General features: G+C 36.3%; 1 pseudogene across 1 annotated transcript; it reads right to left on the bottom strand.

Annotated features, from left to right (window-relative positions):
- Nucleotides 1-19,428: 19,428 nt before the first annotated feature.
- LOC308248233 (Golgi-associated plant pathogenesis-related protein 1-like) lies at nucleotides 19,429-64,601 on the bottom strand (annotated as a pseudogene). The gene is made up of 3 exons: nucleotides 64,493-64,601; nucleotides 57,341-57,475; nucleotides 19,429-19,931 (listed from the first exon to the last, which is right to left on the bottom strand). The product of its transcript is annotated as a Golgi-associated plant pathogenesis-related protein 1-like (transcript).
- Between the last annotated feature and the right edge of the window lie 7,488 nt (nucleotides 64,602-72,089).

Raw genomic sequence — 72,089 nt, 5'->3', positions numbered from 1 at the left:
TCACCTCCCTGTTGTCTGTGGCCATTGGTTAGGCTTATATGCATGCATACAAGTTCTTTGGTTGATCTCTCCCCCTTACCCCCACCCTTCCCTTTGAGGTTTGACAGCCTGATCGATGCTTCTCTGTCTCTGGATCTGTTTTTGTTCATCAGTTTATGTTGTTCATTATATTCCACAAATGAATGAGATCATGTGATATTTATCTTTCTTTCTCTCACTGGCTTATTTTGCTTATGGATTTAATTCTTGTATTTTAGAACTTTGGAAACTTGCAATAATTTTTGAAAGAAATTGCTGAAGTTGTGAAGATAAAGATACCAAGATTATTCCTTAAGTGGAGATTTGATATAGAATGAGCAATAAATAACCACCACAAACTTTAAAAGGATCATATTTGCTTACCCACTTTCATACATATTTAAAGTAATTAATTCAAGATAAAAAGACCAAAAGAGATTCTTAATATACCCTTGTAAACCCATTTTGTATTACACAAAATGGTCTGACAAGTTATAAGCAGATCTATGCTTAGATGCTCCTCATATAACTACTTAAACTAACCTAAGTATTTGCTTACTTACTTGTCTTATGTCCCACAAGATTGAATGTGTTTTGAAGGTAGGGATACATTTAAATTCTCTGCTGTATACAAAAAAAAAAAAAAAAAAAAAAAATCCTGACACTTAATATTAATTAAATTAATCATTATAAAAAATCTTTTTCTTCAAAAGATAAGAAAATGAGTGCCAAGAAATCAATAACTTTTCAAAGACTTGTAGCTAGTTAGTAGCAGAACAGAGTAGAAGAATCTATGTCTCTTGACTTTTACACCATTTATCTCTTACCTCTCCACCACTTACTTGGAACTTCTTTACAAACATCCTACTACCTATCGTTTGCCTTGAACTCACTTCAACTACTAAATATCTTTTTTTTTTCTTTTTTTCTTTTTAAACTTCAGTAGAGTCTTGGAAATCTCAAGAACGTTTCTCTGGTTCTGTTGTTAGGAGAGTGCATTATGTTATGCCTTTGTGTGATCTTGGTCAATCTTTGTCTGAAGGATGAAATATATCGGGCTTATAATTCTGCATATGTTATGTAAATTATAGTAGCATATTGTATTGCTTTGACCTTTACAACACTCTATAATTTGATTGGCTGACTAGTCAAGTTCATAGTGTTTACAAGCTTGCCCTTACTTGGACAAGGATGATGAGATATTCCAATCCAGCCAATCAAAATATAGAATATCAAAAAGGTCAAAGTAATATAATGTTTTCTTAAACTACATACTGTCTTCTCTTTACTGGTTAAGTAATGTATTCTCATGAAATTAGAGAAATCTAGTGAAATAAAGCATATCTGAGAATAGTACATGTAATGAGTATTTGGATTTTATTAAGTTGGTATCAATGTTTTTGTTTTCAATCTAGATTCTCTCAAGATAACTGCTTCTATTTTTAATAATCAGTGTTATTACAGACTGAGTTTTACTTTATTTTGAATTTCCAGCACCTATAGTAATATCATATTATATTTATTGAATAGATGAATAAAATTTGTAAACTATACCAAAATTGTATCATTCTGTTCCCTTAGCTTTATGATACCACATTTTCCTTGGTCTCCTTTACAGGCTTATCTCATTCCTTTGGGAGGGGGGTCCCTCAAGGCTCAGTGTCAGATCCTCTTCCCACTATATTTTTCCTTGCTGGTAAGTACATGTAGTTCAAAACATAATTCAAGTATTACCCATGAGCTAATATCTTTCAAATGTGTATTTCTAGAACTTTCTTCTGAGTTCTAGAAACTTATATCCAATTGTCTATTTGAATTTCTTAATTGAGTTCAAGAGGGACTCATGTCTAAAACCAAATAATGACCCTCCTCACCAAACTTGTTTTTCTCTCAGTATTCTTATAATAATGAATGGTACCACTATCCAATCTGATTCAGAAGAAATCTAGACCAACATATTACTAAGGTCAGTAGTTTTTACTTACCAAATATTTCATCACTGCCTCTTCATAGCCCAAGGTACCACCGTCTCTTACCTAGGTCATTGGATAACCAATTATTGTTGCACCTGTATCATTCTCATAAGAAATATACAGTTTTATTTTAAAAATAAAACTTGAAAATGCCATTACCTCTTTCATTTCCTTCTTTTGCAGTATCAAATTATTCCTTGACTACAGACAGAATCTTTTCAGTTATCTACAATACTCTGCTTATTCTAATATCTATCTCATCTCAAACCACTCTCCATTTCTCCTTTTATGTTTCAGTCTTGCATTCTGCTTCTTACAATATGTCTTTTTGCTGTAGGGACATTTGCTTCTGTATCTTAGTCTGGCTAAAGTCTTTTATTTTTTCCTTTCTTTAACTTAAAAGAGTGGAACTGAAAACAAATTCTTTGTCCACTAAATAAGTGGACCTATTCCCAGAGGATACAGACTCACCGATTATGAAAAAAAAAGTGAAAGCCAAGTGTAACATGTTGTTCCATTTCCCCTAGATTTATTATAACCAGATACCAGAAGATCTATAATGGAAGCAAAGAGTAGAATCACATCAGACAGATTTGGACACACTGATTTTGTAGCTAAATGTACATTCTATGAAAATAACTGCCTAATAGATCTAGTCATCTATATTTATATCCTTGGTTCCAGACAGGGCTGATTTGTTTTTTATTCTGAGGTTATCCTTCCTTGTGACAACTCAGGTAGATAAAGGAAGAAGGAATGGATTTACCTAAATTTCTTTGTCTTGATCAATATCTATTAAGTATTCAGTATACTTAATTTCTAGAATTCTAAATTCTTCACTTATTTTATTTAAAATTTCATTAATTTATAGTTCATGTTTTCATGCATACACTCAACAAATTCTTTTTGAGAGAGTTTTGCTAGGAATAGGGCTATACAAGATCATCAAGAGCAGACAACGTTTCTAACTTCAGAATATAAAACAGTATCCTGATTTACCAAGGAAGACACCCTAAAGAAAGCAATATTTGGGACTGAAATCTGACTGAGGAGTAGAAATTACTTCTTTATAGATATGATCATGTATGCCACTACTCTGCCAAAACCCTCCAGCAGCTTCCCAGCTTACACAGAGAAATCCTGACTTCCGACCATGGCCTTTAAGCTTCTTTTCTGGGATTTCTCCCACTCAAATGCTTTGTTTCCCTTTGACATTCCATTATCAGTTAAATATCATCGTCTCAAACTTCCAATCTGAAGAAATAGACCTTTGCCTAACTTATTTTTAACGAATATTAGTGTTTTTTAAATTACTGTTTATCAACTGAGCCTCTCAGGAGAATACAAACTCCCTGAGAGAATAATCCTTGTCTCTTTTGCTCCTTGTTGTGTCTAAACCACCCAGAAGAGTTCCCAGCACACAGAGTTCATTAAATATTCCTTCAATGAATGGCTACTATTCACATTGGGAATATCTGCATGTGAATTATAGCACCTTTTAGATTTGGTGTAGTCCATTGCTTTGGAATTATTTTAATTTTCTAAAAATTGAATTTATCCTAATTCAAACATTCCAAATGATTAATTAAATAAGAACATTGCATATATTTAATATAAGCAAGGCAATATAGGCCTTGTGTTACTGTTCTTTCATCTTATTATATCCTTCCAAATCATGAACAATTTAGGTAAAAGTGAATTGAAGTTTTGTTTATATTTTAAAGTTGATTCTCACAGTGCCAGAATTAAGGTCAAACTTGATTTTCTGGAAATAGTTGCTTTTTTTTAGTCTCTTGATCAAGCAAGCCAGCATCATTTGACATCCTTACAAAAACCTTTCCTGCCTCTGTGGGTTCTAAACTATGTGGTGGGAGAGACCAGGAATTATTTAGTTAGGCATTGGTATATTGTTTATTGAAATTGTTAGCAGAATGGTCAAAGGAGAAACAATTTAGGGACTAAATGAGAGAAGTTAATTTTTTTTTTCTGGTCCCTCTTTTTTTCCTATAGGTTCAATGCAAAAACTATGATTTTGACTGCTTTAGGAAAACATAATAAATCAATACTTTTTTTTTTTTTTCAGCAGCATTAAAATCTGCCTAAAAACATAGGCACTTTGTTTTAGACTGATGGTTGCCAGAGAAAAAGGTTTCAGGGGAATGGGTGAAAAGAGTGAAGGGATTGAGATGTACAGACTGGTATTTACAAAATAGTCACAGAAAGTAAACTATAGCATAGGGAATATGCTAGTAGTCAATAATATAGTTATAATTATATATGGTGCCAGGTGGGTACTGGAAATATTAAGGGTAACACTTTGTAAAGTCTAACCACTATGCTGTATGCCTGAAACCAATACAAAATTACATTAAATGTAAAAAAAAAAATGTAACAGAAAAATAAATTAAAAAATAAAGAGACATAAGCACTCTGTTTAATGAAAAACCCACTAGTTTTGGTGGGAAATATGAATGAGTTCATTTGAATAAAGTTAACCAAAATATTTACCAACTAAAATTTTATAGAATATAATTGGAAATCATACACTACTAAGTGTTTTTAAGTATTTGTAAGTGTGTTTTTTTCAAGGTCAAGTCTCAGTTCCAAAAAGTTTTAACATTTGCTGTCTAAGTTACCTTACTGACAAAGGAATTGGACATTCAGATTTGGGGTTAAAACCACAAACCACCTACCACAATCAAACAAGTTTTGTGAAATATTATAGTTCTTAAAATTCACCAAGACTCTGCTTTGTCAACCAGAAAACTCCCTTCTGGATGCTCAGTATCTAATTCCCCAAATCTATGAGTAAGATTATGGTTCAGGTGAAATGTGATACTTAATCGTTAGTCTAAGTCATCAACAATTTGAAAGAGAGGAGTTAGATGATGGTGGAAATCAAACTATTAAAAAATGTTGGAGGTAAAAGAAAATGGAAGCACTTTTTTCTTGTTTTAGAGAGGTTATATAATAGTTCAACAAAGTACCTTAGAGTTTATTAGCACCAGAGATTACCCTTGAACTCTGAATTCTTGTGCACCATCTAATCAATTTCTCACTAGCCCTGCACTGATTTGCCACTACTTGTTACTGTTTTGCTATTCAACAGAATATCACATTTCTGTGCACTATATTTAATAACAAAATAATAGAGAATAATCAAAACATATTATCATGATAGATTTTTTTTAAAAATGGGAGCACATATTAAATAATCTGAACACTTTTCAACTTTCTATTATATGTTCAGACTACACTAGAATAGTATATGATAAAAGTTGCAAAAGTGAAAGGGTGGTGGGAAGTAAATAAAAATAGTAAAGTCTCAAAAAGCCATGAACATTTTAAAGTTTTTTATTTATTGATTGATTTGAGAGAGACAGGGAGATAAACATCAAATTTTTTTTCTTAAATATATTTTATTGATTTTCACAGAGAGGAAGGGAGAGGGATAGAGAGCCAGAAACATCGATGAGAGAGAAACATCGATCAGCTGCCTCCTGCACACCTCCTACTGGGGATGTGCCCGCAACCAAGGTACATGCCCTTGACCGGAATCAAACCTGGGACCCTTCAGTCCACAGGCCGACGCTCTATCCACTGAGCCAAACCGGTTTCGGCAACATCAATTTTTGTTGTTCCACTTATTTATGCATTCATTTATTGATTCTTGTACGTCCCTGACAGAAGATCATAACCACAACCATGGTGTATTTGGACAATGCTCTAACCAACTAAGCTACGCGTCTAGGTCTCAGCCTTGAACATTTTAAATGCTGGATTGATATCCTTGCTGGAAAGCCATTACAATTTTCTGCAGTTTTACCCATCTATTCTAAGTACCCTTATAGCCAACACTGTCAATGGTGTGCTCTTAGAAGCACTGCTATGAAAGAAGAAAAATAAATTCTTTCTAACTTATTTAGTTTTCAAATGGCTGCTGGGTGATATGTTAAACAAATCCATTATCACAATTAAAGGTAAACAATGGTTTTGACCATTTAAAAGTATTTTATTTTTCTCTTTAAAAAAACAACAAACACATATGGTTCAAAATGAGAGAAATCAACTATATAAAAACAGATGGAGGGTGGTTTTATTGGAAGATGGATTAAAACTTAGCAAATTTCTTCATATATATATATTTTTAAATCCTATTTTGGACCAAATGTTACATATTCAACAAGTTGGCAAGAAGAGGATTTGTTTTCCCTCCCCACGCACTCATATGTACAGATACCAGATCCTTACTTTATAACCCAGGGAAACCTGCCAAAAAACCAGAGGTGCAGAGGGGTATAGGATTAAAATTTGGCCTATAGCTTTTAAACAGTGTAATTTAGGTCTTTTTTAGAGATTTACTGGTCAAAAAACTTTTTGTGAAGTAAAAAGAGGATTTTGATAGAAGAGAAGCATTTCTATCCAGAGGCCCTAAACAATAGTTTCCTCAGGTTTTGAAACCACTCCCCCAAACACGTGATTATTCTCTAATTCCCTGGCTGAGCAAGTAACCATTTTAATTAGACTCAGAGGCAAGCAACATTGTGTCCATGGTAACAGGTATAAAAAGAATTTTTTTGAAAAAAGGGGGGAAAAAGGAAAAAAAATGTGATAACTGAAAATGTGTTTAAATCATGATAAAAGGATTTAAACAGATGTTATTTTTTTCAAAGTGTTATTTTAAAAAAAGAATTTTAAAGGGCTCTTGATATGAGAAAAAAAATCATTTTTGGATGTGTCTTTTAGGAAAGGCTTCTCACTCCTAAATGCTCTCCTTCATGACTGCCATGGGTGAGTGGGGTTCCTGGTAAAGAAAGTGATGTCAGAAGGGAGAAATCACTAAGGAAAACGAAGGTACCTTCAATTACATGCCTAAATTCAACTCAGTTAAAGTATCTTCAATGCTATTTACTAGATTCTGTGTGCACCAGTACTTTTTTTTTAAAGTTTGTGTTCAGAAAAGAGATGTTCAGGACTTGAGTTTTGGAGATACAGTGGAGGATGGGTAAATCTGGGCATGTCACTTAGGCGTGGAAAGAAGGCAAGAGCAGAGAGAGAGCAGTGCTTCCTTCCATGGCAGCATGGTAGATGCACGTTCTACAGGTTTAGGCACTGACTCCCATGTCAAATGTTTTTTTTGAACTTGACCTTCTTTCTATCATATGCATTCATATTTTAAAAAGTACACACACACATTTATGTATGTATGTATTTATGTATGATTTTTTTTTATAAATGGAAATGAACTCGAGATTGACCTTCTCTTAATAACCCAGGTTTTCAGAATCAGTAAAAGCCATTATGAACAAGGATAGAGTAAGAAAGGGCTTGTTCTTCTTGTGTTCATTTTTTTTTTTGCTTTTCTGCCAACAATTGCCTCCTTTAGAAACAGTGACTCTGCCACTTTGTTCAGAAAGAGTTATAACTCCTGAAAGTTAAATGTCCCTCAGAGGACCCAGGCAAGTTCCATGGAACTAAGTGAAGGGTAAAGTTATAAGAGGAAACCCAGAGAGAGAGTAGGAGAAAAGGAGACTTTGGACCTGGCAGAAGGATGGCTTATTTTGGCTGGACTCCCTCCTGTTGTTTAAATACCTACTGATTGAAAGCAAATTGGATGGTAAGGAAGGCTGGAGTGCCCATTTAAGAAAAATAAACACCCAGTGACCCTAAGTTGGTCTTGAAGGAAATCAAACCTCTTGTTGTTTTGCCTCAGATGTTGAAAGAACCTAAATATTGCTTTGTGCGCAACATAATTTTTAGTTCTTTGGCTTTTGCTAAATAAACTGGTTATCTGAAAAAATACCAGTCAGTGGAGGTAAACTCTGAGGAGCAAGAGAATGTGGGAAAGTAGAATTTTTTTAAAAAAGTAGAATTTAAAAGACTTTATTTTATTTTTATTAAAACATCAGTAATATATACTATTATATTAGTCTTAGGTATATAATATAGTTATTCAACATTAATTAAGTGATCACTGCATTGGGTTGAGTAACCATTTGTCATTTTTAATTTGCACTCAGATCTGATGTTTAAATTAGTAGGCTTTCTTATATGTGGAATCTAATGAGCAAAATAAACTGATGAACAAAATAGATCCAGGCACACAGAAGCATGGGACAGACTGAAGGATTTCAGAGGGAAGTGGGGAGGGAGGGAAGAAGAGCTTACTGGTATGTGCATAACCAATGGACACAGATAATAGTGTGGTGAGGGCCTGGGGGAAGGGTAGTACAGGGTGCACAGAGTCAATGGGGGCAGAAGGGGGACATCTATAATATTTTCAAAGATAAAAATAAATTTAAAAAATTAGTAGACTTTCCAAGACTTAGTAAATCTGTGTTTGTCATATGGGATAAGTATTAAAACAGCATAGCATTAATTGTAACTCTTTTTATATTAAACAGGAAATTACATTTCATGTATCATTCACAACTTGATATAGTAGTCATGTAAGGACATTCCTATTCTACATACACACAAGCTCATACACACATATAAATACATACTCATGCACACACACACACACTCACACACACACACATTGAATCTACATGCAATCAGGAAAAAACGTTTCTGGACCTTAGTTGTACATGTGATCTGTATTATAAAGAGAGATTATTTGGCCACCAATCCATTACAATGTGCGTATAAATACCAACTACAGGTAATTAAATTACACACCCTGAAGTTTCATTTCACTTTGTTTTAATTTGCCTAAAAGCCAAATTATATGTTTGTTAAGACATTAGCAATAAAAGGAGGATCTTTTCTCCAAGGAATATTATTTCCACAACATTAGTAAGTGTCCCATGAGGATAAGGACATATGTTTACAGAAATGAAGGATTAAATAAAGTTAGTCTTTTTTTTTTCACGAAAAACTTCTCAAGATTTTTTAAAAATACATTTTATTGATTTCAGAGAGGATGGAGAGGGAGAGAAAGATAAAAACATCAATGATGAGAGAAAGTCATTGATCAGCTGCCTCCTGCACGCCTCACACTGCAGATGGAGCCCACAACCTAGGCATGTGCTCTGATCAGGAATCAAACCATGATCTCCTGGTTCACAGGTCGATGCTCAAGTACTGAGCCATGCAAGCTGAGCTCAATATTTTTTATCTGTTTATTATTAATCTCTAAATGACAATGAGTTCTTCAGTATTTGTCAAACAAACTTGTTCATAGAGCCTTATTTTTCATAGCATCTTTGAAAAATAATATAACACAAGATGGGATGCACTGACAAAGGGATGGGGCTTTGGTTTAAAAGGTGCTGCTCAAAGACTTCCTTTTGAAATGAATGCTACTTATACTTTGTGTACACCTAAGAGGCCAAGCACTGTTCAACAGCTTGCATTATTCTTTGGACAACTTTATGAAATGCATGTGCATATCTGCAGTTAGTGGCTAAAACTAAGACCCAGAGAGGCTAAATATTTTTCCAAGTTCATGCAGCTAACAAAGGGGATGAAGCTAACATTTGAAACAGCTTTGTTTTTCTTGTAGGCTGTGTTCTCCCAGGGAAGATAAGCAGCCCACTGACTTATTTTTTTTTTTTTAATTTAAGATTTAATCAGGATCCAGGCATGCAATGTGAAACAAAAATACATTTTTTTAATTTTTTTTTTTTTAGAAAGCAGCATAAGTACCTCCCTTCATAATTTCAGAAGTGCTGGGAAGTTTCCCCTCCTCAAAATACCTCCTCAGGACATCTACATAATGCAAAAATGCTGAAAAAAAAAATGCTTTGCTTAAAAATTTCCTTTTCACTTTTGAAAAATGTAAATATTCTTGCATATACTTTAAAGATGTCTCAATAGTTTAAAGACACCCCACGTGCAGTTGAATAGCAGCATTACTTAGAGAAAACTTAAAACAAAAATTGAAACAAACCAACCCAGACACCTCACAGTACTTGATATTCAGGTAAACTACATCCAGAACATGAGTTTGATAGAGAAAAGGATCCCTATGTACTAAGTCAAGCCTTTGGCAAGTGGTCATAAGAAAGAATGTTGTAAAGCAAATTATTTTTAATTATACTTGAATATACAAATAGAAATTTTGTATTTTTAATTAAGTAGCTAATCTGTTTGTTGAATAGATATAAAGTAATGCAGGAACCTAGATTTTTGTTTTGGTTTTGATTGGTTGATTTCCTGGGCATGTTGACTCGAATCAACCTAGAAACCTCAGATAATTTTATCACATTAAGTATGTTAAGGAGCATGCTTATGAAGGTTCACATTCATTGGTCTATTTTTAAACTTGCATATTAAACATTTTTTCATTTCCAATTGCAAAATCCCTTTCATGTAACAGTGTAAGAAAGCACCAAAGTGCTATTAAAGGAAAGCAATGTTTTCATATTAAACACAAGGATCTAAACCACTGTAATATTTTAAAACCAGAATTAATTTTTATGCTTTTCTAATGGCAGAAACATTTCAAAATTGTACCCAGACAAACTTATTGATATCACAACTGTGTCATTATAAGAGCCAAAGATGATTTTCATAAGTTTTTTGTTTCACTTTTTTATGGGCTTCTACTATAAGTTTTACAATATATATGATTTAAAAGACAATAAAAGAATCACCTTTAACCAAACTGAATAAAACTGGGCAACCATAATATAAGAAGGTACTCTATCAACTCAAAAGGAAAATTATCAACTGGATTCCATCTTGCTCATTATCCAGTCCTTGCCTCATCAGTATTATCCTTTGATCATATCAAGGTTTCAAAAAGTTTTGAGATATGGGATATTGAGATAATTCCAGGAATATATGTCTACTTCCTGAAATTCCAAATTTAAAACCAATATTTAGCATTTGAGAAAACTAGCACAGTCTCTTAGTGGAAGTGAATTGCAGTGTTGATATGTTGTCAATATGTACTATCATAAATTCAATACGTTGGTAATATTTATTACAAGTATGTATGTTATAATCGCTTGCTGAAGCAGCCCATTCTATCTGTTAGTAATTAAAAAATGGGGTGGGGGTGGCAGGGGAGTCACTGAGATTTTAAAGAAAGCCTAGATTTTTTCACTATCCCCTTGGAAGCTTCCTCTAAGGAGCCAAACTGCTTCCTATGCGAATCACCCTTAATCAGAATATCTATATCGTATAACACTTCTGCACAGATTTTATTCTACAGGTCAAGCTCTGCAGCATAAATAAATAATAAAAAATAAATATCTGAATAAAAATTCGAAAAAAATTATAGGGCCTTTTCATTGTCTCCCTTTCTTCTTCTTTCTATTCTCCTTCATCCTTCACAACATTGATGCTCATTGTGACACACACTGTTACCTACTATTGGATTGTGGTGGTGCATGGGGGGAGGAGGGATAGTTCAGTGAACTAAGCTTTACATTTTTCAATTTATCAATAAAAAGAGGAGCATTATTGTAATAAGTGCATTCACTGGCAGCAAGCCTTAATTTACAATAGTGACGTGGCCACAATAGTAGTGTCCTCATCCCCCAAACCGCAGAAAAGAAAAAAGAATAAAACATTCCTTGTTCTCAGCTGATGAGACCAAACACCTTTGTCAGACTTCAGTCTATAGCTGTGCCCATAAGCTATGTCCATGGCCTGCCTGGGATGAAGGAGATGCTTTGGAGGGAGCCCACTGAATATTTAAGAGATTCTGCCTCTTATTTTGCCCTGTGTTCTTCTTTGTGCTTCACACTCTGCTGAATCAGATAATACTAAAAGTAACCCCAGGCAATAAATGTTTCAAGTGATGACTTCAATTACTAAACATACATCTTCCTGTCTTAGAAAGATTTCTGATAATCTAGTTACCTGATAATGAATTGTATGAAATTACTTAAGAGGTGCTTAACAGAAATTGTGCCTCAATGTGCTTATTAAGGCAAAATAGCATTTTTTAAATCACAGAATTTAGCAAGTTATACTCTTGTTCTACTTTATAGAAGAAATTTCCACTGTCACCTTTGGTTTCTACATATTTGGATTTTAAATATAGTATAATATAAGTCCATTGAAAAAAAAGAAAAAGACTAATGTTGATTGCAGCCTTAAAATATTGTCTCTTCCTAGTTATAATACACACTATGGTGATGTTTTAAAACTGCAAAGTTTCTATTTAATGTAACTCAGTGTTGCTTTTCTAAATGCAGGAAATTGTTACCCTTATTATTTTTTGGTTTATCGGCACACCAATCACAGGGACATAAGATTCCAAGTCAAAGTTGCTCTTTCATGGTGATTTCAGTTAAGTCTTGTTATATTTCTTGCTCGTGTCAAAAATCTTGTATCTAAACTTAAATGGAAGTCACATAAGCAGCCTTGTGAGATCCCGAGTACCCTTTCAGTGTTCCATAAGCCTCAGCCAAATGAATAATTGTCCATCAGCTTATGGTTCATTAGGGACCACAAATCAGTTGAGTGGGAGGTGTTTCATAGGAAACTATTCAAACCTAAGTTTTGCTAGATTCCTGATGAATAGGACAGCTTGGGATAAGGAACTTTCATCTAGGAGCTCCAAGGTAGTTATGCTGGTGGTAGCCAAGGCCCATAAAGCTAATTGGGTGGTTAACAAAAAGGGGTAGACTATGGTCTGGAGATAGAAAGGAGTTGGTACTTATTGGCAAGTAGAAGCTTCGTTTTAAGGGTGATCTATAAATGAATTCACTAAAGAATTAAACTTCAAAAAAACATTCTCCCACAGTGAAAAATATAGCAGCAAACCTTGCAATTTTGATTTTGTTTTTTTAAAGAGATTTTTATTATATGTTAATTATAATTGTTTTTATTAACATTAACCTACATAGATGTTTAGTGTTATAATCTTTTAAGATCGTTTTGACTAAAGTTATTTTCAATTACTGTATTATGTTCAATTAGGCTACTATTTTAAAGGGAACTGCAACATAGCTCTAAATAGAGGAGTCCCCTTGTCTCACTCTCCAGCAATTTTTTTTTTTTTTTTTTGCCCTTGCACATATACTGAGAATCATTTTATGATGGGTTTTCTCTTTGGTCCCAAGGAAAAATAAATACATATTCCAGGTTTTAGAAATTCCTAAAAAAAACACTACCTATGTTAAAGTGATATGATATTAAGAAAAGCTTTTAAGGTACTGAATCTTACTAAAACCTAAGCAAACCAAAAATAACTTCATGCAACATCCCAATGAAGATTGGGGAGATGCAGAAATAGTCTTCAAAGTTTTTCAGTTTCTAGTGATTTTGACACTTGAAAAGCGAAAGGCAACCAATGCATTAATTCAAATGGTAAGCTGGCCTTTTATAATCTTAAATACATATTATATTGTTAATTAAAGCATACTTTCATAGAATAGATTAATCATGGAAGTATAAAACAAACCATTTAGTCTTGCTGCATAGTAGAGAATTCCATTAACCCAGAGAAATATAATGTGCTACATTTCTTTTGGAAGAATTCTACAAGGCACATGTTACCTATGAAGAAAAGGAGAGCTTTGGGAAATCTGTTAAAGCACAGGTTACTTAGTGAAAGAAGCAAATTATAATTTTAGAATTTAAAAGGAAGGTGTCCCTGATGGCATGAGAAATCGGACAAGAAATTTACTGTGTGAAGGAGGAGAAGTATTGACCTGTCATTTCTTCTCAGTAGCTAATGTGGGCAGGCATCACCTAGGGAGTGGTTGCAAGAGACAATCAAAATGCAGTATTTCACAATTTTCCTTAGGAAAAGTCAGAAGGGACATAGATGTCATAGAATCACAATGCCTAGAAGAAACTATAGTATTCCTTCATTTTCTTTTTCCAAGAATATATATACCTTCAATTTTAAATGAAATGTGTGTTATACATAACTAGAAGTTTTTACTATTACATAATTTTGGAATTGTTAAATATTTGTGCTAGTAAATAAATTCAATTCAATATGATGTCAGAGTTTAATTTCATATATGTAAGATTGACATCAGAATTTTAGGTTCTTTATTCATTATTCATGTGATCAAAGTTTGAATGATTTTTTTTATCCACCTGCTCTCCCTCTCTTTAATTTTAGATATCAATATGCTCTCACATAAAAGTATTATATTATGACAGTAAAGAATTTTTGTAGTAGATGAAAGTTCAATACACAATTAAGACTGTTCTTTCTTCTAAAAGTGCTACTATTCAACTTTGGAAAAAAAGCATTTTTGTTGAGGTATATAGCAGGATTTTGAGCTATTGTTGAGAAGAATTGTTCACCTTACCATCTTTGGCATCAAAATGCATTGATCTCAGAATTTCTCCAAGAATCACACATCCAGCGGGAAAAAAACAAACTACACAGAACAGTTCTTCCAATGTGAAAAATAGCAAACTTCCACACCTACAACAAATTGCAAATTTTCACATATTTGCTCCAGGCAAACATTTGCAATTTTCACAGCAAATAAGGCTTTTGGCTCCATACTTTTTTTTTGTCTCCTCCCCCCTTGGAAAAAAAAAATCACTCTACTTATTTTCAGAAAACCAGAAAAATACCATGAGGCAAAATTATTGATAATATCATGCTTATTCTAGGTATTTTAATTTTGATAATTTTTATATCTACCAACTTAGACCAAAAAACATTAGTTCAACATGACTGTACTTGATTGAAGAATCCATGAGTTTGTATAAGGACCCTGAAAATGTTATTGTGATTGCTCTTAAAATGTAGGTTAGTGCTTTCAGGACATAGGATTTCTTTCAGTAACCAAATAAAAAGAGAAGTTGGGTTTCCCCTAAAATATGTTTGTTTGTTTTTTCATTTTAGTAATGTAAGGCAATGGTTCCCAGGTAAGGGACAATGAATGGTGCTTTCCATTCAGCTATGAAATACAGATAATTTTTTTCCTACTAATATTTATATGACCATTTGTTTATATTGAAGACAAAAATCTAGAAACAATACAAGGCTATCTCTATAGTAATCTCCTCTAATTTACTTGCTTCCACTTTATGGAAGGGAAATGACAATTATGGCATTATTATAAAAAGTCGTTGATGATTATCCATAACTCACCCATAGGAGAATCTTTCCTGGAATTATGTCATCCAGAGCCTTTGTGCTGTGGTAAAAACAGAAACAAAAAGTTGAAAAGTTGAGCATTGCCTTTATGTTATAGAGTGAAAATATGTCATCTAACCAATGTTGGTTTAGGTTTTCAAATTTATAAATTCTATTCTATGCTATTCAGTTGATTTACTTCGGAACCACTTTCATATTGCAGGTGTGTGTTAGGGTGTGTGTGGGTGAGTGTGTATATGTGTTTGTGTGTTGTATAATAGAGAACTTTTCATTCCAAAACTATTCTTTGCTCCTATACAGGATCAATAAGTTATTCTAAGGGAAGTCATCTTAAATGAGATGATGGTCTGCCCCTCTCCAAAACACAGCTTTCTTTGACAACAGAAAAATGTCCAGTCCTTTTAGTCTTTTTTAAAAGACCACGCACAACTTGATCTCTGTCTACATTATCAAGTCCCTTTTCCACATCTTTCTTCCAACTCCCCTTTGTGCTACCAATACCTGAACATTATGACATGTTTAATCCTGCTGCTTGGATGGTTCTGTGTGCCAGTCTGGTATGTTCTCTCTCCATACAGTTCCCCTGCTGAATTCCTCTTCAATAGAAGCTCAGCTAATGTGCCATTTCTTTACTAAAACGTTTATAATCTCCCTACTTGAAACTCGTTTGTATCTTTTGTACCTCTACTTCTATATATCACTCTCTCCATTAAGTCACAATCATTCCTTTGTCAGATCTTGACTGAGTATCTAATATTGCCGACATCCAATAGAGATAAATATGAAGGCTATTAAACATAACTTTTGCCTTCTAAGAATTCACTATAAGGGACATTGCCCCACTCCAATTATGTAGTCAACTCAAAGGACAGACTATCTCTTTATCTCTGACTCGTGCTTTAATATGGCAAATCCTTACATTATTTTAACAATAAATTATAGTGCTTCACTATATGAGGAATATACATAGCCAATGTGTTAAAAAGTTGATTTATGGGAAACATGAGAGCAAAGAGAACCCATACTATCGGAATTATTTATATAAATGTAGTTCTAAAAAGTGTCAATCATCTGCCCTACATCTAAAAATACAGTAAATTTACTGAGGGAAATACCCTGCTGGTGTGCTTGGGGAACTTCTCCCTTCCTCCAGCAGTGCTGCCCCTAAGGCAGCTTCCTATGATGAGTTACTTTGTCATTCAGAGGTAAGAAGAAGAGATTCCACCAAGTAGTCATAGGGTTTCTCTAATCCTGTTAATTGAGTGCATAACTTAAATGTACCATATAAAGTTTAATGGTTTTTAACCTCTTTCTTCTTTACTTTTTAAATCTTACACTAATCACAGTAAACACAGTGAAGCGAAAGCTTTCTGATGCCTTCACAACCAGTCAATTCATGGGAGAAAACAGAAATTAAAGCTGATCATTTTTTTTTGTTTGTTTTCTTTCATTATGGGACAATTGTGCAGCTATTTTTAAATTACAAAGAAACACTAATTATATGTTTATAACTATGTGATATGATTGACTCATACCTAATATTATATCTATTACATATTATTCAACATACATTGAATTCCTGCTATTTGCCAGACACCAAGTACCAGACATTTTCTTCCTTTTGTAATTTTTTATTTTTATTTTTTACTAATTTAGAGCTTTATCTCTTAACTGAACTGCTGTGTTCATCTTCTAACTGAGAGAACTCCCTTGCTTTGGCTTAAAGACAGCATCAATAATACTAGCATTTACTGAGTATTATGAGGCTTTAATATATTAGCTTATTTACTCTTCGTGGAACTGAATCAGAGATAGATAATATTAACTATTATATGTTGTTTTCAAATACTGAAACTAATGCTCCTATGGGTTAAATTGCCTCCAAATTTCCTAACCAGCAAGTGTTGGGGTTAGGATTTGAACTTACATGATCAACACAGAGACCACAGTTTTAGTCATGATAGTACTATCTTTTATTTGCTCTGGCCAATTTTTGGTGTTTTTTTTTTTTTTTTTATGTATTTCACAGCAGTTAACTTGGGGATCAAGCCAATACTCTAATCCCAGTAGATCATGCTTTCACCTGCACAAGTCACAATGTAAGCTCAACAGGGCCCTCGTGACTTAGTGCCCCTCTTGCTTTCCAGCCTTATTTTTGACTAGTTTCTGTTTCTCCTTTGTTTTCACATAATAAATAACTATTTGTAGCTTCATTTCCACTCTACTTGGCCAAATTTTTATGTCTGGGTTCTTATTATACCTGCTTCCCAGAAAACCCTTCCTACCAGTCTTTGCTATAACTCTATTAGTGATTCAATGCAGCTGTCATTTTCAGGGAGCTTCTCTAGTCATAAGATAAGTGAAATGCCATCCTACCACACCTAAAATGTCTAACACATTGTGCATGAAAATATTTTAGCATTTATGTACATTAACTTTTTTACATGTCCCTCTCTTACTAGACTACATGTACTAAGAGGAAAACGCTCCTTATTTTCATCCCCACTTTGCTTGGCATATAAAAGGCATTCAATAATTGAATATTGCCGATGCAGGTGAACATTTGATTATAGGAGGAGGCAGAGATGGACAATCAATCCCACAGTAGCATTCAATTGTACTCATGTGCTGTGTCATATCCAATTAAGATGAGAACTTGCTAAAATTCGAACAATTCTGAAAGAAACTTATAAGGCTATACCTTTATCTACACTTGGTTAACTCTTTCTGGTTTCTTTCTCTATTCATGATTTAATTTGATCCTCACACTGAAAGTGTGAGGTAGGCATAATTATTGTCCCCAGACCAGAGAAGAGGAAATTCAGATTTAGAGAACTTGAATGACATCTCTAAGATCACACTGCTAAGTGGAAGCCAGAGAACTGAAACCATACCATCACACTCAAAAATCCTTTCTCATAGTGAACATTAAGGTTATTAAAAATAACCCCCAAAACATGCATTTATTGAACACCCCTAAACTAAAGCATCGGCGACACTGGTAAATGGCAGTTACAATACATGCTTGTTCTCTGTGTGTTAGAGGAATGTCTTAATTTTGGAATTAATATACCTATGACATTATTTTATAATAAGAAATATATGTTCAATGAATTAATGATTATTCATTATTTTTTTTCATCATTCAATCTATGAAGCATATATAAATATATAGAATACGGAACATTTCTTGGACATCTTATCTAATAAAGATGGGATATGCAAATTGACTATCATGCTATCACAAAAATGGTGGTGCCAATAGCCACAAGATGGTGGCCCCCAGTCTCTTCAGCCCCCCCCCCAGAGTCCCAGCCAGGGGGGCAGCAGGCACACGGTGCAGCTGGACCCACCCTCAGCCCCCCAGCCACCCAGGGCCGGCGTGAGGCACAGGCAAGCCTTGAATGGCAGCTGCCCAGCAGCCCAGGGCCGCCCAAGGCTCAGGTAACCAGGGCTGGCTGAGGCTTGCGCTGCTGGCAATGGCAGCAGCAGAGGTGTGATGGGGGCATCGCCTTCCCCTGATTGCCGGGTAACCTCCTGCCCTCATGCACCAGGCCTCTAGTCTTCAATATAATTATCAAATTGACTCTTCTGTATACTTTCAGGAATAATTTTTATTTTTTTAGTAAAAATACATCATTTAAAGCTCAGAAATATATAATGTTTTCATTTTTGTATGGTCTCCTTATATCTTTATCTGAAGTAGGCTTTCAACTATAGTGCACATAAACTATAATACAATAAAGGTATTAACTTGTTTACTAAAAAAGCCCTAGTTCATTCCCACAAACATTTATTGAGGGTTTTTTATGTGGGACCTAGGGTAGGCCAGGAACTGTGTTCTGTGATATGTTGGGGTAACAAAAATGGAGAGGCCATACTTCTTTATGTTTTAATTCTGAAGGTTCTGCAATTATACTTTTTTACCACTTTTATTTCCCAAACATTTTCAAATCTAATCTTTTGTCACATTTAAATGTGGCTTTAATATACTTAAATATCTACCACTAGTAGATTATAGTGCAGGAAGATCACAGGAAATGAATTTCATTTCTCAACATCACAAGCATTTGGAATACAAAAAGTCCATGGATGAATATTACAAGTAAGAAAAGTACAAAAAAAGAGAAAAAGTTTGCTTTAAAAAATAGCAAAAGAAGTTTAAAAATTGATTTTCCCCCAAGTCCAAATAATTGTGGTCTAGCCATCAGAGTAAAGGCTTCATTGGCTCATTCCTTTGATAAGAATTAGTTCATGCCAAACTGTATACCCAAGTGTGTGTATAAAACATCACACACAAGCATATACACCCACAAAGAGACACACACACCCGGGTTTTTGTTGTTCTATACACTTTTCATATCAATGTTCTAGGTCTTCTAGCTGCCCTTTACATTTGGCAAGCTACTTCTTTGGAGGCAGGACATTTTCTTCAAAGAAGCCCTGGTTGAGGATGTTCCCTGCTGGGAAACGTCCAGTCACCACAAAGGAAGACCCATCACTTGCAGATGCTCCCTCTACTCCCATCCTCTTTGTATTTTTCCATACCAGGGACTGAAGTGTCCAGTCTCAGAGTTGAAGCCAGGCTGCTGGAAGTTGCAATTCTTAATTACATTGTACCATCTATCAGCCACCTCCTTTCCTATCCGACCGTAGGATGCCCAGGCCAGGTTCTCTCTGCACTGGCTGGGACTGGACTCCGGGGTGTGCTTGAGGGTCTTCATGCTGTCCAGGGCCTCTGATTATTGCTGAGCCTCCTGGATGAGCTCCTTGCAGAGCTTCCGCAGGGGTGCGCCATGCTGCTGGGGTAGGCCTGTGGGCCCTCAGAACCTCATTATTAAACTGTTTGGAAGCTGACTTGCTCCTGGCCAGCTCACAGGCTTCCAGGCTCCCACTGCCTCTGCTCCCTCAAATCTGATTTTTTGAAGGGCATGATTTTAATATATGTAACAAGGGTGCTTAAGTTTTATTTAGGCGAAAACCCTATGTGTGTGTCATGGGGAGTTTAAATGCCAACATACAATTTTGGTGACATTATACTTGCATCTTCCCAGATGCAAGTAGATGGTAATTGAAAAATCAATGCAACATTCTGTCTTAATTATCTTTCTCCAGACACTGATTATAGTGCTACTTTGTCACCCCTTGGAAAAGTGTTAACTAAGCAGTTCCTATGGTCAAAGCACTCAGGTAGGTGTTGATGGTCATATAAAACAAGTACTCTGGGTCAAATATTTTCTCAATGAGCCTCTCAAACTTGCCTACGACCTTCCTTCTTATTGCAATTTCCAGCTTCTTTTCTAGTTTGTTATGTCCCACTTGGCTAACAGTTTTTATTAATTATTCCAGAAACCTTGATGAAGCCACTATATATTAGTGTGCTGAGTAACGAATGCTTTGTGATTGGCTGCTTTCTAAATTTTGCAATAATCCAATTGTCCTGAGATGGATTGAGGCCATATTAGTTACATGGCCGTCAATAGGCAAGTACCCAAAATCCTTTGAAAACAGTACTAATGTCACTTAATGACGTTAAGCTGGTGGAATCATGCTTCATAGCTAAGTTTTTGAGGCCACTGAAATAAAGATTTTACCTAGTCAGTCTTTAAGTTAGATGCCTTAAATATTTTTTCATCAAGATTTTTTAAGGGAACTGTATTTTTGGAAGTCATGCCTTTTAGAATGTCTGGAATTCAAGTGTCCTACATTGTTAAAAAAGGGCAAAGCTCTCTGACTGAGAATTCAGATAAGCTGGTAATAGGCCATTCTTTTGTGCACCCTGGGAAAGTTGATTTTTGTGAACTTAGCCCTTTACCTTTAGTCTTCTGAGATCCATGGAAATGGGTAGCAGGATATAAAGTGTGTGTGGGGAGATATTTTATTGGTGAGAAAAAGAGGAAGGTTGATAGCCTCAGGCCCTCAACTTCAAAATATTTTTATTGTTTTTTAGAGAGAGGAAGGAAGAGGGAGAGATAGAAACATCAATGGTGAGAGAGAATCAATGATTGGCTGCCTCCTGCACATCCCCTACTGGGGATTGAGCCAGCAACCCGGGTATATGCCCTTTGACAGGAATCACACCCTGGACCCTTCAGTCCCCAGGCCAACGCTCTATCCACTGAGCCAAACCATCTAGGGCTCAAAATATTTTAATTAAATAATAAAGCGGGGGAAATGGTGAATTGAGTAAGAACATTGGTTCAGTCCATACTTTTTATTTAATAGTTGGATGGTCTTAGGAGAAAGTATTAAAACTCCCTATCTCTTGGTGTTCTCATATGTAAAACGGAAAGGGGTTGTTATTTAAATTACAGGGCAAATGCTCAGCCTAGTGGCTAGTCCATGGTAAGCAGTCAACAAATGTTATTTAGCAATACTCATCTACCCCTTCTTCTTCACCATTGTTACACAAGAGGGAATTGGAGTCAGAATTTTGACCCTCTCCCACCGTCAAAGTTTCCCCGAAGGAGCAATGCGGCCAGGATCTGAGTGGAGAAAATGCTGAGAGAAATTCGTTCACAGTCTGTGTGAGGGAAAGAAACAGGATGTGGTCTCAATGAACATTTTAGAAACCCAATATGGCAGGGTTTCTTCCTTCTCTAGCAGCCAGAACAAACAGAAAGTTTCTGAGTACAGGAGAAAAAAATACTACCAGTTCTATAAAAAGATACATTATGTCAAAACAAAAAGACATTCCTGAATGCTTAGAGGAATTGATTCAACAAAGTAGATATACTGTAAAAACAAAACAAAACTATAAAAAACACAACAGAATAAAACAACAACAACATACTATTAGAAACTTTCTGATTTATGAGATCTCATTAAGATTTGATAGAATACTAGTATGTTATCTATTTACATGGAGGAAGGAAATGCAAAACAGGAACAATTTGAAATCACAAAGTATTGCATGAGAAAAAAATATGATTGCTTAATTAAAAGTAGATGCATTTTGCCGAAACCAGTTTGGCTCAGTGGATAGAGCATCGGCCTGCGGACTGAAGGGTACCGGGTTCGATTCCGGTCAAGGGCATGTACCTTGGTTGGGGGCACATCCCCAGTGGGAGGTGTGCAGGAAGCAGCTGATCAATGTTTCTCTCTCATCGATGTTTCTAGCTCTCTATCCCTCTCCCTTCCTCTCTGTAAAATATCAATAAAAATATATTTAAAAAAAAAAGTAGATGCATTTCAAAAACAACAAATAAGATGCATTAGAAAACTGATTTTTAGATACCAAATCTAAGGAATTCAACCAAGACTCAGATGAAACAGTGTAAAAAAATAAAAGGGAAAAATTAAATACAGAAAGAGGAAATATAAGACAATAGCCCAAGTAAGAACAATCAGGAGCAATAATTACATAAATTTTTTTTTCAAGAAAAGTATTGTTGGGATGGCAAAAAATCCAAAGTTACAGATTGATACATTTCAACAAGTATTAAGAACAAGAAAATTGAAGACATAACTAAATCTATTTTAATCAAAATATTTAAAATTTAATGATAAAAAATGTTGTACTAGCAGCCAGGAAGATAAGTAAACCAAAAGGCAATGACTAACTTACAGTAAATGAATTAAATATTGTGCATAATTATTTAATAATTATCACTAATCAAAAAATGAGTTTGTCATCAAATATTGGAATTATTTGAGCCAAGAGTGAGGGGAGAAAAACTATATGTCTCTTCTTATTCAAGATAATTTCAATATTCTTTCACCCAACAATTATTAAGTAAAGGGTTGAATATAAGTGGCAGGCATTGTGTAGTGACATGGATTTATTGGTAACTTGCTTCTTTAAAATTTTACAGTGTTTCCCAAACCTTCATATTAAAAATGCTATAAAAGAAAATAAGAGCAGAAAGGAAATCCTAATATATAAAAACCCTGGGTCCCTCACATCCACAATGACTGGGAGGCTTGACCAACTGGAAGTCTGTCCTGCAGTCAGCTCTGGGTTGCTGTGGCGACTCAGCACTGACTGCTATGGCTGCAAGCATGGTGACCCCCTTTCCTATTTCTTCTGAGACAAGGCTGTTATAATTATTGATTCCATATTCTTGGGTGACCCATTTCTCTTCTCTGGGCTTTAATTTTCCCCCCCTGAGAAATAAATGGAACGGATCAGGTGTACAACTACTTCTAATTTGCATGTAGTTTATGGATTATGGCAGTGATTTTCAACATGGACTACCACTGGAATTCTGTGGGGACTTTTTTTTTTTAATAACACCGATGCCTGTTTCTTATCCCTAGATTCTAATATATATGGCCTGGGGTAAGGTCAGTCCTTCGGGATTTTAAAAGTGATCTGGTAGAGAACCATGGAACTAATTTATTGGACACCTAGAAAGGGCATCCATGTAAAAGAGTATATAGTAAGGAGAAGCTGGGTTATAGTAGCAAAAACTACTTTATTTGCTTTTAGGGAGCACTATCTGAGTAGAAAAAAAAATAAATACCTAAAACATTAAGATCTTTTACAAAATAGTCAGGTTCCCTAAAAGAAGTATTTTGTGCCAGGAAAGGCAGTTGCCTTAAAAAGATTCCCTCTGGGCATTCCAAGTCCAGGGCCAAGCCATGTGAGTGAGGCAACCCAGTAGAGCCTTCCAATGACTGCCCTCCTAATCAAACACCTGACTACAATTTCTCGAATGACCCAAGCAAGAAGAGCTCAGTAAGTACCTCCCAAATTCTTGACCCTTATCTACAAAATTATGACTAAAATAAAAATAATTGTTTTAAACAATGTTTTGGAGGCATTCATTTAACCAGTATATTAAGCAGTCCAGATTAGAAAGCCATACTTCTACCTTTCTGATTAAAAAAATATGGCAGGAAAAATTAATTTCTTCAATCATCTGTTTATCCCAAAAAGCAAGCTTGTCAGAGAAATATTTTAGACTGACATATTTTTTTCAAGTTTTAAGTGGCTCATAACTGACAAAATTAAATGAATTCCCATCTTCATATAATGCCTTTGGTATTCCACTTTATATGCCAGACATCTGTCCCTTGTGCTTTCCCCTCCCCCTTTCTTTCTGACAATCTTTGCCATTTGTGGTGCCCCAAGGAAAACATCCCTCAGATTTCATTCAACTAATATTGGTTAACTTTTATGTAACTAATAAAGTTTTCCCATGGATCTGGCCCTTAAACCATCATTTGTAGGGGTTAAATAAATGTTATTAAATTTGGCCAACTTATTTTTTTTTCTTAAATTCAGACAACTATACTTAGAGGAACAGAAAATTCTATAGTTAAATATACAGTGGCCAGATTATTATGACCACCTGACGTTTGTAGGCAAATTACTGCATCGTATGGGATATGGAAGCCAAAGGCCTGTTTGAACACCTTTGCTGTCTGCAGTTACCAAGATAAAATGTCTCCAATTCACATAGGAACACAAGGATTGGACAGTTGAGCATTGGAAAAAAGTCATGTGGTCCGATGAATCACGTTTCCAGTTGCATCATGCAGATGGCAGAGTGAGAATTTCATGGAAACAGCATGAAAGCATGCACCCCACATGCATGAGTACAACCCTTCAAGCTGGTGGGGGCAGTGTTATGGTTTGGGGCATGTTTTCCTGGCATGATTTGGGCCCTTTAATTCATGTGGAACAACGTCTGAATAGCACAACATACCTAAGTATCATTGCTGATCAAGTTCATCCTATCATGTTGATGGCATATCCCAATGGAGATGGCTTCTTCCAACAAGACAATTCGCCATGCCATGGTGCTCATATTGTGCAGGAGTGGTTTTAAGAACATGAGGGAGACTTTACCTTGCTTAGGTGGCCCCCATAATCACCATATCTCAATCCAATTGAGCATTTGTGGGACGAAGTTAAAAGAGCCATCAGGCAGCTGGTTCCACAACCATCAAATCTCACAGAACTGGACAGTGCTATTCATCAGGCATGGTGTCAGATTCCTCGCATCACCTTTCAACATCTCATGGAGTCAATGCCAAGAAGAATCGCCGCAGTATTGAAGGCAAAAGGTAGCCCAACGAAGTACTGATGGGGTGGTCATAATAATCTGGCCACTCAGTATATAATTATTCATATAGTTTCAAACATATAGTTACCCAGGGTGCGGATAAAATAATAACACCTCCTTATGGGGTTGCTAAAAGAATCAATGACATTACCAATCCTTTTCATTAGATATTCAGCACAAAGTATGGCATGTACTTGCTATGTAAACATATAAAGAACAAAAGGCTGTCAAATTGATCTCAAACACTAAAAAATACATACAATCTATATATGTTGGGCAGAAAACATGTATCATTATAAGACAATGAATACCTATAATTAGGATATGGAATAAATAGGCATGGAACATTCCTGTTGGAGAAGGTTTAATAGTCTTAAGAATTAGTCTCTGGTGTCATACTGTCTGGGTTCAAGCCCAGCCTCAGCCCTTGTGGTAGAAACTGCAAACCATTCACCAAAAATATCTATTTTTTTTTTCCCTCTGAGCTTATTTCTTAGCATTTCTTGCTGTTAGGATTATTATATATCTGCATTCTTGACAATAAAATGAAGTGATATGCAACATCCTGGTCAGTCCCATACAGCCTTCTCCTTGCATTGAATGCATGTCATCTTTTAAGATGATCTTGGAAAACATGTGTTCAATTTTGACATAACTTTTATCAGCCTGGTTTTACGAATTACTGTGTGGAAGAGAGTTTCCCACCTCACCACAAACTCACCACTGACCTGAGACTGCAGTGGGTTGTTACTATAGGTATATTTTTTAGATATTATCTGTAGACATTCTTTCAAAATGTTAGGTTTATATATTACTGTAGCCACGGAACCCCAATATAAACCATTACTATCACTGTGACCTTGAGAAAAATTAAAACTTTCAGTGCCTCAGTAGCCTCATGTATAAAATGATAATAATAACACCTCCTTATGGGGTTGCTAAAAGAATCAAATGAAGTAGTAAATGTTGAGTATTTAGAACAAAACATGATTCACTATAAGCATCATGAAATCTTAGCCATCATCATCATTATGAGTATTCAGCATCTAGAAGACCTAATTGTGAGAATAGTCTTAAGGCTAAGAATTACTTTTTTTTTTTTACTTATTAAATTAAAAATACTAATACTTATTTTATTTATTTATACATTAAAGTATCAAATACCTACTTTGTTTGTAGTGTAGCTAGGAACTGAAGATATAAGATTGAATATAACAGATTACCTTTGCCCTCAAAGAGCATGTTGTTCAATGAAGAAACAAATAATTACTCCACAATTGCAGGACAATGGGATAAGTCTCACATTCAAAGTAGGAGAGGATGAAGTGGAAGCATGAATGTAGGACACCTAACGAAATCCAGAGGACAAGACCTTAGTGATAAGTGAGAATTACTCAGGGCTTATCCAGTTGAAGAAGTGCTTTGGGGGGCTCTACATGGAGAAGAAGGGAATACATGCAGAAGGAAAGGCATGTGCCCAAACCAGGAGGTAAGAGGCAGCATGGTAGAAACTTAACAGTGGCTAAAGCAATGTGAACATGTGAAGGGAAAGAGGGATATGGAGAAAGATGAGATCAAAAGGGGAGCAGAGCAGAGAAAAGACCATGTAGAGACGTCAGTGCTGTGCCAAAGCTTTTGGGTTTAAGTGAAAGAGGACTGACATGACAAGATTAGGCTTCTAGAAATGAAACTCTGTCTGCAATGTGAGAATGGATTGGCAAAAACAAAAGTGTTCCTCTGTATATTAGCAAAACTATTAGGAGGCCAGGTGATGGATGATGGTAGCTTGGAGTAAGACAACAGTAGAAATAACTGAGGGCAGTGAATGGAATAAAAACCAATTCACCATAGCTAAGATTTGGAAACAGCCTAAGTGCCCATCAGCAGATGAGTGGATTAAAAAACTGTGGTACATCTACACAATGGAATACTATGCTGTGGTTAAAAAGGAGTTCTTACCATTTACAACAGCATGGATGAAACTGGAGAGCATTATGCTAAGTGAAGTAAGCCAGTCAGAGAAAAATAAATACCACATGATCTCACTCATTTATGGAATATAATGAACAATATAAACTGATGAACAAAAACAGATCCAGAGACAGAGAAACATCCATCAGACCGTCAAACCTCAGAGGGAAGGTAGGAGAGGGTTGGGGTAAGGGGGAGAGATCAACCAAAGGACTTGTATGCATGCATATAAGCCTAACCAATGGACACAGACAACAGGGGGTGAGGGCATGAGTGGGGGAGGATGAGGGAGTAATGGGGGGGATAAGGACACGTATGTAATACCTTCATCAATAAAGAAATAAAAAAAAAAGACCTATAAAGGTGGTAAATCTATGGGTCTGGGAAACTGATGTTTGTGAGAGTAGGTAGGATGAGTCACTAATAGTATCCAGGTTTATACTTAGGCTACTCAGTTTATAATTAGACTTGTTGTTAATCCTCACCCTAGGATATTTTTTTCCATTGATTTTTTTAGAGAGAGTGGAAGGGAGGGAGGAAGAAGGGAAGAGAGAGAGAGAGAGAGAGAGAGAGAGAGAGAGAGAGAGAGATATTAATAGAGAGACACACATAGATTGGTTGCTTCCCACATGCACCCTGACCTGGCTGGGATCAAACCTGCAGCCCAGGTACCTGCCCTTCACCAGAATCCTTCAGTGCACCAGCTGATGCTCTACTCATTGAGCCACAATGGCTAAGGCATGGCTGGTAGCATTTGAGGAGACTCCCCAAGAAAGATTTGTTGCTTTTAAGTCTGCAGCATGTAGTGGATTTCAATCCCGAGTAATGTGTTAAAACCCTAATTAGTTAACTGATGTTCAGAAGGCAAATCTGCATGTATTGTCTATTTGCCCAAATGAGTGGTATAAAAGGCAAAGAAGAGGCAAATTTAAGTTCAAGAAATGTGACTTATGTAATGTTTATATGTTTATTTAGCTGACAGAGCCACTTGGAGTAAAGTGGATTTGAATGAATATTTATTAGGGTGATTTAATAAAGGAGAAGATTCCTGCATTCTAAAAGGTATTTTAGTGATAATCTCATATTGGAAAATCTCTCCTTAGTTTTCATGATCACTACATAGAAATTGGAAGCTCTAAGAGAACTATTTAATAAAGCTCTGCTTTAAAAGAGAGAAAATCAATGTCATTGATCTGAAGATTGATAGAAAATAGATCCTAGTCACCTTGAAAGGGCTTTTCATTGCTACTTTATGGGATAAGTTCTTCAATTTTTTTCTTATTTACCAAATATTTATGATAAATTATTTTTCTGATTATACAAGTAATAATTACTAAAAACTTGGAAGATGTTGAAAAGTTAACAGAAAAAATTCCAAATACTTGAAGGCAATTTTTAATATTTTGTGTGTATTTCCTTCCAATACTTTTAATATGGATACAAATTACTCTACAAAATTATCAATACAATTGTATATCTTGTTCTTATTCATTTTTCTATTTCAAAGTATATCTTTAAGTCATTAAATATTCTTTGAAAATTCAAAATATTAGAACTGATGATACTTTATTTATTTATTTATTTATTTATTTATTTATTTTAATATATTTGTATTGATTTCAGAGAGGAAGGGAGAGGGAGAGAGAGAGAGAGAAACATCAATGATGAGAGAGAATCATTGATCAGCTGCCTCCTGCACGCCCCCTATTGGGGATTGAGCTGCAATCCAGGCATGTGCCTGTGACAGGAATCAAACCTGGAACCCTTCAGTCCACAGGCCGACACTCTATCCACTGAGCCAAGCCAGCTAAGACAGAACTGATGATACTTTAAATGTGGATTCATTCCTCTGTTGGATATAGTAGGGATTCTAATTATTCTTCATTACAAATAACTCAGATGGCCTTTATACATGATATAAAAATCCTGTGTTTTTAGAAGTGGAATTACTCAGTTGAAAAGTATGCATAGGTGATGTTCAAGATCATTTGGTTATTTATTAGTGGTATAGCAGAGAAATTTTATTTCAGAACCTAGGCTAAAGGAAACATTTCAACCACCTTCTTCTGCATGTTGTTTTCTGTTTATTAAATGAGCCTTATAACCAATGATTGCTCAAAATAGATACCATGAGTTTTTGTGCTGGTAAAATGCTACATTTCCCCCTTAAGTTTGCTTTGAGTGAAGATATAAAAAAATATATATCTTTGTAATTCTCTAAAATGGTACTATTTATTCCCACTAATGCTCGGATCGGTGTGGAAACCTTGAAGCGCAGCTCTCTCCATAGCTTTAATGTACTTCATTCTACATGACATTGGAAGGCAGTGTCAATTATGATGAATCATGAAGCTCACAACTAATGCTACATTTAAAGCCAATTCATTTGTCTCTTTGATCATGTAAATGTATTGGCATTCACCAAGCCTGCCATGATAGGACATTATAGCTACTTTGGAGTCATTTCATTGTACACTTATATATCAGTGCAGCTGCCACTAATGTTTACACGTCCATGTGCTACACTTCCTGATATTTTTGCAGAGGTTAATGCTCATGCACAGTAGATATATTTATTACGAAGGCAATAACAGACCCACAGGAGACATTACAGCTCTTAAGAGATCAGTGCCTATGATTAGTTCCATTTTATTCTATCTCCTTTAACTCTGTTTAGCTGGTGAGCCCCTTTTTTAAATTCTTAGTTCACATTGAAACTATTGGGCTACATGCTAGGGGTAAAATTATTCTTATATCTATAGGTTTCATGTCTTAGAGATTATTTTGTTTGCCTGTAAGCAAATCTATTTCTCTAGTACTTGCTCCTCGACTTTGAAGTTGTGTCCCTGTTCTTGCTAATCCACCTTTAATAGTAGTCTAGACAATAATCTACTATTACATAGGAAATATTTCACATCTTGCAAATGTTTTAGCTATTGTGCAATAGTAAGTGATAGCACAGCATACAATGTTATTCCCTAGATCAACACCTTGCAACATGATTTACAGAGAGGCTTTCTCTTCAAGAAAAATTCTCACTTGTAATTCATGTTTAGTCTGTTTTCCCTATCTTATCCTTAACAGCTGGGTTATATCTGCTTCCACAGAAATGTGTTAATGTATGTTTAATACCAATAGCAAAAAGAGAACTTTGAAAACTGAAAAGAGCCTTACATTTAAGTTTCAAGTAATCAGCCAAATAATTTTTTAAATTTTATTTAATGTTTTCTGTCATCATTTATCCCCCCTTCATCCTCTCCTACCTCTCCCCTCTTCCCCCCAATAATCATCACACTGTTGTCAGTGTCCATGAGTTCTTTCTCTTTTTTTCTTTGTTGCTCAATAATTTTTAAGTTGATAACTGATTGGTGATCACACCATTAATAATGAACGAAGATTATAATGAGTTAAGGTCCAGTCTACAGAAATATAGCAAAGATAAACATTTTTGTTTAAATCATAACTGAATCCCTAGCATTAATTCACTTGTCCTGGACAAATTTACTTTAAGTAGAGATTGTATTTTATCCATGGTTTCTGAGGCTGGTGTGTGAAGATAGGAGTTCCATTCTTTCTAGGACCTTATCAGTTTCACTCTGCAGGAAGGTCTTCAACCTTGCCAAGTCACATCCTCTGAGATTACATGCTGAGTCAGGAAGATTGTTGTGATATTAAACCAGTCTCATTCCTCAGAAGCCACACCATTTTTGCTCAAATTGGAAAGATTATTGGCCAATGGGGGCATTACTCAGACTATTTGTCAGGCCAGCTGTATTGATGTCCACCCGCTACCTATGAGGCAATGTCTCTGGATACTGAGTCACAGGGGAGGGGTGAGCACTTAAGCAATTACAAACCTGCAGATGTTAGCAAGGGAGGTCTCATTCACTCAGAATAATCATAGAGTGTTTTGTTTGTTTGTTTGTTTGTTTGTTTGTTTGTTTTACCAGGTTTAATACCAATAAGAATAAAGGTATGGGTGAGTTCTGAGTTATGGAATTGTATTGAAAGAGTAGTGGCCCTGTGCACAAATCTGTGCACGAGTAGCTTGCTGCTGCTTGCCTCAGCTGGCCACCCCGCCCACCGCTGCTGGTAGCTCTCTGCTGCACTGTTGCTCGCTGCCCTGCCCCCTGCTGATCGGTAGTTACCCTCACAGCGTAATGACTATTTGCATATTACCTCTTTATTATATAGGATGATGCTCTGCCCAATGACCTTAATACTGAGCAGGAGTGTTAATATGAAAACGGTTTTCTCACCTCCCTTCAGTGTTAGCTATCAATGATGGGTAAACTCACCCTATTTAAAAAACCATAAGAGTCCCAATGGATTGTTTGGTTCCCCATGCCAACAGGGAACACTTAGTGATGACACAACTTACCAAAACCCCAAAACTAATGTTATGTTACTTGTTTATGTAAAAGATATTTAAAAGCCCATTGTATTAAATTTTCAATTGTACTCTTTCAGTTAAAGGTACCTAGACTGGAATCAATCATAATAATATTAATGGATTTTGTAGCCAGAAAAGTATCTCCATATAATCTATATCAATATATTGTTAAATGTCCTTATTTATCTCATACAGATTTTGTACTGAAATATGATAGGGCTATACTTTTGATATATTTAAACCTCACTGTTATTTTAAAACCAATGTGAAAAAACAAAACACCCTGTAAACTAGATTATATTTTGCACAAATAACACACTGATAGTAGTGAGACTATTTTACCCCTAACAATAGTTTCCTTTTTAAAGGCGGGCCATTCTTTACACTTAGCTCAAAGAAATACTATACAGGTAGCAGTTCCCTGAAAGATAAATGGCCTTTCACATGCTGAGGATTGGGTGCTATATGCCTTCTGTCTGTGAAGGGACCCTTTCCTAATACAGGATTCTAATAAGAAGCACTGATTTCAGTTCAGCATATACAAACCTACAAGCTCTGGTGGTTGGCAGGGGTGGGGTGGGGGTGTGGGGGGTGGCATAAATCTAAGTTCATTGACTCACAAAGGCGGATTTTTTTTCTTGGGAAGCAATGTGTGTGTGAGTGGGACGGGGCGGGGATTCTCTGATGTTACTAATCCAATTCCTGATAAGACAAGTAACTTAGTCCTTCCAAAAATGTATGCCCTTACTGTTTTCTGAGACCTGGTGAAATGCTTGGTGCCAGAAAATGTATTTGTTTTCATATACCATCTACAGGATAGGTGACTGAGGTATAGCAACAAATTCCATGTGGACATCGTTGTTGTTTGTTTCCCCTTGGGAAATATGAAGAAGATGAGAGGCAAACAAATGATACTTGTCCTATGAGAGCAAACTATTTTTAATCTCATTAAAAATATACAACTTTCAAACAGCTTCCAAATTGGGATACTGCATCATTAAGCATTTGACATTTGTCCAGTTAAAACTATTGACTCATGCTTTCTTTGCTCCCCCCTCAAATTACTACAGTGCCACAGCTGATCTGACTATATTTTCCATTTCTTATAAATAGCCACAAGAAAAGTATTAATTATCCTTGTACGATTTAATGCACCAACTGCCTTAACCTTTCAGGTTTTCTTAAACGCCAGCATAACAAGGCATATCCATGGCAGCAAATGTGATTTATGACAGGAATCTTTAATTTCTGTTTTTAAATATGTTACCCACCGATCTGCATACATTTAAATTCGCCTGCAACACTTTTCCCTGTCTTGAGGCTGTTGTTTAATATTCAAGGATGATTTTTGTCCACATACATTTTGGTCTATGTCACCTCAGATTAAATTATTACTGTTTGCAGCCTTTTCAGAGCAGGCCTCAGGCCCTTATTTACAAGAATCAATGAAACAGTAATGAAAATCCATTTTTCATACTATCAGCTCTGGCCTGCTTTTATTTAGTTAGCTGTGTCTAAGCAAGCAATTCATTTTTTGCAAATGTCATGTAGAGAAAAAAGGATGAGCCGTGAAAGGGTTAATCATGAAATAAGACCTAAGCTTTCTCCCATACAAAAAGCATCCGTAATGTTAAATTTTTTTAAAAAGCCCTTCTTAATATATGCAAAGTAATGTATATTGACACATAAGCAAGGCTTTTCATGATGAATATTGAAATATATATGCAAAGCACAGGAAATGTGTAACATGTTATAGATCTTTCAGTGTACATTTAGAGGAAATGAACCATTTATATTCTACAATTTAGTGAATACCTACTGTTTATTGGTACAGAGCACATAGGAGTATATTTGTCTTAGTAATTTATTTAGGTAAATATATTTATTCTTCTAGGGGTTCTTGTGCTTTTCTTGGTTCTATAGTAGTAGACATAAATATTTAACAATGCATTGTCTCAAATGTTATTCATGTAATTTATCAGCGAAAACAGTGGAGTTGTAATAACTTTTAAGCCTGCATGCACCTTCTCTTAAACCTGAGATTGATTTAGAATGTGTAAAACTGGGCTGGATTTTTTTCCTACTGCCGAGGAGAATTATTTACTAGTAATAACCAAGAGAAGCTAAACTAGTCTAGCTACCAAAGGAACAAGGCTCATTTACCGCTTTTTGAATCAGCTTTCTTAAGCAAATACTTTGACAATAAAAGAAAAGGGGTTAGTGAGAGAAGCAAGCATTTAATTGTTATGAATATATTTCCCTATATTTGCTGACCTACCCACTTTTCTTTATACAGAGATGTAGACACAGAAATATACATATATATTACCCCTTGTAAGTAGTCCTCTTGGGAATGTCTTCTAAATTTTAATGTACTTGGCTATAAGATGTCAGTTCAAATCAAGGCTAAGATCTTGTAAAAGTGACTGTCCACTTTTTAATATCACAAAAGAAATGAATAGAGATGGAAAGAAAGCATTTGGAGTCTTCTTGATCTTTGCTATGGACTTTCTTGGAAACACATTTTATAGACTCACAATCTGGATTTTTCTATTTGTACTTTTTTTCTATTACATTTGGTTTCTTAATTTCTGTTTCCTATGTTTGGTGATCAAATTTCTAATACTGGTATAATGTGCAGATCTAAAAACAGGCTTATTTGATAGTTTTAATTATATTTTTAAAGCAGTAATTTTCTACTGAGCTAAAGCAGAAAATGCCTGCATTATTATCCTGAAGCTGAATCTGAACAGTGGATTCCATACTACCAGTGCTCATATAGATCCAGGCCAGTGGTTCTCAACCTTTCTAATGCCGCGACCCTTTAATACAGTTCCTCATGTTGTGGTGACTCCCAACCATAAAATTATTTTCGTTGCTACTTCATAACTGTAATTTTGCTACTGTTATGAATCGTAATGTAAATATCTGTGTTTTCTGATGGTGTTAGGCTCTACAGCAGCGGTTCTCAACCTGTGGGTCGCTAGCAGGGTCGCCTAAGACCATCGGAAAACACATATTTACATTACAATTCATAGCAGTAGCAAAATTACAGTTATGAAGTAGCAACGAAAATAATTTTATGGTAGGGGGTCACCACAACATGAGGAACTGTATTAAAGGGTCGCGGCATTAGAAAAGTTGAGAACCACTGATCCAGGCAGAGACTGGTAATGATACAGGTCACTGTAAACTAATCAAACATGAAACCAGAACATCTAGTCAACCCCAGTTACCAAGTTGTACTTACCTCTTCAGGTGCTGTTATCTATTACAGTTGCACACACAGCAGTTTTTATTCCAATATTAAAGTGTTATATGTTAAAGAGTAGGAAGAGCACATCCATATGAATTATCAGAGTCTGAATTATTCTGGAAGATTGATCATTAATATATTTTATTGTTAAATGAATGTTGTTAGCTCAAGTCTGATAAAAATGAAAATTAACTGCCTGGTTAATGGTGGTAGTAAATAAGTTGATATTTTTTAATATATTTGGTTACAGAATCAGCCCACCATTGGCTTGTTTTCATATATTGACATTTATAAAAGGTGCCAATGAGTAAAAGGTTTCCTACCAAACAATATGTTTTTAAAATCTCAAAGTATTTAAGATAAGGGGAGTAAAAGCACACAGCTTTCATTTAAAGTTTGAAAGCAATCTATTTGGGTTTCATTTATCCTAACAATCCACATAAACTTTTTCACTTACATATTTTTGAATACATATAATTGCATTATAAATCCAACCTTTATATGAAAGACAAAGAGGTAAAGATTATATTTGGAAGGCAGTTCCTGAATTATAATCTCCCATTTACAAATGATCAGTAGAGATTTAAGACCTGTTTTCCATATGATGAGATATGGCTCATTTATTTTACATTACATCTATAAAATTTTGGTGAAAACCTAGAAAATGCCAATGTTATATATTAAGTTTAAAAAAGAGAGAAATCTGTATTAGTGTCTTAGTTGTATACTGATTTTTAAAATATAGGAGATGGGGTGTTGAAAAGATGCATACAAAAATTGTAACATCTGATTTCTCTGTTGGATAGGATTTAAGTTGCTTCTTTATTAAATCTTTGGAATGACTGCAGTCTAGATGGTATTTTTATAAAGGGAAGATTATTTTTTAACAGAAATGAGGTGAGTAAGGGATACCTCTATGAGAAGGAGCAAGGTACCCAAAAGGGGCTCAAAACCAGAGCACCCCTCCCACCCAAACAGGGTGTTATTTTTCCTTCCATTTTCTTTTCAATGGAATTTATCCCCATAAGATATTTATTTAATTCAGAAACATTATCTTTTAAAATTTCTCTGAGGAAATTTGGAAGAGGCAATAATAATTAGATAAAAATTATGGCTTCCTTCCTAAGACCTAACTTAGATCAACTGCGTGAACAGATGGGGAGTTTGGTGGTAGGGTCTGAGCAAGGGAAAAGGAGGCCAGTACTGTGAAGAGTAGACCTGGGTGATGGGCCATACTGAGATGAGATTTGGGATGGAATGAATGTGCTGGAACCCAACACTGTCATTTTTTATTGTGTAAAAAAATTACTAAATCCCACTCTTCTATTGCCTCATCTATAAAATGGTGTCAATTTAGTACCCACACCACAGAGTTGTGGTTACAATAAAATAATACCGTTAAAGCATTTATAATTATTCTTTCACATAGTAAGAGCTTAAAATTTTTAGCAATGGAAAGTATATCCAAGTGCTTAGGTATCAGTAGGGAAGTGTATATCCAATTGGAGATATATGCAGAATGGGAGGTATAAAAGTGTGATTTTTAAAAAATTAAATATTCTAAGAAGGTATTTAAACAGTTTTGGACCCAAGAAAGGATGGATGGGAGAGTAATTATCTTCATTATCCTCCTCATTCTCCTGTTCCCCAAGTAGCAGGGGTCCTGCTGTCAAGAACCAAGGCTAGTATGATTAGCATTGATTAAATAGTATGATTTATCTGTGGGTTAGCCTGGGAACCTAACAGCTATATTCTATAGAAAAATATGTTCCTGGTGACAAATAGCCATCTACAAATGAACATTTGAAATATACTCTTTTACAAATTGACCTTCATATTTTATTATATCTTATTTGCCATTTACTTAACAAATGCATTTTAAAATGGCATTGATATATATTCAATTGTAAGCTAGAGAATCAATAAGGAATAAGCAAATAACAATCAGGGAATATAGTGTCAAAAAAATTTCTCAGATAAAATAAATATTGGTTAACAAGTGTTCTCAATGAGCAAAAGCCAGAAAATATTTATTTTTATTGTTTGTTTTTGTCAGGCCTAGTTTAGCATTCAGAAAATTAACTGTTAATATATTCTATTGTAATGCCCACATCTCATATAAACTTGAAGTTGAGAAAATAAGTAACATTTCAGAACAAATAGCCATTTACCTGATACCTGAAAATGAATCAGTGCCTGACTGATGCACTTACATTAAAAACTGGACAAAATATTTTAGTCAACATACTTAGTAACTAGAGAGAAGGGCAAAAAAAAAGAAAAATATGTACATCCTTGTTTTTCATGAATTTCTGTATCATAGCACAGAATGTTACAAATATGGACAAAAGTAGCTATGCTTCTAAGAGAACAAGAGGAGGAATTAATTCATCGCAAGCATATTCAAATTCCATCAATGATTTATGACCATTTATGAGAAAAAGGAAATATCAATTTCTAAACTTATATTTAATATTTACAAATATGTAAATTAGGCTGTGTCAGAAAAGTGTAGCAGATGTCTCTATCGTCTTGATGCTGATGGACTGCCTAGGTATTACTTTAAAATGATAGATTGGCAATGAGAACATTATTTTCTACTTTAATCTATCGTATTCATTTGGAAGCATTAATTCTTTTAAAGAAGATTATATATGCAATCCAATCTTGTCAGCCTGGCTCTATTTAATGGGATGTTCTATTTAAATGTGAGGACATATTGATCTCATTCTGAAGTTTCTATCTAGTATCTATCAAGAGGATAAAGTTTGAACATTTTCCATCGTGGATTCTGTTCCAAAATTTTTGAAATTGAATATGCTGTAAAGAAAAAAACACAACAGTAACTTTTCTCTTTTTGCTTTGGAGGCATTTTAAGAAAGAGAAAGAGAGAGAGAGAGAGAGAGAGAGAGAGAGAGAGAGAGAGAGAGAGAGAGGAAGAACACTGAAGGAAGTTGTGATCTTTCTTTACACAGGGTCTTTTAGCAAGAGTATAAAATACTTAACTCAAGGGAAAAGTAAGTCAAAGGACCCATTTCTCCTTTATTTTGAAAAGTGAATCATTTTGTTCAGAGGCTCTGAGCCATAAACTGTCACAACCTCCACAATGTTCCAATTTATGGTAGTAGGGTTCCTTTGCACATACTATTTCTGAGCTCTCATGAAAATGATATGAACTAAGTAAATCAACTTACTTTAAGATCTTGGATTGGTCTTGACTGCTTCAAATTGGGTTGTGGAATGTTCTCACTAAATTATTTTTTTATTTTTTATATCTCTGTGTGAAAGATATGACAAATATTTCTCTTTTTAAGAGAGATGAAAGGGGAGAGAGAGAGAGATTAAAGTGAGAGAGAAACATCCATGGGTTGCCTCTGTATGCACCCTGACCTGACCAGGATCGAATGCACAACGTAGGTTTGTGCCCTGAACTGGAATTGAATCCACCACATTTTGGTATACAGGATGATACTCCTACCAACTGAGCCACACCAGCCAGGGCACAAACATTTTTTTAGTACCCATTCAAAGAAGAGTATATTTAATATGGAAAGAGAGTGAAATATTTTAATAAAATAAAAATTGACTATAACCAATGGCTGAAGTCAAGAATTATCATTTTGATGTGTATGTGCATGTATATGTACAATCCTATCTAATAAAAGAGTAATATGCAAATTGACATCAATCCAACACAAAAGATGGCTGCCCCCATGTGGTCAAAGATGGCTGCCCCCATGTGGACACAAGATGGCCAGCAAGGGAGGGCTGTTGGGGGTGATCAGGCCTGCAGGGAAGGGCAGTTGGGGGGGACCCAGGCCTGCAGGGGAGAGCAGTTGGGGGGACCAGGCCTGCAGGGGAGGGCATTTAAGGGTGACCAGGCCTGCAGGGGAGGGCAATTAGGGGCAATCAGGCTGGCAGGGGAGCAGTTAGGCATCAATAAGGCTGGCAGGGTAGTCATTAGGGGGTGATCAGGCTGGCAGGCAGAAGCAGTTAGGGGCAATCAGGCAGACAGGCAGGCGAGCAGTTGGGAGCCAGCAGTCCTGGATTGTGAGAGGGATGTCCAACTGCCTAAACGGGCAGTCAGACATCCCTTGAGGGGTCCCAGATTGGAGATGGTGGAGGCTGGGCTGAGGGACACCCCCCCATGCATGAATTTCATGCACCAGGCCTCTAGTCTATATTATAAAAGGCCTGTGGCCCTAACGCTGTAAAGACTAAAGAACAGTGTGCGAGGGCAGGGCTGTGCAATTTCGCATGCTGGGCTTCTAGTATTTTATATATCACAAGCTAAAAAGTAAAAAAAGTAATTTATAGTGCTGTATAAAGCATAAATGATATTGAATAACAAATATTGTTTATTTAAGTGTTCCACATTAAAGTGTTTTAGCCTAGTAGAATTCTCCCAGTAAAGTTTGGATTATATTTTGCATATAAATATCAAGTAAAATAGTTTGTAATCATAAAACATTATATTTTGCTAATTGAACACATTTTTATTGCAAAACAAAAACAGAAATGACTAATATGTACAGATTTCTTTATATTTTAATAGAACTGAATTAAAATAAAAATTTTAAGTTTTGATGGTGTATGGTGAACAACTATCAAAAACACAATTTAAGCATACTTAGCAAATTTTTGTTTGGATTGCACTAATGATTATATTAAAGTGTAGTGCTTACTCGTAAAAGCTTAGTGAAATTAAATTAATAAGCATCAAGATACTGTGTTGTGAAGATGTCATCAGATCTGAGACAAAATTTCATGACTTAAAGGACCTAGAATATGAATCTGGGATATCTAATTACCAACACAATGGATTTGCAACTATAAGTATAAATTTTATGTTGTGTGTTTACATGAGACGTTTCCTTAGGGTTTCTGCTCAAATCCCTAATATAAGCATAGTTATGATTATAGCATAAGAACTAGGAAGTATGCTATATGTACATATGATATAAAGAGATTATACAGCTAATATTGACCATTATAAATAATAAATTTGAATTTGAATGCAATTATTAAGACTACTGGGATGACAACAGATTTAGTGCCAGTGCGCAAAAAGGTGAAAACAAAACTCTATCTTAGAAATAAATGTGCATCCATTTAATGTTCACAGGAAGTGAAATTACTTTCCTAAAAGATGCTCACACTCATTTTTATATTATTTTTCATTATATTGAAATAAATTACCTCTTCCTGACAAGCTCATGACTTTCTGCACATGATATATTTTTTTCCTTACAAGAAAAGTATACTTTCTTACAAGTATACTTTCTCACTATACTTTCCTTACAAGAAAAAAGTGTTAGATCTTTTTATTAATTTCTACCTAACTGGAATCAAAATGTAAAAGGGATCTAATTACTAAATAACAGAAATTAGAAATGGGATAAATTTTCACTTATCTGGCTTAACAATGAAACAGATACTTCAAAACATATACCCACACAATAGGCATTTCTATTTGTATTTTGAATGCATTATTAAAATCAATTTGTATCACATAGCTAATGACTGAAGGAGTTGGCACAAATCCACTGTGAATGATAGTGGGAAATTAGCCTGGGAGTCGATTTGCAGAATATTCCCTCTCATTCAAGTGAATGTTTCTGTAGAAAGGTTGAAAGCTGCAAAATGTTCTTGGTGGATGGCTCTAAATAATCAAAAGTTCAAAATAAATTTGGAACCTCTTTCTCAAGAACCCATACAAGATAATCTGGAAATAAGTGTGTGTGTGATGGGGGGGTGGGAGGTGGGGGGAAAGGGAGACCACTTTTTTTTTTACTATTGTCTTTTACTTTAAATTACATTTGACATTTAATATTATAGTAGTTTCAGGTGTGCAGCATAGGAGTTAGACAATCATATAAATTTATGAAGTGATCCCCCCAATAATTCTAGTACCCACCTGGCACCATACATAGTTATTACAGTACTAGAGGCCCGGTTCATGAAATTCATGCACGGGGGTGTGTGTATGTGTCCCTCAGCCCAGCCTGCACCCTCTCCAATCTGGGACTGCTGGGTCCCAACCACTCGCCTGCCTGCCTACCTGATTGCCCCTAACTGCTTCTGCCTGCCAGCCTGATCACCCCCTAATCACTCCCTTGCCAGCCTGATCGACACCTAACTGCTCCCCTGCCAGACTAGTCACCCCTAACTGTCCTCCCCTGCAGGCCTGGTCGCCCCAACTGCCCTCCCCTGCTGGCCCAGTAACCCCTAACTGCCCTCCCTTGCCACCTGCTTGCCCTCCCCTGCCAGCCTGGTTGCCCCTAACTGTCCTCCCCTGCAGGCCCAGTTGCCCCTAACTGTCCTCCCCTGCAGGCCTGGTAACCCTCAGCTGCCCTCCCCTGCAGGCCTGGTCACCCCCAACTGCCCTCCTGCTGGCCATCTTGTGGCAGCCATCTTGTCTCCACATGGGGGCAGCCATCTTTGACCACATGGGGGTGGCCATCTTGTGTGTCGGAGTGACGGTCAATTTGCATATTACTCTTTTATTAGATAGTATTATTGATTCTATTCCCTATGCTGTACTTTGCATCCCTGTGACTCTTTTGTAATTACCGATTTGTACTTCTTAATTCCTTCACCTTTTTCACCTAGTTCCTCAATCCCCCTCTACTCTGGCAATCCTCAGTATTTTTCTCTGTATCTATGAATCTGTTTAAAGAAGGTTTTTTAACTAATAGGTGATGAGAGGTATTTTAAAATAATATTTAATAATAAACTATTTATAAATTGCATCTTAGTTTTCCTCTTTTATGTATGTTTTGAAAAAAAATTCTAAGGAGAGTGCTCTCACATGCACTTCTAAGTCCAGTCTACCTATTCTGTTCTGCCTTAAAACCTTGGCTGTTTGTCCCTATTTCAGTCTAAGTCCCTGTTGGCTTCATGTCTGATGACCCTCTGGAATTCCAGGATTCATAGTATTCTTGGTTCCTGGTGGTCCCTGCTAGGCTTGCCTCTACAGAATCATGCTATAGGTAAGCTTATCATTTCATAGTGAATCCTCCTTTCATTTTGGCCAATAGTCCAAGACTGGAAAACTATTTAATTCAACAAATAGGAGAAAATAGGGGAAATCGTGTTCAAAATGTCCTGTTAAAGACTCAAAGACTAAAGAAAACACATCTCTCTTTTCCCAGTCTGTCTGCCTTTCTCATACACACACATTCAAACATGGGAGGTTACTGTGTTGCATATTTTTTGCTCTCCCAGGTCCATTTTCTGTCTTTCTACATCCTGTTTTGCTTTGTGTTCTAGGAAGCTAGGTTATGAGGACTGACTCTACGGGACCCTTTTCCTTTAGCCTTTGGATTTGGTTTTAGCCAAAGGAAGATAATGGGATACGTTTGGAAAATGGAAGGAAAATGCAATGAGAATACATACATCACTAACTTCCACTACAGGTCATCACTCTCCCAAAGGACAGATGTTGTGTAAAGTGACTTGCTCTACTCAGTGACAATCTCAGGGAACTCCTAATTATCTCCACCACTTTCCCCTTCAGACTGTAGGTGGTAATACTTTATTTCCCTTGCTAGTAGTCTTGGGCTATTTGTTTTTTGTTTGTTTGTTTTTGTTGGGGGGATTCTTTTCTCTTAGACTCTACCTGCTACTTTGAAATTAACTATTTTATTAAACCTGCTTCAATGATAAGCCAGAAATCTGACTGAGTAGTCCTTAGCAGAAATCTCTTTCTGACCATGTTTTCCTTCTGGATTTCTTATGTCTTTCCATCTCTCCTCAGGGAGGGCCCTTTTCTCCTTTCTTTAGGTAAGTAAAACCTACTGCTCTTAAGGGTGATGTACCAAAGAATCTTGTCCCGTCTTGTACGAGGGTGATATGTAGTGCAAAGTAATCTCAGCAGGATATTGCTGAGTGGCTGACTTAATTAGTCCAGATTATGGCCCCTATTTGTATTTCCTAAGTTCTAGACCAGCTGTGGGCAAACTACGGCCCTTTCGGCTGTTCTATCCGGCCCGCGGAGCCGAAAGAGCGGAGGGTTCTCTTGCTCTCCCCTCCGCTCCTTTACTTTGAATTTATATTAGTTCACACAAACACTCCATCCATGCTTTTGTTCCGGCCCTCCGGTCCAGTTTAAGAACCCATTGTGGACCTCGAGTCAAAAAGTTTGCCCACCCCTGTTCTAGACTCTCATGGGTAGTTTTTTGTTTGTTTGTTTTTATTTTTTAATAGAACATACGTATCTCCCAAGGACAAACTATGATTCTCCTAGGTAGTAAAACAAAATCTCATTAGCAAGTCAATAATTTCCTAAAAGCACGGTATAGACAAATTTATATAGATATGGCTTTATACACTATTTCCAGAATGTTGTTACTGCTTCTTTCTCATCTTTCGGTTTCCAGCCTGGGAACAATTGTACCATACATAAGAAATGTGGTTAATTTTAATGTGTTTCTAAACAGCATAATGCCCACCCCTGATTAATTTTTTTGAACAAAAGTAAATTCAACAACTAAACATTCATGTGCTAAAAAAATGAATCTTGACACATCTTACACACTTCACAAAAAATTGACTTATATTTAGGATATTAGATCTAATCGCAAACCTCCTGGAAGATAACATAGGAGAAAACCTGGGTGACCCTGGGTACGACAATAACTTTTGAGATACAACATGAAACACACCTATCCATGAAATAAATAACTGATAAGCTGGGGTTCATTAAAACAACAATAACAACAAAATAACCACCAAAAAACTTGCCCAAAAAACAAAAGAACTTCTTCTCTGAAAAAGACACTGGCAAAGAAATGGTAAAACAAGCCATACACACACTGGGGCAAAATATTTGCAAAATACATATCTGATAAAGGACTGTTATCCAAAATATACAAAGAATTATTAAAACTAAACAATAAGAAAACAATTTTTTTCAAAATGGGCCAAAGACCTGAACAGACACATCATCAAAGAAGATATACAGATGGCTAATAAGCATATTAAAAGATGCTCCTTGCCCGCCTGTGCCTGCATTGCTCAGTGGATGAGCTTCAACCTATGAACCAGAAGGTCACTGTTTGATTCCAGGTCAGGGCATATGCCTGCATTGTGGCTTCATCCCCAGTGTGGGACCTGCAGGAGGCAGCTGATCAATGATTCTCTGTCATCATTGATATTTCTATCTCTCTCCTTCTCCCTTTCTCTTTGAAATCAATAAAAATATGTTTTTAAAAAAGATGCTCCACATCATATGTCATTAGGGAATCCTATATAATAAAAGGCTAATATGCAAATCAACCGAACGGTGGAACGATTGGTCACTATGACATGCATTGACCACCAGGGGGCAGATGCTCAATGGAGGAGCTGCCCCCTGGTGGTCAGTGTGCTCCCACAGGGGGAACACCACTCAGCCAGAAGCTGGGCTCACGGCTGGCGAGCACAGCAGTGGTGGCGGGAACCTCTCCTGCCTCTGCAGCAACGCAAGGATGTCCAACTGCTGGCTTAGGCCCGTTCCCTGCAGGCAGCAGGCCTAAGTTGTCAGTCAAACATTCCCTGAGGGCTCCTGGACTGTGAGAAGGTGCAGGCTGGGCTGAGGGACCCCCGAGTGCATGAATTTCATGCACCAGGCCATTAGTAGTAAAATAAAACAACAATGAACTACCACTACACAACTGTTAGACTGGACCTCCAAAAACAAAAAACAACAACATTGATAATACCAAATGCTGACAAGAATATGGAAATCATATTCGTTGGCAGTGAGAACACACAATGATAAGGCCACTTTGGAAGATAATTTAACAGCCTGTGGGTTGTTGTTTTTTAGTGTGGTTAATCCTCACCTGAGGATATATTTTTCCATTGATTTTTAGAGAGTGGAAGGGAGAGAAAGAGAAACATCAATGTGGGAAAGACATGTCGATTGGTTGCCTCCTATAGGCCTCAACCAGGGCCTGAGATCAAGCCTGAAACCAAGCAAGATACTTGCCCTTGACCGGAATTGAACCTAGGACCCTTCAGTTCTGGGGCTGACACTCCAAACACTAAACCAAACCAGCTAGGATGATCAGTTTTTTTGTTTGTTTGTTTTGTTTTTTTAATAAAACAACATATTACCATATGATTCAGCAATCATGATCCTTTGTATTTACTGAAATGGGGTGAAAACTTATGACCACACAAATATCTCCACATGGAGTATCTATAATAATAAAAGGGTAATATGCTAATTATACCAGACATCATTCCAGATGTCCTTCCTGACAAAGCCGAGGCCAGAGGAGGGAAGCAGCCCGGGTTCCGGGTGCCAGAGGCAAGCCAGTGCTGGCAGCTTGGGGAAGAAAGGCCTACTCTTGCACGAATTTTCATGCATCGGGGCTCTCATTTATTTATAATTGCCAAAACTTGGAACAAACAAAATATTTACTTTTCAATATGTAAGTGCGTTAATAAACTATGGTGCTTCCAGACAAAGAGTTATTATTCAAGTCTAAAAACAAATGAGCTATTAATCCATGAAAGACATGGAAGAAACTTAAAAGCATACTTAAGCAGGAACCCAATCTGACAAGGGTACATACTGTAGTATTCCAACTATATTACATACTTGTAAAGGCTAAACTGTGGAGACAGTGAAAAGATCGGTGATTGTTAGGGATTGGGGTTTGAAAGGAATGGTCAGACAAAGCACAAATAATTTTTAAGGCAGTAAAACTATTTTTCTGATACTATACACAATATTATACATTTGTCAAAACCAATAGAATGTACAACACTGAGAGTGAGCCCTAGTGTAAAGTATGAATATGGGTGCTAATGATGTGCCAATGTAGGGTCCTGGATTGTAACAAATGTATCACTCTGGTGTAGCATATTGATATCAGGGAAGGCTGTGTATTTGTGGGGGCAGGTGGTGTATGAGAAATCTCTGTACCTTCTGCTCTATGCTCTCTGAACCTAAAACCACGCTAAAAAATAATCTGTGTAAACAACAACAAAGTAAATATGTCATGAGGGTTTTCAGTTATATTTCTATCCGTCTCCATATCAAAACATAGTAAGTAGAGAGGCTTACTATAGAGGTTTCCTTCTGTTTCCGACAGTGATTGTTTGCCCAACATCACATCACTCCCTAGCTCAAGAGTTGAGCATTATGAATTTGTTATGGCAACAATTTTTTTAAGTCAATATAGACTTACATGGGAAATTAGAGGTAGAGAAAGCCTGGGTCTTTAGAATTCCAGATTTTTCAAATTATTTCACAGAATCAAGTTATTCTTTTAATTTTATTAAATTAATATATGGAAACTGTCTACATTGCAATGACATAATATTTCAAGCTATTAACTTGAAGTGAATAATTATATCAATGTTTATTTCTTTAGAGATTTCTACTATGACTTTCCTCACTATATTATTTTTTATAATTTACAAAGCATTTTTATATATGAAGTTTCATTCTATCTTCAACTGAGTTAAATAGAAATGACCATTGATGTTTTCTAATCACCTAGACTTAGTCACCTGTTGATTGTACCTGAGAAAGGAATCTCAAATCTTTTCCTTCTTGTGTCCCTTTCTTCACCAGTTTTCCTGTCATCGTCACCTCCTCCAGCCTGCTGATACTAAGTTCACCTTTGGAATTATAAATCTGTGGTGTGTGTGTGTGTGTGTGTGTGTGTGTGTGTGTGTGTGTACCATTCCCATTTAAAAACAAAGAGAAAATTGGTAACCCATTTTCCACAAGAAAAACAAAACAAAACAAAAACAAATTCCACAGCCTGGTTCTCTAAATCTTTCAAAATTTAGTCTTTGCCTACCTTTCTAGTCACACTTCCAACTACTACCCATTCCTTAACCAATAAACTTTATTTTCAAGATGACAGAATTTATCAACCTTAAGGCACCATGAGTTTCATGTTTCCATGGCTTAAATATACTGCTTCCCCTTTTTTTTAGAATATCCTTCCTCTTCCCCTGGTTAAAGTCTATTTATCATCTCAAACGCAGCTAATATCCTTTGATCTGAGTAGTCTTACCAACCTTGACTTCCCTAGAGAGAAACAGTGGCTCCAACTCGCCCAGGTCTTTATACATACCTATCAAATTTAAAGCAGTCTACTCCACTAGATTGACTTTCCTGGTGGAATTATTCATTTATGCAAAGCACATAGTGGACACATGATAAATACTTACTGGAAGAATGAAGGGATAAATGAATGGACATCCATCTTTCAAACTGAGGCTTAGAGAGGATAAGTGACTGGATAATAGTTAGAAAAGGAATTAATCCGGAAGATGACATGGGTATTTCAGGATCCTCTATTCTTTCTATAGAAATCCCTGGGAAAGTTTTTCAAAATATAGATGCCATATCTCAGGCCAGACACAACGCATCAGAGTCTCTGAGCCAGGATGTACACATTTCTAAGGCTCCACAGACAAATAGTGTGAGAAGTGAGAGGTGAAATCCACTTTTAATTGTGCCACATCGCACCCACACCCGAGTACAGAAACAAGGTTTCTGGCTCCACAGACACAAAGTCTTTGGCCAATATTCCTGGAATTCTAGACTTCTGTTCTGGAAGAGGAGTATTGGGTGTAAACTGGAGTGACAACAAGTGTTATAGAAGTAGGGGAGACTCAAACCATGCATGTCAGGGGGAGCAGCATCTGACCACTCACCCTTTGAGGGGAGCCAGGGATATTGTGAGACAAAGGGAATACGCCAGCTACTCCAGAGTTGCTGATCAAGACACATCAAGATAGATATAAATTTGCCTAAAAACTGCCGAAAAGAATGGCTTCCACTTATTCAATCTGAGATAACTTCTGATACTCCTGTAACCTACCACCTTTTTGAAAGGGCACATATTTTAATGGGCCAGGGGTCATTTAAAACTCATATTAATTTTTAACTTTTGCCACACATTCCTTAAAAATGACATTCTGTGTCTTCAGAGTAGTGGGGGAATCATATTTAGAAAGATGAGGAAAAATTAACCTGCAGGTAGAGATTATATCTCCAAATGTATACTTGCTTTTTCACTGTGTGCAAAAGGGTTTTGTTGTTTGTTTGCTTGAATGTTTTGCCACCAAAGACTTTAATAATAAGACATTCAATAATTCTTTGTGAACCAACCCAAATCCCACATCACTGTTTACTGAGCCTTGTTCTGCTGTTATTGATTACATATGAATTCCCTGGTATCCCAAGCCATAAATAATTGTATATTCTTTCTCTTATTTTCCTCCTACCTACTGTTCCCTTTGCCCTGACCTACTAGGTGCCACATTCTGTGTGAGTGCTACAGGCAAGTCGTTTATTTGGAGGGGGTGGTGCTTTGTTTCTTATTGGCCTGCTCAAACCATCATCCCTGTGATTCTTTTGTTTGTTCTGGTCCCCCAGTTTTCTTCACCCTAAAGCCAATTGCTTGTAGTGAGATAAGACCCCAAAATCGATTCAATTGCATTGCTGCGTGATCTTTTCATTATTTCAGCCTTGTCTTTTCAGATGCTCTGTTTCATTTCTATGTTGTTGAGAAGTTTGAAAGCTCCTAATTCTAATGAGCATTAAAATCCTCAGGAGTAACTCTTCTCTTCCCATCAGCTATTTCTGTGTTCTTGCAGAGTTCAGTTGCCCTTTAATCTTGGGGCCTCATTAGTCACTTTTATACTGGGATAAAGGGTTGAATTTTACGGAATGGAAGCTCACACTCTGCAAACACTGACATTTCCTCTGTCATCATGACTGCATATGGCAATTGCTGTTACCTATATTTGTCCAAAAATTTAGTATGAAAGATAAAGTTATTTTTCTTAGGTGCATCAAACCGATCTTTTGGGTTCCATAAATATTCATGTAAAAGATTCAAGAGTCAGTGAGAATCATGGATAATCATATTAGTGCTTGTGAGAAAAATTAAAGGAAAACAATAAATATTTGTTTGCATAAATGCTATACATATATTAGCAGAAAGAGAGAGCCAGAGCCAGGGATAGATAGACAGAGGGAGAAAGAATGAGGGTCTATGGTAGGGCAACTCACAAAGTCCGTTTCATTTATCCACTAAAGAAGAAGTGCATTAGAATTTCAGCAATATATACAGAGCCTAATGGGAGACCTTAGGGATGGGTGCTTTAGAGGCACTAAAAGATTATCTCTGACATTGAAAATGCTGGTCTCTTGTCCTTGCCTTTTAGTCCCTCTTTCTTCAAAGCTTCGCCTCTGGAAGGACTGACTGCAGTGATATGCTTATAGCTCCATTTGCAGACTTTCTTATAGGTTCATAAATGGAGACGAGAAGGAGGAGGGAAAGGAATAAAATTTAATAACTGAATAAAAATGTAAATAAAGATTTGCCTAAAATTACTTGTCCAAGAAATAATTCTCCCTCCCCCTTAAGCTAATACTTTGATAAGCTCAGTACAGTGATCCTGATTTGGAGCGTGACCTTTGAAAATGCTCTCCAGCTTGATTAAAGATGTATTAAATTTGTTTAAATAAACCTCGTTGTAATGGCACATCATTTGTAAGAAGCTATTAGGGGGCTGGAAACTGTGCTGCTGTATTTGCATGAAAATGTGCCCTGCTCCAATAGAGGATCTCTCCTGAATTAACTGCAAAGGGAAAGTGACACTTTCATAATTTTCTCTGACAAAAAATAAAAGAAAGACAGAAAAACTTTATGCAAAGCTCTGTACGAGAGGGGACAGCTGCATGTCAGTTACAGAGCCATACATGTAGTAAGTACTCTCAGTCCAACCAGCATTCTTTTTTTAAAATTTATTTTTATTGTTGAAAGTATTACAGATGTCCCCCCTTTTCCCCCCACTGACCTCTTCCACCCCCAGCCAGCATTCTTGATGTTCTCAGTGTATTGGGTTAAATGCAATAAATCAATATTATTTGCCAATTATGTTGCTCCCAGAATGGCTTCATCTTTAAGTCTATGTGTGTGAGCACATAGATTGTTTGAGAGTAACCAAGTCCACAGGGATGTCCAAAAGGAAGCTGTATTATCATATACCTTGAAATTCCAGGATTAAAATTCCTCTGTGGCTTCAATTTTGGTGCAATCTCTGCAAAGGTGATGCTATCTGGGTTTTGGGAGAAGTTTAAGCACCCGAATGCCTTCACCCATCTCTCCTACATGAAGTCTATAGTCATCAGATGTATTGTAATTCCTACCAATGGTTCCCATGTGAGCTGCCACTCTGATAAAAAAGGGTCTCTACTTTAAATCAAATATTAAACTAAAATCTTTCACATCGTCTTGTAGGAGTCAGGGTTTGAAGCCACCTGCCAATTTGGAGGAACTCTGGCCTCTTCCTAGTCACCATTTTCCCATCTACTTAGGTACAAAAATGCCCATTTTTAACCTAGCTTCTTCCTGACCAGTCCTTCTATTTTAAGATAGAAAAGTTTTAATTCTGCTTGCTGAAAATTGCCACAATTGATCCAGTGTATGGAGTCTTCTTGCTGAACTGCATTAAGGCCAATGTTCTGACATAAGCAGGCAGGGAAATGTTATTCAGCTCCCTGCCACACTCAGGCAGCTACTCTGTTCCAGACATTGTGCTAAGAATTTTCACTTTTTAAAAAAATTCTTAAAATAACCTCATAATTAGATAATATTCCCATAATTATAAGTTGACGAACCGAGGCTCAGTAACTGGCCTGAAATCACATAATTAGCAAGGGTGAAGCTGTGTTTTCAGCTTAAGTGTGTCTGACTCTAATGCCCATGCCATTTTATTATACTAACTTTGACTCAAATTTACCATCTGGAGGTAAATTAAAGGGCCTAGCTATGAGGCATGACTGGCAATATTGATTAACAGTCCCAGATTCAGAGACACATAGATGTATCTCCTCAACAAGATAAACTACTCATGGAGCAGGACAATGCTATCCTGGCCAGCAATGTTTAGGGAGGCCAAATTGTTATCTATCATTTTGAACCTCTCTCTCTCTCTCTCTTCCTTTTTAGATTTTTTTTTTTCAGGCTATGGTGCTTTCTCTTAAATATTTTAGAGAGTACAATTTCAACATTAAAACTTATTTTTTAAAATTTTTCCAAAAGAGCTTAATGTAATTTGAGATAAAATCTGGTGATTAAATTGAGTTATATTTTGAACATGACTTATATGCATCTAAATAATAATGTTTCTCTGCTGTCTAAATTTACATGAAGGCAATCCAAAAAGTTTAGAGCAATGGAAACATGTTTCAAGTCAGTACCTAGTTTTCTTAAGTGACTACTATGAAGGATATAATGGGAAATGAAAGGAAGGGAAGGAAATTCAAGAACTGTTTATCAGAAAACTAGAAAATGCATGCACAGGCATTCTTTGGTTGTAGCTGAGAGGAGGTCAAAGCATGTTTGAGACAATCCTTTTTTTTTTTTTTTTTTAAATATATATTTTATTGATTTTTTACAGAGAGGAAGGAAGAGGGATAGATAGTCAGAAACATCGATGAGAGAGAAACATCGATCAGCTGCCTCTTGCACACCTCCTACTGGGGATGTGCCCGCAACCAAGTTACATGCCCTTGACCGGAATCGAACCTGGGACCTTTCAGTCCGCAGGCCGACGCTCTACCCACTGAGCCAAACCGGTTTTGGCCAGACAATCCTTTTTTATTATTATTATTTTCCTACTAATATCCATATGAAATTTAAAAATGAGAGTATTTTAATATTAGAAAAAAAATTAGAATATTGAGTCTAACCCACTCATTCAATAAAAAAAGACAAAATAGCCCAGCCAGCATGGCTCAGTGTTTGAGCGTCAACCTATGAACTGGGAGGTCACGGTTCAATTCCCAGTCAGGGCACATGCCCAGGTTGCAGCCTCCATCTCCAATGTGGGATGTGCAGCCAACAATGATTCTCTCTCATCATTGATGTTTCTATCTCTCTCTCCCTCTTCCTTCCTTTCTGAAATCAATAAAAATATATATTTTAAAAAGACAAATAAACAAATAAAAAAACTGTTGTAAGTCATTTCCCAACCGATATCTTCTCTGTTTTCTTTCAGCTACATAACTGTCTCACCCGGAGACAGATCTTACATTTGATGCTTCGAAACTAAGAAGGCCTTCAGAGAAGGTGTCATGTCAACCTTGTAAAATTTGTTGTATTCTTTTGTTTTTCATCCAAAATCTACTTTAACATTTTTCCTCCCAATCTAAAATAGAAAAGTCACAAAATAACAAATGCTCGGGAAAACCGGGAGGCAGTGAAGCTATCATTTTTGCATAAGGTTCTAGTTAAATTTCTGTTTTCACTGGTTCAAATGAGCTTCTTGCTCCTATACGTAATCTTCATCAACCTGAGGCTCTGAAGCGCCATCTCCAAAGTGTTTTCCCATGTTCTCCATAAGCAGCATTTAACATTAACATAATGAGGAAAGGCACTTCTTTATAACCTAAGTGGGTACAAGTATTACCCGTGCTCCCCTGAGGTCGGTGGAGGCTCACGTAGGGTTACATGCGCTTTGCCAGAGATCTATGCATAGGGTTGTTTTGCTGCAGACAAAGCAAAAGGGAACTCTTTCTGAATCTTTTGCATTAGGGCCCAGAATTTAAACTAATGCTCCTGCCTTCTAGTGCTTTTTTCCTCCTCATTTCCTTTTAGTTTTTAATTTACCATTCCCAGCTGAGATACTTGAGCAGATAGAAGCAACCCAGCTCCAGGCTAATTGGTTCATCATGTACTTTATGATAATTTTCATTCTGGATTTTGATTAGGTCAGTGTGTGGACTGCTTTGGTCAAAGATTGTAATGATCTGCCCATTAACTCTGAAATAGGGTCTTTGACTGTACTCATCTTATTAGATATCTCAGCTGCCTTTAACTGTGCTAACCATGAAATATTACTTAATGTCCTATGCTGGACTCTAATATTTTCCATATTTGCTTTAGTCCTATTCAACTCAATTTGTTACCTTCATTGGAAGTTCTAAATGTTGCTGATGGGTGGATGACATACTGTTTCTTCTTAAGAATCAGTACGAATTTATAGGATCAGCTCTTCACACATATCTAGGGTAGTAAAGTTTATCACTTCCTCTGAGTCAGCCAGACATGGCTGCATTTGCAGCTCCACCACTTACTACTTCTCTAACTGGCGACTTACCCACTTTTTGCCTGTTTCTCCAACTGTGGCCCTAAAATCTATGACACATCTATAATGCACAGCACAGTGTTATGCATATAAGAAAAGTACAATCAATGCTATTACTCTTGTTTTAAGGTTTTCAAAGATTTAAAACATTGTAATTCATTGAAATGTAGGTTTAGAATATAATTTGGAGAATATAGCAATTACTCAGGGTCCAAGCTAGGACAATTTAGTAGATTAAGCTTTCTTGGTTTTTAGACAGCAGTATTTGGGGAAGTGGAAGTGTTTGGATAGTTGATTCTATTCTCACTTACACTTTGTGTATCTGATATTCTATTAGATTTTGCTTAATTTCATCTTGAACTTTATTAGTACATATTTTTATGAATCAACATTACAGAGGGGTGACACTTTCTTTGCTTACATTTTGTTGACTCAGATTCATTTACAATTTATTTGTTAGAAATTTTAAGTTCATTTTGAATTATAAATTTTGTAATTCATGTCAAACCAACTGCTTCCATCCAAATTTTTATTTTTTTCTTATTTTAAAATTCAATTACTTTAACCATTTGGAAATTTGTTTTTAAGTCCCCATGTAATTTAATTTATTTCTGATATTATTTCCCCTTTATTTTCTGTGATTTAACATTTAGACATGAGTGAATTTTATTCTCAAAAGACTAAGAAATTCTAACAGAATTGCTTTTACACAACCAAAGTGAAAATTTGAAATATGGTTTTCCAAAAAGTGATGTTTCCAGGAAAATAATCCACTTAGCCTAAATTATCTGAATAAACAATATATTTAGAAGAAAAACTCACTGTTTTTCATATATATATGTGTATATATACCTATATCTATATATATATCTCAACTGATCTTTCTATTCTATCCTATTATGTTTTTAAAAGTTCTATTTTTTAACGACAAAATAAGTAAAATATCAAAGATAAAATTTAATTATTTTTTGAATTTTTGGTTATTGTGTAATGGACTAGTGAAGTTTGTATGGTTAATAAAACAAAGACACATGAATCAATAAAATAAATTATTATTTATTCAATGTAAGTTATTTTTATATTTAATGTTAATTAAATTACTAAGTTATGATAGTCAGGATTTCCATATAATTTTAATTCTAATGGCACTGATAATGTAAATGATAAAAAATGAAAATTCCACATTCACTTATACTAAATTTGTATATAATTTTATAAAATTTTAAAAATAAAAGAATGAAAAGTTAGATTTTCTGTTTTAAAAATGTTTTTACTTTTCAATGATCAAAATTACCTAATAAAATTGAAGTCAAATAGAAATGCTAATTACTAACTACAATTTAAATTATTTAAATAAATGAAAATTTTTAATTTTGAAAGATACTAAATCTTATTAAACACTTCTTTTTTTATTTTTTAATAAATCTTTATTGTTCAGATTATTACAATTGTTCCTCTTTTTTCCCCCCATAGCTCCCTCCACCCGGTTCCCATCCCACCCTCTGCCCTTACCGCCCCCCACTGTCCTCATCCATAAGTGTACAATTTTTGTCCAATATCTTCCCACACCCTGCACACCCGTTTTCCCCTGAGAATTGCCAGTCCACTCCCTTTCTATGCCCCTGATTCTATTATATTCACCAGTTTATTCTGTTCATCAGATTTTTTATTCACTTGATTTTTAGATTCATTTGTTGATACATATGTATTTGTTGTCACTTGGTTGTTCATAATTTTTATCTTTACCTTTTTCTTCTTCTTCCTCTTCTTAAAGAATGCCTTTTAGCATTTCATATAATACTGGTTTGGCGGTGATGAACTCCTTTAGCTTTTTCTTATCTGTGAAGCTCTTTATCTGACCTTCAATTCTGAGTGATAGCTTTGCTGGGTAGAGTAATCTTGGTTGTAGGTTCTTGCTATTAATCACTTTGAATTATTTCTTGCCACTCCCGTCTGGCCTGCATAGTTTCTGCTGAGAAATCAGCTGACAATCGAATGGGTGCTCCCTTGTAGGTAACTAACTGTTTTTCTCTTGCTGTTTTTAATATTCTCTCTTTGTCTTTTGCTCTTGGCATTTTAATTATGATGTGTCTTGGTGTGGTCCTCTTTGGATTCCTTTTGTTTGGGATTCTGTGGGCTTCCTGGACTTGTAAGTCTATTTCTTTCACCAGGTGGGGAAAGTTTTTGGTCATTACTTCTTCAAATAGGTTTTCAGTATCTTGCTCTCTCTCTTCTTCTAGCACCCCCATAATTCTGATGTTGGTAAGCTTGAAGTTGTCCCAGAGGCTTCTTACACTATCTTCATATTTTTTTATTCTTTTTTCTTTTTGCTTTTCTGGTTGGGTGTTTTTTGCTTCTTTGTATTTCAAATCTTTGACTTGATTCTTGCAATCCTCTAATCTGCTGTTGGATCTCTGAATATTATTTTTTATTTCAGTCAGTGTATGCTTAATTTCTAGTTGGTGCTTTTTCATATCTTCGAGGGTCTCGCTAAATTTATGGGCCTTTTCTAGAAAATTCTTGAAAAACCTTATAACCGTGGTTTTGAACTCTATATCCAGTCATTTGCTTTCCTCCATTTCTTTCATTTGTGACCTGTTTCTTTGTCTCCACATTTTGGCTGCTGCCCTGAGTTGATAGAGTAGCTTTGTGTGATAGGTGTCCTATAGGGCCCAGTGGCTCAGCCTCCCCAGTTACCTGAGGTGGACACTCTTGGTGCACCCCTTTGTGGGGTGTGTGAACAGTATTATTGTGGTTAAGCCTTGATTGTTGTTGGTCTCACTGGGAGGAATTAACCTCTAGGCCAGGGGTGAGCAAACTTTTTGACTCGAGGGCCATAATGGGTTCTTAAACTGGACCGGAGTGCCGGAACAAAAGCATGGATGGAGTGTTTGTGTGAACTAATATAAATTCAAAGTAAAGGAGCGGAGGGGAGAGCAAGAGAACCCTCCGCTCTTTCAGTTTCGTGAGCCAGATAGAACAGCCGAACGGGCCGGATCAGGCCCGTGGGCCGTAGTTTGCCCACAGCTGCTCTAGGCCAATTGGCTGTGAGGATCAGCTGTGTTTACGCTGGGAGAACTTCTGTGCTGGAGACACCCTTATGAGATAGGACTTGCTTCAATGGGGCTTCGGTGCTCACTGAGTCTTCCCCCTGAGTGTGTCCCTTATAGATCTGAGGAGTTGTAATCTGGATGGTCCCACTCCTCCTTGGAGAAGGAGGTGTTAATTTAGCCTCTGCCTGAGGCCACCCAGCAGGAGCTATGGAGAGATCTACAGATTCCTCTTCTTTGTTTGGGTTTTGGAGGTGCCCAGATGAGGCCCATCTGTGAAGCAATGCAAGCTTCTGTGGGGCCTTGGGCCTTCTTTTGAATGTTCTGGGTCTCACTGACTCAGCTGCAGCTTGTTAGGTAAGTTTAGAATTCAAAGGACCAGGCCATTCATATGCAAAAGCCTCTGTGCTCTGCTTGGGTGGGGTGGAGTCTCAGCGCAGAGCAATCAGCAATGGCTTCATGGGGCGGGATCTCAGGGCTGAGCAAACAGCAGTGGCTTCCCATCAGCCCTTCCCTAAGAGGCCCCTGGGTCTCAGTGTCCTGCAGTAATCTCTGCAAGCACCTCTGAGAGAAAGCCGCCCTCGAGTTTAGCCCACTGCCAGACAGTCCAGATTCTCCCTGAATAAGACTGGATCCCCAGAGTCTTGCCTGGAACTGGAGTTCAGAGCAGTCAGGAGCTTTTGTCTCCCTCCTGATTGAGAAAGCCAGCCACGTACTCAGTTGCCAGCCCTCTCTGTGCACGTGCCTCTGTACCTTTGCCTTCTACAGCTCCTCTGAGTCTCAATGTGCTTTTCTCTTTCCTTCCAGTTGTAGAATTTCCACTCAGCCAGCCTTCCTGTGGTTCTGGATGATGTCTGTTTTGTCTTTTACTTGTAGTTTTGAAATTGTTGTGCGAGGCAGCAGTTTAGGTGTTTACCTATGCCACCATCTTGGTTTCTCCTAAACATTTCTATACTAATAAAACTATCACAGTTCTCACCTAACACAGATGCAAGGAAGTGGTGCCATGCATCACAATGTTACATCTGGACCTACATAGAAAAAAAAACACAAAAAACACTTAACCATGAATTGCTTAACATTGAAAAATAGTTCTCAGCCATCAAGAGCAACTTTTACAAATACTATATTAATTCATGAATATCTCCAGAACTTCAAATTAGAACATGTAAATGGATACTTAACATTCCTGTGAAATGATAACTATGTGCAAAAATTTATTGCATGCATGCTCTCTGGAAGGAAGAATTTGACAAGTTAATTAATTTGTCTTTCAATTTACCAAGTACTTCTACTGCTTGTGCTCTCTACTCTCTGAAGCCCTATCCCTCTCATGTGTCAGCAGAAGGAAGCCCTTCACATCTTTATGCCATTTTGATTCAATTGTCTTTTATTTCAAGGACACAAGGCAGGAAAACTGGAATACCGAACGGTGTGAGCCACAAAGTGGACCTTCAGGGTTATGGGTCTTACTGCTGAATGCCAGAGACACTCATCTGTAATTTAATAAACTTACTATTTTCTTTTTTCAAAGATGTGAGATCATCTAAAGGGTAGAGTTCCTCATGGCCAGGTCTAAGGATATCAGTTGCTCTTGTTTTAAGTTGTATTCTCCACAGTACAACTTCTCCCATTAGGGGCTCCCCACTGTCTACAGGAAAAAAGTTTTTAGATGACATTCAAACCTAAGGCCATGACTCAGACCTTGCCTACTTCTCTAGGTTCATTTCTTTCCACTCTCAGACCTGCCTTGGTTCCCCTTGCTTATTTTCCTCTTTTCATAATGTTCCCTGTTCTTCTAAGTGGTAGAGTTAGGACTTTTATACAACGTCCAAATTCAGGACCTGTGTTCTTAACCACTATACTCTACTACCTACCATCACCCAATTGTCTATTCTGCTATGAAGCATCTATTGCTTCACTTTCCTTCACAAGGACATTTAGTGATTCCTACCAACTAATGGGAAATGTTTATATACAATTATATTGTACCACATTTTGAAACTTAATTGCTTACCAAAGTGAATCGTTACTTCTCTTTTCATATTAGGCATATTTATTCCTAACTAGATTATATACTCCACGAAGGCAGAAATTATACCTTATACTTTGTGATGTTCCCCTTATTGCTAAATATCATGACTGTGGCATTTAATAGCTATAATCTTAATTAATCTATTTTTATATAAAAGACTACCTATAGTTGAGAGATACTTTGTGTATAATGAGTCATTTTGTTATTTGCTTTTCCTCTCTAATTAATTTGGTGAAATTTCCAGCTAGAACATCATGTTTGTATAATTTATTATAGGGCCATTCCTCTTCTCCACTGGGGACACCTTCCTGTTCTACATCTGTGTGTGCTTGGGGCGGACACCTGGTGTAAGGTCTGTTCACAGGCATGCAGATGGGTGCTGAGAGCACACCGCCCCCTCGTGAAAACTGGCTTGCTACTGAGAGAAATACCTTATGTCCTCTAATCCAAAGCCATTCTGCATATTTTCCTTACCAGGATTTAAAGAACATGCTCAGTTCCCATCCAAATGTGAGACGTTTAATTTCAAACTAAAATGTCACAATAGCAAAGAAATACAAGTATAAAGATTCCTTATATCATTATCAGTTGGCATATCTTACTTTTACTGGATACATACATAGTACAAACCATTCTAAAATACTTTTAATAAAAACAATAACACATTTTTAAGAAGAAATGTCAAAGAATGATTTTCCTCACACTGTCCAGTCTAAACATGATAGTTTAGGAACTATTCATCTTTACCTCTCAAACATGTCTAAAATCTCTTTCTTCATCATGCAAATATTCTTTTCTAAACCCACACTGAGGATTCTTTAGAAGGGACAGATACACAAATAGCTGTTATGAATCTAAGAGACTTACAATTTCAGTTTTAATTATCTTTTTCTACCAGAGTACCCCATCAATTCATTAAAATGTAAAGAAACAGACAAAATTGAGCAACAACTGTAAAGCAGGTATTTATTCCAATAAGATTATCCACAATTACCTACATTTCTGATTTAAAAATGTGTAGTGACAAATGATTACAGTTTGTGAGATCAGTTCAGCAGTTACCTCTAGTTTGACAAACGAAGACCTTGACTCTTCCAGAATCTCTGAATACTTTATTTTGAAAGTAGAGGCCCAGTGCATGAAATTCGTGCATGGGTAGGGTCCCTAGGCCTGGCCAGCAATCAGGGTCGATTGGGGCCTTCTGGCTGCTGGCCGGGGCTTTTCTTCATTTTGTGCCACCTCCTGGTGGTCAGTGCATGTCATAGATAGCGATCAAACTCCTGGTCTCCCAGTCGCACTCCCGAGGGAACACTTTGAATATTAGCCTTTTATATATAGAGATAATTTTAAAATATGGAACTTATTCAATTTTTTGTTCCACTTTCCAAGTAATAGAATATTCAACCTAATATATTTAATACCATTTATTACAAAATAATCACCTTTTTTCCTGAATTTATGATAAAAAAGAATCATCTATGTAAGTTTTTTATTATTAAACCATTGATTGTTATTGTGTGTATACATGTCTGTGTATATATATATAGATATATAGATAGATGTATAAGACATCAATGCACAGAATTATAATATAGGAAAGGAAAAATAGGTACACTTAGAGAAGTATATGCTATTTTTTGTCCTAGAAATTGTTATTTGTAAGGAAAAAATGCTGATTATTGGAAGTTGGAGGTTTCTAGATGTAGAAATCATGTAATTTTAAAAGGAGAGTAGCTTTAATAATATAGTATTCAAAATGAACAAATATTAATATATAAAAATAAATGTAACTTTTTCTCTTTTTCAGTTGTTTAATTTCCATATTAGCTACAATGAGAACAACTACTTTTATTATTATAGAAGATTATTTTGATTAGAAGATGAGTGCAGAATGTGTCATTGGGAGGAACTTGGTCAAGCCTTGCCAGTTCCCCCTGACAGTATACAGTTGTGTTCAGGGAACCTGGCATGTGCCACCTCACCGCTTCATGTAATTACCGTGCAGTAACAGGTCTTTTAAATATCAATTCAATGCATATTTAGGAACTTGGCACACTTAATTGAAAGGGCTACCAGGTGTCTATTCTAATGAGCTGTTAGCTAAATTGGAAAATAGCGGTGGATTGTTAGTCCTTGACTTTGAAACCTTTAAATAACTTGGAGAAAGAGAAGTGGAAGTAGGACTTGAGAAACAGTTGAGCAATATCATAGTTGTTTTACCTCCTGTCTCAGCAAAGTTTCCCTGTCCTTTTGGTAGCATGTCTTCTCACATGCTTGATGTTTGTTCTGATGAGAACAGTACTATTATCAAAGTATGCCTATCCGCCTTCATGTAGCATGCTATATTTGAGAATTTACTTTATAGCTAATTTCTGTTTTTCTTTTAATTTTTAAAAATTTGTTTCTAAAAATATGAAATATTAACTTATTTATTTTATGATATGTTGCCTTGCAATAATTATATTGTAAGGTTACATATGTAAGTTACACTTTAAGGCTGATATTGGTTAACTTTAGGCTTTATTTGCTGCATTTCAAATGCTTATTATCTATTTCAACTTCTTTGACTATGAAGAGCTGAGTCTACCTTAAACAACCAATGAATGAATGTCACTTAGTTACCATAAACTATCCTATATCCTAAAGTCTAATTTTATTTTGAAAGTTAAAATTATAGGACAAAAATATTTTTATGCAAATTATCTCTTATTAGAGGCCTGGTGCACAGAATTCATGCACTGGAAGGGTCCCTAGGCCTGGATGGTGACCAGGGCCAATCTGTGGGGCAACTGGCAGGGTGACCAGGGCCCCCTCTCATACCCATCTTGGCTGGCCTGGCACCACCCACTTGCTGGCCCCTTCCCCCAATGCTGTCGCAGGTCAAGGCCTGTGGGCTGGGGCAGCTCCTGCGTTGAGTGTCTTCCCCTGGTGGTCAGTGCACATCATAGCGACCAGTCATTCCGCTGTTCAGTCAATTTGCATGTTAGTCATTTATTATATAGGATTACTAGAGGCCCGGTGCACAAAATTCGTGCACGGGGGTTGTGTGTCCCTCAGCCCAGCCTGCACCCTCTCCAATCTGGGACATTCCTCTCACAATCCAGGACTGCTGGCTCCCAACCGCTTGCCTGCCTGCCAGCCTGATTGCTCTTAACTGCTTCTGTCTGACATCCTGATCACCCCCTAGCCACTCCCCTGCCAGACTGATCAATGCCTAACTGCTCCCCTGCCAGCACGATTGCCCCCAGCTGCCCTCCCCTGCTGGCCCAGTCACCCCTAACTGCCCTCCCCTGCAGGCCTGGTCGCCCCCAACTGCCCTTCTCTGCTGGCATGGTCACCCTTAACTGCCCTCCCTTGTCAGCCTGATTGCCCCTAATTGCCCTTCCCTGCCGACCTGGTCCCTTCTAACTGCCCTCCCCTGCAGGCCTGGTCACCCCAAACTGACCTCCCCTGCAGGCCTTGTCCCTTCCAACTGCTCTCCCCTGCAGGCCTGGTCGCCCCCTAACTGTCCTCCTCTGCAGGCCTGGTCTCCCACAACTTCCCTCCCCTGCAGGCCTGGTTTCCCCCAACTGCCCTCCCCTGCTGGCCTGATCACCCACAAATGCCCTCAGCTGCTGGACATCTTGTGGTGGCCATTTTGGGTTCATATGGGGGCGGCCATCTTTGATCACATGGGGGCAGCAATCTTGTGTGTTGGAGTGATGGTCAATTTGCATATTAAGCTTCTATTATATAGGATTCATGTATATAGAGGCAACTGACTTCTGAATATTTATTTTGTACTCTGCTATTTTATTGAATTCATTTATCTGTTCTAATAGTTTTTTGGTAGAATCTTGTGGGTTTTACTTATTTTTCTGTTGTCAATTTCAGAGAGAGAAAGGGAGAGAGGGAGAGAGAGATATCAGTGTGTCAGAGAAGCATCAGTTGGCTGCCTCCTGTACATGCTCCAATCAGGGATTGAATCTGCAACCTAGATATGTTCCCAGATTGGGAAATGAACCGTGATCCTTCAGTACATGGGAGGACACTCCAACCAACAGAGCCAAACCAGTCAGGGCCTGTTTTGCTTCTTTCTTTCCAATTTGGATGCCTTTTGTCTTCTTCTTGTCTAACTACTGTGGCTAGGATTTGTAGTACTATCCTATATAATAAAAGGCTAATATGCAAATTGTCCCCTCAACCGGGAGTTTGACTGGGAGTTTGGCCAGGGGGTGGGGCTGGCCAGCCAACCACCACGGCCCCTGACTCCCTGCCCCCCCCGATTGGGGTTGGGGCTGGCCAGCCAACCTCCCGTGTCCCCTCCCCCCGACCGGCCTAACCGATGGGCCCTGATTGAGGTCGGTCAATGGGACCCCACCTGTGCATGAATTCATGCACCAGGACTCTAGTGTTGAATAAGAGTGGTGAAAGTAGACATCCCTGTCTTGTTCTCAATCGTAAGAGAAACAAGAGTTTTTGCCCAGTGAGTATGATGTTAGCTGTGGGTTTGTCATATATGACCTTTATTATGTTGTATTATATTTCCACTTCGCTGAAAGTTTTTATCATAAGTGAGTGCTTTATTTTATCTACTGTTTTTTCTTCCATCTATTGATATGATTATATGGTTTATATCCTGAATTTTGTTTATGTGGTGTATCACATTTATTGATTTGTGAATATTTTACCAGCCTTGCATCCATAGAATTAATCCCACTTGATCATGGTGTATGACTTTTTTAATATGTTACTGGATCCACTTTGCTAATATTTTGTTGAGTATTTTAGAATCTATGTTCTAAGAGATTGACCTTTTTTATTTTTGTAGTGTTTTTATGTGGTTTGGTATTAGATAATGCTGGCCTCATAATATGTGCCTGGGAGTCTTCCTGCCTCTTGAAGTTTTTGAAATAGTATGAGGAGGATAGGTGTTAGTTCTTCTTTGACTATTTGTTAAAAATTTACCTATGAAGCCATCCAGTCCAGGACTTTTGTTTGTTGGAAGTTTTAAAATTATTGCTTCAATTTCATTATTTGTAATCTGTTTATTCAGATTTTCTGATTCTTCCTGATTCAGATTTGGAAGATTGTATGTTTCTAGAAATTTATTCATTTTATCCAAATTGTCTAATTTGTTGGCATAGAGTTGTTTGTAATATTTTCTTAGCATCATTTGTGTTTCTGTGGAGTCAGTTGTTACTTCTACCCTTTCATTTCTGATTTTATTTATTTGGATCCTCCCCTTTTTTCTTCTTGATGAGTCTGGTTAAAGGTTTGTCAATCTTGTTAATCTTTTCAAAGAACCAAATCTTGGTTTCACTGATCTTTTGTATATATATTTTTAGGCTCTGTTTCACTTACTTCTGCTCTGATCTTCACTATTTCCTTTTCTTTTACTCACTTTGGGTTTCTTTTGCTTTTCTTTTTCCAGTTCCTTTCACAGTAAATTTAGATTGTTTATTTGAATTATTTTTTTGTTTCTTGAAGTAGACCTGCAATGCTATGAATTTCCCTCTTAGGACTGATTTTGGATTGGTGTATATTTATTTTTATTTGTTTCAAGGTGTCTTTTGATTTCTTCCTCGATCACATTGTTAACCCATTCATTGTTTAGTATCATGTTATTTACCCTCCATGTCTTTGTGTGATTTTTAGTTTTTTTCTTGTGATTGATTTCTAGTTATATACCATTTGGGTCAGAGATGATGGTGGCTATAATATGAATCTTCTTAAATTTATTGGGATTTGTTTTTGTTTTTTTAATGTGTGGTTTATACTAGAGAATGTTCCATGTACAGTTGTAAGAAATGCCTACTCTGCTGTTTTTGGTAAAATGCTCTGAAGATATCAATTAAATTTGTCTGATCTAGTGTGACATTTAAGGCTATTGTTTCCTTGTTGATTCTCTGTCTAGATGATATTTCTATTAATGTCAATTGGAGTGTACAATCTCCTATTATGGCTAAATTACTGTTGCTTTCTCCCTTTAGGTCCATCAAGATTTATTTTATATATTTAGGAGCTCCTATGTTGGGTCACAAATATTTAAAAGGATTGTTTTGTTGTTGTTGTTGGATTAATCACTTTAGCATTATATAATGTCTTTTTCTGTCTCCTGTTATGGGCTTTGTTTTAAGGTCTAGTTTGTCTAAGTATGACTACCCCAGCTTTTTTTTTTTAATATTTCCACTTGCATAAAATATATTTTTACATCCCTTTACTTATAATCTGTGTGTATATTTCATTCTGAGGTGGGTATCTTGTAAACAGCATATATATATATATATATATATATATTTTTTTTTTTTTTTTTTCTTTCCATTCTGTTACCCTGTCTTTTGATTGGAGCATTTAAGCCATTTACATTTAAAGTGATTATTGATAGTGATTATACATTTATTGCCTCTTCATAAAGAACATTTCTTATAAAACTGGTTTGGTGGTAAAGGACTCCTTGCTGAGTAAAGTAGTCTTGGTTGTAGGTCCTTGCTTTTTATTATTTTGAATATGTAATGCCAAACCATTATGGCCTGGAATGTTTCTGCTGAGAAACAGCTGACAGTCTTATGGGAGCTCACTTGTAGGTAACTGTTTTTTTCTTGCTGCTTTTAAGATTCTTTCTTTGTACTTCATCTTTGTCATTTTAATTACGATGTGTTTTGGTGTAGACCTCTTTGGGTTTATATTTTTTGGGGATTGTCTGTGCTTCTTGGACTCGTGTATCTACTTCTTTAGCCAGGTTTGAGAAGTGTTGAGTCATTACTTCTTCATATAGGTTCTCGACCCCTTGCTCTCCCACTTCTCATTCTTGAACCCCTAAGATGTGGATGTTGTTATGCTTCATGTCCCCAAAGTCTCTTAAGCTATCTTCATTTTTTTTTAAATCTCTTTTCTTTTTGCTACTCTGATTGTTTGTTTTCTGTTACCTTGTATTTCAAATAGCTGATTCAGTCCTCTGCTTCATCCAACCTACTGTTTATTCCTTCTAGGTTATTCTTCATTTCAGATGTTGTATTCTTCATTTGTGATAGGTTCTTTTATAAAGTTCCTATGTCCTTTCCTATGCTTGCTAACTCTTTGTTGAAGTTCTCACTAAGTTCCTTGAGATAATTATAACCATTTTTATTAACTCTATATCTGGTAAATTTCTATATCTGTTAAGTTGCTAGCTTTAAAATACTTTTCAATGAATGTGATCATATGTACTATTTGCCAAAAGATACACACCACACAATTAATAAGCTATTTTTTTAAAAAGTAATAACTACAACTGACCACAGTGGCCACAGACCAATATGCAAGAAAGGATATATTCTATCTTTTGAACTTCCCATTTTTTCATTGAATTCTAAAGTCACTGTATTAATTATAACCAAAAATGTGGAACAGAAAATAAAGTTATTTAAAGGTATTATCATGTATTTAAATGACATATTAAGTTGGGTCAGCAGTTTTACAATCAATAAGAATAAACTTTTCCTAAGAAAATTGTAACTATGGCCTGTAGGATTATAACATTATCTTCCATGGCAAACCATTTTCATGAGATTTTTAATTTTTGTTGTTGTTGTTATTATCTTGGTTCATTTGAAATTCTTGACCATCCTGAGTCAAAATCTTGATTTGTCTTTCTCCATCTGGTTGCAAATTTTCTTTAATATTCAGTGGGAAAATTTAAAAAAATACATTCAAAATACGGAGTTACAGAATGTGTCATCGATTTCAGCAAACCCATAATCTGAGCAGACATAAATCTGTGTCTTCATGTATAAATCTCTGTTTGATATAAAAAGAATAGTGTTAGCCCATAAAGTATTTTGCCATAGTCAATCTCTTGCCTAATTATAGATAATTCCCAGAAGAAAACTGCTTGAGTGGTTGTTGATGAGTCATTTCCAGTTACTCCATTGACTAGGGTAACCAAGATAATATTTTGGAAATGAGTACTACCTAGAAGGAAGGTAGGCTATAAAACAAGTTTTGGTCAAAAGTTGAGTCATTTTAGTTGTATCTATGAACTGACAAAAATATAAGTTAAAAAAATAATGAATGTCTTCAACTCATTGAACTTTCAGAGCCAATTGAAAAAATGTTCATTTCTGTCTTCTATTTATTTGCCTCGTGTTCACTGTACTTTTCTATACTGCCTTCACTTATTAGTTTCTTGAATAAAGCAAAGCCACAGACTCTGAGAGAGAGAGAGAGGGAGAGAGAGAGAGAGAGAGGGAGAGAGAGAGAGAGAGAGAGAGACATTGATCAGTGGATCAGTTGCCTCCTGTACATGCCCAGATCTGGGATTGAACCCACAATCTAGGTATGTGCCCTGATGGGGAATCAAAACTGCCACCTTTTGGTGCATTGGATGACTCTCCAACCAACTGAGCCACATGGCCAGGACCTCTGGAGACCTTTAATCATAGATCAATCACATCTATATAATGGCTTATTTAAGTTAGGTATGAGTGAAAGTCATAATATCTTTATAGGGGAGTAGAGTAAATGGAAATTGTTGATGGAAATAAAAACAAAAGATCTTATAAGCTATCTCATTAGCTATCTCATTTAAAGATTTAATATTATCTTCTATGTTTTCTTTTTGTTGTTGTTGTTCTATCCTATCTAATAAAAGAATAATATGCAAATTGACTGTCACTCCAACACACAAGATTGCTGCCCCCATGTGGTCAAAGATCCTGCCCCCATGTGGACACAAGATGGCCACCACAAGATGGCCTGCAGGTGAGGGCAGTTGTGGGCGATCAGGCCAGCAGGAGAGGGCAGTTAGGGGTGACCGGGCTTGCAGAGGAGGGCAGCTGGGGTGGGACCAGGCCTGCAGGGGAGGGCAGTTGGGAGGGACCAGGTCAGCAAGGGAGGACAGTTAGGGGTGACTGGGCCAGCAGGGGAGGGCAGTTAGGGGCAATTGGGCTGGCAGGGGAACAGTTAGGCATCGATCAGGCTGGCAGGGGAGTGGTTAGGGGGTGATCAGGCTAGCAGGCAGAAGCAGTTAGGGGCAATCAGGCAGCCAGGCAGGTGAGCAGTTGGGAGCCAACAGTACTGGATTGTGAGAGGGATGTCCGACTGCCCGTTTAGGCCCGATCCCACTGGGATCGGGCCTAAACGGGCAGTCGGACATCCCTCGATGGGTCCCAGATTGGAGAGGGTGCAGGCTGGGCTGAGGTACACACACCCCCATGCACGGATTTTGTGCACTGGGCCTCTAGTTGCTTACATTATTGGCCACTACACTTTCAATTAAATATGATGTTCCTATATTATTTTCTTTGTTTTTTGTCTTTCTTTATTCTTTTTTTTTTTTTCTTTAAGGAGGAAAGTAAATCTCTTCCCTTTCTAAAAAATTTTTTATTTGATTTCAGAGAGGAAGAGAGAGATAGAAACATCAATGATGAGAGAGAACCACTGATTGACTACCTCCTGCACACCCCCCCCACCCCCTCTACTGGGGACCAAGCCCACAACCCAGGCATGTGCCCTTGAACAGAATCAAACCTGGCACCCTTCAGTTCGCAGGCTGAGGCTCTATCCACTGAGCCAAACCGGCTAGGACTCTTTCTTTATTCTTAAGAAACATGACCAGCTTAGTCTTATGATGAGACTAATGTCATCCCTGAAATATGCTTAGAAAGAGAAGGACTTCAGAATATTGTGATGTGAAGGGTGCAAGAACTGTCAACATGTTTTCACCAGTCCCTGTACAAAGATTCCTTGGCAGGAGAGAGTCTAGGAGAGGGGAAAAAAAATTTATAAACTACAGATGTTTAACCTTTCAGATTTTTGTCATAGGTGTCTCCAAAGCATATCTATGAAACTACCTTATTCCCCATGACCCTGGAGAGAGCCAGGAAAGTTGGGCTCAATATTTTTTTGTTAGCATTCCAATAGTACTATCTTGGGAAGAGACTATTTCCAAGAAAGTATGTTCAATTCTGGAAATACTAATGCATTGGCAACATTCCCCCAAGTCTTTCTAGCTGGAGGGAAGGAATTAGGGCAGAGTGCAGCAAGTTACTGGGAGTACTTGCATTTCTTAAATCCTCCAAATTGCTTACCTACTAATCTCTAGTGCTTTGCTTTCCTGTGAAACAAGTCCCATTTCTGGGAATTTAAAAATTGCTTTAATGGATAAGGTGGTGCTGGGAACATGCTATTACCTGTATGTGTGCATAAAGCTCAGGTACAGGCTCCCCCCACATCAAACATTTGTTTTCCAACCAGAAAAGAGGAAGCAGATTTAGATTTAAGTTTCTTTAGGGACATGCTCATGCTGAGAGGCAAATGAATGGCCACTGTGGGGAATTTATTTCTCCTGCTGAAAAAGCAAAGGCTAATAATAATTGAGGTTGATTTGCAAAATGCACAGCTTTACAATAATCATATGATACCTAGTAATTTTGAAATTGAGGTAAAAAAAGGAAGCACTTCAGAAGCCGGAATTATGAAAATCAAGAAGTTGCTTAAAATATTTGACAGTGTGCTTAGAGAATCAATTGCCATATGCTTTATTTGCTTCTACAGAGAAATCATGTTTTCTGTTGGAATAAATTACACACACAGGTGTTTGATACAGGGTTTATAAGCTATCAAGAGGAGCCAGAATGTTTGGGGTTGGGGTGGGAGGTGTTAATTTGGAAAAGATGGTATGGGGGGAGGATGGAGAGAACAGAACAGAACTAGTAAGAGAAAAGAAGTAAGTTTCCTAGCCATATTTGCAAACCGAGTGATTAGAATCAGCATTTACCACCTGAGTGCAAACCCACCTTGATTTATGCAGTCAAATTAGACCTCTATTCTCAACTACTTTGCTTATGAGTCACTGCTATAAGAGAAATGAGATAAATATAATTAACATATATATTTGCTTGTTCTGTATCTGTTTCTCCCTACTATATGGGAACATTACATAGAGCTGTGTCAACAATTTATTTTCCTACTAACAGGTCCTCATGGAATTAAGTATCACCCATTTTATTGACAAGAAAACTGAGACTGATTTTAGTTGACTACAGTGTGTGTACAGTATGTGTGACCACAGTGACCCTCATTGCTTCTCATACTGACAGATGAAACATAAAGTCAATGTCTGATACATAATGCATCAATGTAGTAATCTCTCTGGGGGAAAGATACAACACTGTATTGAGATGGAGTTTGTAAAGAAACATCACCAATGCAAATTGACCCAGCTTTATAAAATAAACAGTTTGACATTTTACAGCCATGCCTCAGGATATCAAAAAAACAGAAACAAAATAGATTAATGGAGAGAATGAGGCCCACTCCATGTATTTTTGATACTACATTGGCTTTTCTTCCTAATATGTAACTTCCATGGCTTGGTATGTGACACCAAAACATCAGAAGGAAAGAGTAAATTTAGAAAAGAGAAAAGAGTAATGTTCAATAATAGATCTGATATAAGTAGGTTGTTTAAAATCGTCAGAATGGACTCTTTGTGAAGAGACTCTCACTTTAGTCTGCATAAAATAGCCCGTGTCTTCCTTTAATTTTCATTTATACTCTCTTCCAGTAAAGAAGCCTTCAGAAACAAAAAGTATTTAGAACAAAAAGGATACCTTTTAAAAGCTCTGAAGGCAGATTGTAAAAACATGTTTAAAGCAGTTGAATATGATTGTCAAGGAATTATCTACAAAAAAATAAATAAACCATTTTAATTCTCACAATTATTTTAATTATGACAAATTTTCTTAATTCTAAAAAAGGTGTTTATTATCCCTGAATATGCAATATTTGTATAGTTATTTCTCCCTGAATAAATATTAACTTAAGTTCATTTCCATTGTGCTTTATTTTCTGAAACTAAGTCCAAAACTCATGTTTTGCATCTTATTAAATATACATTTTTAAAAGTTTAGCAATAATGATTGAGCCTTAGAAAATTTCTTAAGAGTTTCTTCCAAATTTAACTAATGGCAAAGATAGGATTTTAAAATCTTATGACAATCACTTTTGCTAGCTGGTAACTTGTATCAAAGCCAATGTCATAGAAGCTCAATATGAAAATATCTCTTCTTCTCAATATATTTAATAATAAACCTAGTGGTAAGGTTTTTGAAGAGAATCATTCATAATTGCTTTGAATAATCTGGAAATGGTCTCTTTGGTAAACATAATTTGAGTTACATTCCATCCATTTTTGATAGAATTTGGTAATTCTAGAAATCAGATGAATTGAATAGCATTAAGGAAAATAATAAACTATTTGGACCTGGGTTAATAATGTTATTTAAATCTTGAACATACCCCAAACTCTATAATATTTATTTTTGTTCTGATTGTAACTACTTAAAAATATATGTGGAAGTAGAACAAGAGGTTCAACTGTAGTGATTTGTTACTGGTAAATTTCCAGACTGGATGACTCAGTAGCATATAACCAGCCCAATCTGTAACAATTTTATAAACATAAGGGCTGCTGATAATTATGGCATTTATGGCTCAATAATCAAAAGAAATATTTTTAAAAAGTAATTTAATTTTCACTTTGTAATTCTTTATCTTTGTTTTCTTTCAATGTTTTATTAATTCCAGTGCAAATGGATAATGTTTCTTTACTCTTTCTCATACTTGTGACTTTATAAGATTTTTAAAATATGGCTAAAAATTTAAGAGGAATTTGTTTAATCTGGATAATTTGGCAATGTACTAACAAAATAAGAAGCATTTAAAAACTGTGGCAATATCTTTTGCTTTCTTTTAAGAAGATTCTCTATTTGAGGATCTTCTTAAAGACCTAAAGTAGTAATGAATTACTACCTTATTCATTTTATTTTTTACTAAGGATTAACCCTGATAGAAGCAAGGTATTTAGAGAAGATTTTTTTCTTTTCAAAATAGTCTATTCAGATAACCAATGATAGAAAGAAATTTCTTCATTACTATAATGTTGCTGCTTTATTTTTTGTTATGGAAGTTTTAAATATGTACTTTTAATATACTGAATACCTTCTTTTAATTTGAATGTATGCTGTGTTTTAATTCTAGTACTGTGTGGGATTATCTTATGTTGTTTTGTCATTTGTTTTTTAAGATAATCCTCTAGAAGTCTTCAAAGGTAGAGTTTGGCAGCCTAGCTCAAGTTCATAAGATCTTTATTCGCTAAGTTATTTGTTAAGTTTCAAACATAGGATGTACTTCAAAAAAGCAAATATATTTTCACCAAAATTGTTTAAAAAGTTAAAAACATGGCATTAAAATGCATTTAGTATTTTCTTCAACAGCTATATTCTAATAAATATAAATATGGGTATATAATTAAAAATTACAACACATTTAATAATTGTATTAATCTTGATGGTCTCTGGCCTATAATTATCTTCAGTAAGATTTGTGGAATACTCATTGTACCCAGAAGCTGGAATTAAAAATTGGGTTTTCTTTTTCTTTTATTGGTTAAAATAATTTTAAAAATTTAAAAATAATTACTGTCTTCCTTTTCTCCCTTTGTCTTTATTTGCAATTATGTTTTGGCAACACATTGACTATACAAATAAAGTTCACATATAAGTTGCATACTGAAGAAGTTACAAGTGGAATATTACCTATGTTAATTACTTTAAAATGATAAAACATTATGTTCTATTTGAGATCAAATCACATAATTTTTAGTCAACATCCAGGTAGCATTCCCAGAGAGTAACTGATAAGTAAGAAAATTATAAGTAAGGCATTACCATTTAAAAAAGAATACCATTTCTAGACTGTGTGGATTTAAGCCAGAAGAATAGAAACCAGACCAACATAGGGCCACATTTGGCTGACTCAATACAACAACACAGAGATGTGGTGGTGATGGCATAATGACATCACCACTCTCCCGGGACCAATCATTTGGAATGCAGGTGGCAGAGCTAGACTGATCTCATCGGAAAATAGCTAACCCATACAAACCAACTTTTTCAGGGCTTATAACTGCATTTTCTGTCCATTTGCATCACTGGAGTAAAGGATCTGTACATGTGGCATTACAATATTAAGTTGAAGATGATATAGGTAATCTAGGACAAACTCTCCTACTTAATAAAAGCATCTATTTAGATATTAATTAAAACATTTATACCAGTTGGACCAAGGTCTCCTTGAAAAAGCCTAGTAGTTAATATACATTGATTACCATTACTTTTCTGACATCTATTCAATAGAACAATATTTCCTTCCTTCCTTCCTTCCTTCCTTCCTTCCTTCCTTCCTTCCTTCCTTCCTTCCTTCCTTC

This window comes from Plecotus auritus (assembly GCF_963455305.1).
Source record: "Plecotus auritus genome assembly, chromosome: 5".
Taxonomy (NCBI): Eukaryota; Metazoa; Chordata; class Mammalia; order Chiroptera; family Vespertilionidae; genus Plecotus; species Plecotus auritus.
This window is presented reverse-complemented; position numbering and strand designations above follow the sequence as displayed.